This window comes from Hydra vulgaris, chromosome 12, assembly GCF_038396675.1.
Source record: "Hydra vulgaris chromosome 12, alternate assembly HydraT2T_AEP".
In the NCBI taxonomy this organism is placed as follows: Eukaryota; Metazoa; Cnidaria; class Hydrozoa; order Anthoathecata; family Hydridae; genus Hydra; species Hydra vulgaris.
In genome coordinates, this window is record NC_088931.1 from 13,168,490 (window position 1) to 13,240,578 (window position 72,089).

At 29.5% G+C, this 72,089-nt stretch overlaps 4 protein-coding genes across 4 annotated transcripts; 2 read left to right on the forward strand and 2 right to left on the reverse strand.

The window, feature by feature from the left end:
• Positions 1-4,810: 4,810 nt before the first annotated feature.
• Positions 4,811-26,492, forward strand: LOC100201461 (corepressor interacting with RBPJ 1). The gene is made up of 3 exons (XM_065812237.1): positions 4,811-5,336; positions 13,631-13,988; positions 25,787-26,492. The coding sequence occupies exons 1-3, from the start codon at positions 5,064-5,066 to the stop codon at positions 26,299-26,301; spliced, it is 1,146 nt and encodes a 381-aa protein (XP_065668309.1). The 5' UTR covers positions 4,811-5,063; the 3' UTR covers positions 26,302-26,492.
• A 1,261-nt stretch (positions 26,493-27,753) lies between these two features.
• Positions 27,754-38,925, forward strand: LOC100200293 (single-stranded DNA-binding protein 1-A, mitochondrial). The gene is made up of 7 exons (XM_065812238.1): positions 27,754-27,872; positions 28,153-28,216; positions 28,306-28,440; positions 34,455-34,539; positions 34,621-34,709; positions 38,490-38,543; positions 38,675-38,925. Exons 1-7 carry the CDS (start codon positions 27,837-27,839, stop codon positions 38,710-38,712), a joined length of 501 nt encoding a protein of 166 aa, XP_065668310.1. The 5' UTR covers positions 27,754-27,836; the 3' UTR covers positions 38,713-38,925.
• Positions 38,926-50,717: 11,792 nt separating this feature from the next.
• LOC136088474 (uncharacterized) lies at positions 50,718-53,105 on the reverse strand. The gene is made up of 4 exons (XM_065812241.1): positions 52,972-53,105; positions 52,724-52,793; positions 51,869-52,375; positions 50,718-51,426 (listed from the first exon to the last, which is right to left on the reverse strand). The coding sequence occupies exons 1-3, from the start codon at positions 52,984-52,986 to the stop codon at positions 51,984-51,986; spliced, it is 477 nt and encodes a 158-aa protein (XP_065668313.1). The 5' UTR covers positions 52,987-53,105; the 3' UTR covers positions 50,718-51,426; positions 51,869-51,983.
• Positions 53,106-53,940: 835 nt separating this feature from the next.
• On the reverse strand, positions 53,941-57,235 carry LOC136088473 (uncharacterized). The gene is made up of 2 exons (XM_065812239.1): positions 56,988-57,235; positions 53,941-56,465 (listed from the first exon to the last, which is right to left on the reverse strand). Exon 2 carries the CDS (start codon positions 56,463-56,465, stop codon positions 55,794-55,796), a length of 672 nt encoding a protein of 223 aa, XP_065668311.1. The 5' UTR covers positions 56,988-57,235; the 3' UTR covers positions 53,941-55,793.
• Between the last annotated feature and the right edge of the window lie 14,854 nt (positions 57,236-72,089).

The following is a 72,089-nucleotide window of genomic DNA, read 5'->3' on the forward strand; positions in this document are numbered from 1 at the left end:
TCTCAAAACCACGCATTCAACCAATTGCAAGCTTGCCATTATTAAAGGTATTGACACTATCACTACTGTTTATGTAATCATGCACAATACTTGCAAAATTGCAACGATCGATCCCAAAGCCTTATTCTCCAAGTTTCTGAATTGTATGAACAATCAAAGTTTCTTCTTCTTTTGTCAAAATTTTTGGACATCCAACTTGTTTACAATGCATTTTCTTGAGATGATTAATTAATGTTGTTCTATTGATGTTGCACATGAATGCCGCTTTACATATCGTCCCCTGAGTATTGTCTTGTTCCACAAATGTAATAAATAAAATGTTCGATCTAATATATAAAATAAATACAAAAAAAATATATATAAATAAATACAATGTTCAACCTGATATAAAATAACATATTATAATACATAGAACATTGTATTTATTTATATTTCTTTTTTCTTTTTTTTCTCTTTTAAACATCTTTACTTTCAAAAAGGCTGAAAGCAACCACTAATTAGAGTTGGAAAATACTGGAAGAGAAAAGATGAAGATTGCAGAGCAAGATAACAATTGACACACGACTTAAAGGATTACAAATTATATGTATCAGATAAGCAAGATGAAGAAAGTAAATTCCAAAGAACTGATCTTTGAGGAAAAAAACTAGACGAATAAGAGTTTTTGGAGCATTTAAGAACAGTCACAGAAAAAGGATGAGACTTAATTGAATGACGAGAAACACGAGAATGAATTTTAGTTAATAGCACAAGAGAAGCTAGCTCTTTAGAGCAGTGACCATTATAGTATTTGTTGAAAAGAGAAAGAAAAGCAACATTACAACAATGTGATAACGGTTGGAGGTTGGCTGCAAGAGCAAGTCCAACTATGTTTACAATGTGTCTTTGCACTTTGTCTAAAAGAGAAAGGGAATCATTAGAAGATCCGCTCTTAGATATGGCAACAGTATTCCATACAAAGCAGAACTTCAGATTTATGGAGATAGAGAATAGAATCCGTAGTAAGAAAGTGTCGAGCTTGATAAAAAGATGCAAACGTAGCAGATGCTAATTTTGCAACAGGTTTGATATATGGTTTTTTAAGAGAGATCGGAGGAGTTAAACCAAAAATATGAAGAGCGGATGGCTCATCGAGTAATTACCGTTCATAAATATAGGAAGATCTAAATGATTGCGATAACAATTGGCTGAAAAAAATTGAGTTTTATCTGAATTGAAGTTCACCAGCCATTGTGAGCCCCATACTGAAGCAGAAGTGAGATCCTTTTCAAGTTCAAATGGCCCCTCCAAGCAATCAAAGAGTGTTGGCTTCTTATCATGACAAGAATAAATGGTAGTATCATCAGCGAACTATGCCACCTTAGATGTGAGAATATCTGGAAGATCGTTAATGTAAATTAAAAATAGTATAGGGCCAAGAATTGAACCTTGAGAAACCCCTGAAGCTACAGAATAAGAAGAAGAGTGCTGTCCATTGAGGATACATTTTATACTACGATTGGAAAGGAAAGATTCAATTATCTTAAAGATGTTACCAGATACACCGTGAGAAGAAAGCTTAGGGAGAATACCAGCTTGCCAAACGTTATCAGAAGCTTTAGAAATGTCAAGAGCGATGGCCTTAACCTCTCCACCTTTATACTATGCACGATAAAACCTATCGATTATTGCTGTTAGCAAATCAGTTGTAGAAAGAGAAGATTGAAAATCCATATTGGTGATCAGAAAGTAAGTTATTAGGTTTAAGATGAGAAATTAAGTGTTTGTTAATTAAAGATTCAAAAAACTTGCTAATGATAGGAAGAAGACTAATGGGACAGTAGTTGGACAAATTAGATCGCTCTCCAGATTTTTGAAAATAGGGATAACAGATGCCGCTTTCCAGCAGGCTGGAAAACAAGACTCTGATATGCACTTGTTGAATAGTTTTGAAAGTATAGACGACAGCTCCAGAGAACACTTCTGCAAGACTATAACTGGTATGTTGCCTGGACCACAAGCTGTAGATGAGTCTAAGCAGGAAATCACATTAGATACAGAAGCTGGAGTGATACGAGTGTCAAGCACCTGTTTGACGACTAAATCAGGTAAACACAACTAGTGGAATCAAGATATAATATCGATAAAAAGTTCTTAGCAAACAATTCAGCTTTGTCTTTTGGTGAGGTGACAAAGTCTGAACCATACAAGAGAGGTGGAATTACAGATTTGCTTTTATTATTGACACTATTAAAGATTTTCCAGAAGTCACGAGAGCCTAATTTTTGTGACAAAATGCGAGATTTCATGACCTGAGAATAGCGGGCTTTGACGTTAGACAAAACCTTTTTACAATGGTCTCCAGCAGTAATAAACAGACGTCTGTTTTCTGGAGACTTGTTTTGCTGGTAGATATGGAAGTAATGGTTTCAATTAGCAATCGCAGCAGCACAATGCAAGGAAAACCATTGAGGAGAGTGAGGCTTGACGTGAAATTGTCAAGAGGGAATAAAAGATTTCATGCCAGCCTGAATCCACGAAGTTACTTAAGAAGCACATTTGTTAACAGGAAGACGAAAGATTTCTACCCAAGGGCCACTACAAAGAAAATCACGGAAAGAGTCCCAGTCAGCTTTAAGGTAGTTGTAAGAGGTACGATGATAGGGGGATTCAGATAATGAAGGAGAATGAGATAATAGTTTTAGAGAGATCAAATTGTCATCAGAATTACCTAAGGGTAAATGTGGAGAAACTGACCACTGACTAGGATCAGAAGCGATTAGGAAAGTTGACTGTTTGAGTTAGGGATTGAGAAAAGCACAAGTTGGGGGCTTTAATGTCTGCAGAGTCACTGACACTAGAATCAAGCCATTTAGTGCAATTAGCATTAAAGTCACCAACAAATACAATGTTGGCAGATTGATAAAGAGAGAGGGCTTGGTCAATATGATCAAAAATAACATCGAAAAGAGCGCAGTCTTGAGATAAAGGAGAGCGCTATATAACAAAGTGAAAACCGATCGAGTGAAGTGGTACTAAGCGAAAGCACATAAAATAATATTCTGTGGATTCAAACCTAGTCTCCCGACAAATGAGTAAATTCTTACGAATGTAAATACCCAGGCCAAGCTTGTGACTATTGGAGTCTTTATGAATTAAAGGAAGATAACGATCAACACTAAGATTACAAGATAAGACAGCCAAACTCAAATTAGTCTTGCAAGGAAAAAGTAGGTCTGAACTTTGCAAGAGATAAGACTCAACAGAAGAAAAGTTACTTCAAAGACCACGAATATTAGTGAATGATAGGTTTAGAATACTTGGTGATGTCGATGGTTTTTTGTGTTTTATTGGTTTTAGTATTTTAGTCATTTTTAAATTTGTTAAAGAGTTTGATTCAAAGCACAGATATTATTCAGTACACTATTTAATAGTCCAAACAATTACATCATTACTTTTAGGAAACTCTCAGCCATAACAAAGGGCTCCAAATATGGCCTTAGCAATGCACACCAAAAGTAAAAGCAGGGACACCATCCATACGCAACATGGCACTGTTAATACTTTGATATTTTTCAGCTGTTGATGGAATCAACCTCTCTGAGAGCTACCACAGATTTCGGGAAACCTGACTACCAGCCAGCCTCAGAACCATAAAACTGAGTTTTTGAGCTGTACCCTCATTAGGAGATAATATAATGAGTTGCCTAGTCATAAAAACAGAAACACAAGCAAAACCCATGCATTGAGTCAAGAAGATACAGCATTTAATATCCTAAACTGGAAACAATGTATTAAAAATACATCTGCGCAAGCCTAATAGATGAAGAAGGGGTGCGAGGCTGCTCAACAGACAGAATCTGTTTACCCCTTAAGTCTTTGCCTAGGAGGCCATCTTCAAGACAGTAGCCGGATGCGTTTAACATCTGCCCAAGTTGAGTATTTTTATCGAGACACCATATCTAGCCTTTACTTAGCCAAGAGCCCCAAGGTAGGGGGTGTTTTAAGTCGGAGTTGGCATCTCCTAGCCCTTGTCTCAGAAGGCGTATCCTACAAGGCAGCAGGATATGAAGCAGATTGTACTGGGTTTCATGTTGCCAGTAGCAGGATAACCTGACCTGAGATGTTATACATATAATTTTTTTATGTTTGTATTTCATATATTAGATAGAACATTTTATTTATTACATTTGTAGATAGAACATTATAATACTGAGGGGACGATATGCTGACATTTATTCACTCGCATCTCTAACGGCTTTTTTCATGGCTTCCTGATCATCTAATCCGTGTGTTTAACTTGTTTTGTTTTTTGTAGTTGCGAGACATGATATCATGAACTCTAAAAAAACATCTATCGTTTATTAATTTACTTTTAAAGCGTAATGATAATAATCACACATTATGAGTAAACTTTGAAAGACCTATGGGGTAACTTTGACAATCCTGTCAATGTCATCCCAAAACCAAAATGGGCGTTTTAAACAAAAAAAATACTAAAAAATCATTTTGAATGCTTTGCATTTACAAATAACATCATAAAAACACACTTAAAATTATATTATAGTATTGTATAACTTACTTTATAACTAAAGTTTCTTAACAGTAAAAAAATTAAGAATAAGTTTAATTTGTGTTCGCTGTATTGAGTCGTAACTTATGTTTTTAATTATGTCGATAAAAATAGCTATATTCGTTCATTCAATAGATTACTTTCGAGTCGGTTAAAATAATTTAAACAACAATCAACTGGTGACTGGTAAAAACATTTAATATAACACGTGTCAATGTTACCTTGCTAACTAAAAAAAATAATTATGCAATGTGCGTTAGTGCATTTTGCAAAAACATTAAAAACCGGAATGACCAAAATTACCAAAGTTCTCGGTTATTCGGTTACATACTACAAAATCAAGAAATCGTGAGTGGTTATGAGCGTTATTAACAAGTGCGTAAATTTTTTAACTTACAAATTATTATACTTTTCCAAACTCGACATTATATAAGTATGTCCTATAAAGGCATGGAATAAATTGCAAATAATTTAAATAGCTTTTCGTAGTTACATCCAGCATATACAGAAAATGTTTGGAAAATTTATGAACAAAAAGTTTTTTCATCCTGGTTCTCTTCCAAACATAAAACAAAAATGGGTTCACGAGCAACGAGCTGCTGCTAAAGAAAAGGTGCAGCAAGATCTGCAAGAAACTTACGAAAAAGAGCAAGAGAGTTATCAAAGCAGAATGTTATCTGCAAAAACCGATAACGATAAAATGAAACTTGATCTAAATTTTATGTATGATCAACCACCTGGAATGAAAAAAATAAACGACGAGAAAATTGAAAAGGAAGAGGAGGTATAAAAAGCTGACCAGTATTAAGTAATTAAATTTCGTGTATTAAGTTTCATAATTTTTAGTTTATTTTTTAAAAATCTTTAAGTTATAGTTTTATTAAATTCATTCAAAGTTTGATTATCGGTGTTAAAGTTGTATTTGTTAATTAACCTAAAAAGAAATTGGAATACTGTCAAGTGGTCTTGTTCCTATGACATAGTGTTGGGGCCAAATTCAGAGAAGTTTAAACATAGCTTATGCCTGCACGGTTTATATTTCTCTGAACTAAGCACATCTTACTCTTGGCCTTGATGTCCTTTCTAATCCACTAGCTGATCCATTTTATCTTTACGCTAACCTAACAAATCAATGCTCTCTTTCTACCACCGTTTTGATTTATCTGTATTAAACAAAATTACATTTTCTACATTCAAATTTAACAATTTAAGAGCACCTTGTATACCACTTTATTTCTTCCGTTGCTTACAAACTGTGCCAACAATTTAGTTTGTTTATTTCCTTTTCTACATACTTCACATGGCCACTTTTCAGTATTTTCTACTTGGTCATTCCTGACTTTATTAAAAATCCAACTGCATGTTAATGTTAATTACTCTGTTTCTTATTTTGTTGGCTGTAATTATTTTTTCAAATTTTTATTACCTCTAGTTCTTCTCTGCCTCCTTTATAAATCTTTACCAATCATTTTTGTTTAACATCTGGGATTTTACATTCATATACAATTGGATTGCTATTTGACACTTGCGTTCCTTAAAATCTTCATCATCTCAACCAATACTCCAAAAAGATCAACTAAAATTCCTTATTGAATTCTTTGAGCAAATAATTTATAAATGATTAGTTCAGGTTTCACTACAGTTTATTACGTTTGCTGGTCTACTAAGCTTATTCGCTGCAGATAAAACTCGATTCAACTTAAACCTTTTATAAAGCCATTTTCCAAAAGGTGCAATCCACTTTGTTTTTATTTTTTATTTGTAAACGTATTTGCATATAGTCCTCGAACACAGCTTAGTTAAACAACACCATTATTTTTTAGTTGAAAAACAAATACAATTGTTTGTTTTACAACTCTTAACACTGGATTTTTTTTGTTGTCTAAATTAATATATTAATATATATATATATATATATATATATATATATATATATATATATATATATATATATATATATATATATATATATATATATATATATATATATATATATATTTAAACATCTTCGCTTCCAACAAGGCTGCAAGCAACCACTAATTAAATTTGGAAGTTACTGGAAGAGAAAAGATGAAGATTGTAGAGCAAGATAACAATTGACACACGACTTGAAAGGAAGCGAATTCCAAAGAACAGATGTTCGAGGAAAAAGACTAGAAAAATAAGAGTTTTTGGAGCATTTTGGAACAGTCACAGAAAAAGGATGAGACTTAATTGAATGACGAGCAACACGAGAATGAATTTTAGTAAATAGCACAAGAGAAGCTAGCTCTTTAGAGCAGTGACCATTATAGTATTTGTAGAAAAGAGAAAGTGAAGTAACATTACGACAATGTGATAATGGTTGGAGGTTGGCTGCAAGAGCAGTTGCAACTAGGGCATGGAATTATTACCGTTTTTCATAATTACCGATAACGGTAAAACCCCGGTTTTTGCCATTTTTATTACCGGTAAAACTGGTAATTTAAAGTTTTTTCAAAGGAATAAAAAAAGGCTTGAAATGCAGCAAACCGACTTATAATTAACACAGATTTATATCACATAAAGTTAATCTCATATTAAGCTCAAAACAATGCATCCACTTTCGGATATTACGGTTAAATATCACAAAAAAAGAGCTTAAACAGTTTAAATAAACTCAAATTCTATAGATTGACTGATATAACATTTAACACAGTTGTTAGGCATTCAATACAGAAATTACTGCTGATTGTTGAGCTTTTTTCAACAGAAAATAAGCTCGTAAAATGCATAAGGCATCAAGAGTATTATCATTCAAGTTTGATCTGAGTTTTGTAACAAAAAGACCACTGGCTGAGAAAGAACACTCAGCTTCAACCTTAGTTACTGGTATACCCATCAATGCATTATACAGCATTTCTAAGTTGTTTGTGCGAGTTTTTGTCAGCTCAAACTGCCATTTCCTTCAACAGTGATTTGGAACTGGTGCCCACTCTCATCCTCTTTGAACTAGAGGGACACTTCAGAGCATCCTTGATAGACTGTTCCAATTGTTCTGCCAAGGAAGATTGTCCTTCATCAATATTGGGTATTTCTTGACATTCTTCTTCTGATTTATCTTCATCTTTGTAGCTCTCAGTATTTGCAAGGGCATTTCGTTTCATTTATTGAGTGTCAAAGACATCCGTACTTTGCCCTTGCTTGTCCGAGGCCTCTGAATCGTTTAAATAAATTAATAGATTTATTATATCAGGATTTCTTCTTTCCTTTATTCTTTTGACTAACATTTCTAATAACTCTTTGCTGAAAGTTGAATTCTGCATGCTCAATTTAAGGCAAATAAACTTCAGAATCTGATCACTTGAAATCAATGTTGCATCTCGTCTACATAAAGCTTCTGTTCCCACTTTTACTGGTTCTAGGGCTGCAATCAATTCTTCAAGTGTGTTAAATTCTTCATCGGAGAAGCTTCACTAGAAGAGAGATTTCACTAGAAATTTCGATCAAAGACATCTTGATAGGCTTCTTTAGCTTAACAAATCAAGACATCATGTCCACCAAACTGTTCCACCTAGTTTTTGAGTCAAGTATAAGTGATAATTCTTTTTTAAACTCAGCTAGAACGTGCTTTTGAAGAGTATCATCCTTTTTGACAGGGGACTTGCGAAACAGGCGTACACAACATCTTACTTTTGAAATAATGTGTCTCAGATCTTGATAGACTTCAGGGGGTTGATCATCTTCAATTACTACCTGAAAGTGTCAGTAGTTAAGATGATTTTTTTAATAAAAATAATCTTATTTAGATGCTTTATACTTTTGAATAATTATATATAATACTTACCTGTAATCCAACACCTTCTTCATCTTCGTAATCGTTGTCATCAGAGATGGAAATATTATCAAGTGCAAAATCTTCTTCATCGAGATCAGGAATGACTTCTTGGACCGGAGTTGTTTTGTATAAAACATCACAGACTGCTAAGTGGATGCCATGTGCCAAGCACAATTGATGGGTTGGTAAAATTGCTTTTCCAAATTTTTTCATTACAGCAGCTCCATCAGTTGTAGCTGCCACAATATCAGAGTCCAGACAAATTCCAAATTCTTTTAGCTTTTCTCTAACAATGGTCACAGCTTTATCTGCTGGCATTGAGCCAAAAATTTTTACCATTCTCAAATTCCAATGTCGATTCTTGAACATGAACATTGATATTAATAAACCTTCTGTTACGAGATGATGTGTATTCATCAAGAGTAATGCTAAAACAAATTTTGTCTTCCTTCATTTCTTCAAACTGCTTTTTATAAATGTTTTTAACCTCAAGACAGTGCTTCATAATAATTGCTTTGATGGATTTTGCATCTTTTGGCAAGTGGTATCCTTGAGCTCCCAATGGCGCTCTTAAACGTTGACTTTTTGCCAGTACTCAAGTTGGTAATCCATCAATGGCGACTAACTCGGACAAGACAACTGCTAAGGAATCTTTTTGGGTCACGAAGAAGTGATCAATTTTTCCAACTTTTTGTTCAACTTTGGCTGATACTTGTTTCATAGCATCGGCCTCGATATGATGCATTAATTTGAGATGAGATCTCATACCACTGGTAGATCTACCTTTGCACTTGATTTCTTTGCTACAAGTTTTGCACTTCGCCAGCTGCAGATCCTTGCTGTGTAAGAAGTGCTTCCATACCTCGGAATTATTGTTTCTTGCAACGAAGGTCATCTTCGTGTTTATTGCTTTTTCATTAAAGAACTGCTTTCTCTCACTGTGTTGCGTCTTTTAGGAGTTGCCAAATTAAAATGAAAGCAAAATACCAAATTATTTAATTAACAAAATATCATTTTTAAAACCGCGGTAATAGATTGAGAAAAAAGGAGGAGTTAATCCTAAAATATGAAGAGTGGATGGCTCATCGAGTAATTACCATTCATAAATATAGGAAGATCTAAATGATTGCGATAACGATTGGCTGAAAAAAATTGAGTTAAATTTAAGTTCACCAGCCACTGTGAGCCCCATGCTGAAGCAGAAGTGAGATCCTTTTCAAGTTCAAATGGCCCCTCCAAGCAATCAAAGAGTGTTGGCTTCTTATCATGACAAGAATAAATGGTAGTATCATCAGCGAACAATGCCACCTTAGATGTGAGAATATCTGGAAGATCGTTAATGTAAATTAAAAAGAGTATAGGGCCAAGGATTGAACCTTGAGAAACCCCTGAAGTTACAGAATAAGAAGAAGAGTGCTGCCCATTGAGGACAACTTTTATACTATGATTGGAAAGGAAGGATTTAATAATCTTAAAGATGTTACCAGATACACCGAAAGAAGAAAGCTTATGGAGAAGACCAGCATGCCAAACTTTATCAAATACTTTAAAAATGTCAAGAGCGATGGCCTTAACCTCTCCACCTTTGTCTAATGCACGATAAAACCTATCGGTTATTACTGTTAGCAAATCAGAAGTAGAATGAGAAGATCGAAATTCATATTGATGATCAGAAAGAAAGTTATTAGATTCAAGATAAGAAATTAAGTGTTTGTTAATTAAAGATTCAAAAAACTTGCTAATGATAGGAAGAAGACTAATGGGACAGTAGTTGGACAAATTAGATCGCTCTCCAGATTTTTGAAAATAGGGATAACAGATGCCGCTTTCCAGCAGGCTGGAAAACAAGACTCTGATACACACTTGTTAAATAGTTTTGAAAGTATAGACGACAGTTCCAGAGAACACTTCTGCAAGACTATAACTGGTATGTTGTCTGGACCACAAGCTGTAGATGAGTCTAAGCAGGAAATCACATTAGATACAGAAGCTGAAGTGATACAAGTGTCAAGCACCTGTTTGATGACTAAATCAGGTAAACACAACTAGTGGAGTCAAGAGATAATACTGATGAAAAGTTTTTAGCAAACAATTCAGCTTTGTCTTTATCTTTGTGAGGTGACACAGTCTGAACCATACAATAGAACCAATACAATATATATTTAAAAAAAAAGTTGTATTTCTAAAATGAAAAAGAACTTGAGTTGGTATCTACCAAATGATTCAGCCCATAAAGTTGTGTATACTGAATTAAATTGATAAGTATATCAAGTTGTTTTAAAAGATATTTATTTTTATGCTAAGATCTAGGACTTCTTTTTTTTTTTTTTTTCCTGCCCAGAGAAACTTCCAGACCTTGGGAAGTTTTTTTTAACAGGCCTTTATTATGATCAATCATATACCCAGGACTGCTAGAAGTGTGCTCTAATCTCTAAAAATTAAAAATAAAAATTAATTAAATCTTTTAAAAGTAAAAACTATTTAAATCTTTTAAAAGTTAAAGTTAGGAAAAATTGTACAAAAAATTTTAAACACTGTTTTATAAAAGAACTTTGCGAGCCTTCCAATTTTCAAAAAATTTAATAACTTCTTTAAAATTAATTTTAATAGCCATTTCAACTTCAATAGATAAAAGTCCTAAGTCTTTAAGGTGATTTAGTGTCATTATTGATCTTAATATGTTTTTATTCTTTTCAATACACTAAATGATCTTTCTGCTTGGGCAACTCTCACTGGAATTGTGCAAAGTAGCCTTTTTTGCAATTATGTTTAGAAACAGCACATCCAGTTGTTGTTTTTTTTAATTTCATTTAATAGTTCAACAGGCTGAAGAGAAATATTATGTATATTGACATCATAAATTGATTTTAAATGTAGTATTTCATCTGAAAGATGATCAACAATATCATTTTTATACATTTTTTACAATTTTCAGACTAATTTTTTTCTCTTGATCATTAAAGTCACGGAACAACTATAATACATTGAATAAAAAATCTATTTCTTTTACTACATTAAATATTCTTGTCATATTTCCAATGATGCTATCAATTAAAACATTGAAAACTTTAATTCTAAATTCTTCTGTTAGCATCCTTTTTAACTAATATGCTGTTTTTTTCCTTTTAGTGTGTTTTTTTCCTGAAAAATCTGTATTTATTTGTAAAATCGTGCCCAACAATTTACATACATTTAAAATAGTGTCCCAATTATCTCTAGTTGCATTTAATTCAACTAGAAAACTTGACAAATTGGTTACGTTTTGCTTTATAAAGTTCATCTTTTCTCACATAAAAACACCACATAAAAATAAACTATGACATGCACTAGGAGAAAATATTGCCAATGGAATAGTTTTAAAAATGTGAGCTTGTGCACTTTTATATGATCCACTCATGTTGGATTCATTATCATATCATACATAATGTCACTTATAGGAATAATATATCTTTGTAGCGTTTCAAGAATTAAATTAACAATGCATTCTCCAGTCTTCTTATATAGTCAACAAATGCAAAAAATCTTTCCAAAATTATGTGTTTGTTGAAATTAATAATGTAAACTGAATGTAGTTGTTTATATGCTCAGGATCGGGTGTTGAGTCTAATAAAAAATAATATTTCAATGTTGAGTCTAATAAGAAATAATATTTTACAGTTTTAATATACTTGCAATTTCTGCTTTTTGTTTTGTGCCTGCTTTACGTTTTTTAAATGTTCTTCTAAAAGCAGATCATAATGACTTAAAAGTTCTAATAATCTTAGAAAGTTTCTATTGTTTGAATCTCCAATTAAATGATAACACCCCTAAAGGTCAATCCATGCTCAGGAAGAAATAAAATTACATCTAATAATTGTTTTAATAAATCTTTCCTTTCTGTGTCTCATTTTGTATTATAATTGTGGTATGTTTATTAATATTAATTTCACCACTGGATATGAAAAGAATTATGGTTGCTAGATTTTTTATGATCAGATATTCTATCATATAATTTTTTGTACCCTCTATTAGCCTGTCAACCATATTCTGTAGCAAAAATTGATCTTTGCTCGTGAAATTTATATATGAAACGACAAAGATGCAAAGCAAAGCATTTCAGATTTGCCCCAAACTAACCAATCATGAGGAACTATTTTTTTATTTTTTTAAATGAAAGCTTAATAAATACATATTGAATTGACTACCGTGTTTATCTGCAGGAATCTGGTGTGGTTCTGGACCTTATAGAATGGGATCTTCTATGCCTTTTGGTGTTACATTTAATTTTAATACTCTTTATTGATGTCAACACAGTTGGTATAGAAAGTGTCAAAATATCAGATTATAGTTTGAGTGCAGAAATTCAAACAAATTCTGTTTTATTTCTTGCACTTAAAGGGTCAATGTTTCCATTATCATAATTGTTATTGTTTCTGTGTTTTACAAAGAAATTATAAACCCCGAGTTTTCTAGTGTTCTCATACCTCTAGAATTATTTCAATTCTTTTTTGTCGCTTTTTTCGTTTATAGTATTCAGATTTATGGCAAGAGCTCATATTCTGTATTACAGAAATTAAAACATAGCTCTTTTATTATTTATTTATACAAAATTTATAAATAATTAATACAAATTAAAGTTAACGAATAATAACATTTTAAAAATATTATTGATATTTGAATAATAGTATTTTTTATTTAAAGTTTAATATTTAATGATTGAACATTTATTAAAAGTTTTAATTTTAACATGTATTTGTAATTAACAAATTGTAAACTAAAATTTAAAGTTAAAAGTTTATGTTTACAAAAAACAACATTTTGTGTCTAAAATAGAAATTTAAAAATCCAGCATTAATGAAAAAATCAATTAATGCAATCTTTACAACTATTAACATTTTACAAAGAAAATTAACAAAAGAGTAGTTAACGGCGTTGATTGAAAAAGTCAAATTTTAATTTAAAAAAATAAAAAATAATAGAAAGAATATTAGGTAGTATATCATGTCTAAAACTGACATATTTTTTATCTTTTAAGGTTTTTGGAAGCAATAAATAAATTATTTGTACACACATGGGGCCCTGGGAATTTTCCCTATTTATTGCCCTCTTGGCAGCCATGTCTGCAGTAGTAGGTATATTTGTTTCTTAAAATAGTGTTATTTTACCTGATCATTGCATATGTATGCAACCTTAAGTCTTAAAAGAACCTTAAGTAAAAATTTTGACAAACTATTTATGTCACTATAGAGCACCAGTATAAAATGGGTAATTTTATGCTTAGTTCAAAATTTATTATTTTCTAGGTAAAGTTTGAGTGGCAAAAACATGCACCTCGTCCAAAATATATCAATGATTTAGGCATTGAGTGCCAAGATCAACCGTTTGGAATATGTGTTCGAAATATACGTTGTTTCAAATGCAAAGAATGGGGACATCAAAATACAGATCGTGAATGCCCTCTATTCTTTTCAAATAGTTTTGCTGAAGCAAAAATTGGTAAAGCTGCTGATAGTCTAAGATATAGCGATCCCTTAAAGTTGGTTAAAGACATGCGTAAGCAGCATGGAATTACATTAAAGAAATCTGTTATTGGACAGGAAATAGATCCCATGATTGAAAATCAAACTTTATTGGAGAGTGATGAAGAATGCAGCGATATTGGTAACAATCTATTTTTTCCTAATATTTCCATGGCAATATTTTTTTCAAGAAATGCTTAGGCAGCAATTGCAGAAGGATTTTAAAAAAATATTTAAATTTAAAAAATGAGTTTTAATGTTCATGTTCATCAGTTTTAGGAAATAATGTAAATTCATATCATATAAATTAAACAAATATATTAAATAAAATAATTTTTTAAATGACAAATTAAACTATATAACTATAAACTCATCAGTTGTCAAACATTAAGCAAAAAAAGTATAAAAGCAAAATAAAAAATATTATATAATGTTAATACTTAAAATCAGTTATAAATTAAAGTTTATTATTTTAAAAAAATTATTTTAGAAAAATTTATTATTTTAAAGACTTTTCATATAGAAAGTTGTAATAATGTTTAAAATTTTAATAATTGTAGATAATTATCATTTTCAGAGTTTTTAAGTATCTATGACGTTACTTTTAATAATCAATAGACATATAATAATATATTTAATAATTTAAAAACATATTTAGTCACATTCATTTGAAAGCTTTTGTTTATATTTTATTTATATTATGGATTCCTAAAATATGTAGATTAAATTTGAAGCATTTAAAGTTTTCTCCATTTTGATTTAGCTTACTTATCATAGGGGTGAGCAAAACCGAATATCTGGTCTGTTTTGTTAAAATCCAAAATTAATACCAGATTTTCAGATATTTAAATCAGATCAGATATAATATTCTATTTTATATCTGATCTGATTTAAATGAATAACCAATTTTAAGATATCCATTTAAATCGGAATGGAAACCGAATTTATCCTTATCCAAAACAAATTATACAACAAAAACAACTATATATCTAACCACCTTGGTTAGATATATAGTTGTTTTAAAAAACATTATTTGTTTTACCATTACAGAGAGCTCATGGTGCTTTTCTTTTTTTTTTTATTTTTTCTTACCTGAAATTAATTTTTCAAAAAAGTATATAAAATAAAATATTTAAGCAACACAAAAAATCTGTGATGGAGTTTTAATGGTAAAAAGTTCATTTCTCTAAACATAAATAAAATGAACACTTTGACCATTTTTTAACCGCGTTCAACATTTTTTAAACTTTTATTTAATATTTACATATTTACTAAATTGATTAATATTAAATTATTTAAAAGTATATATAAACAATATTATAAAGTTGTAAAAAATGAATTTTTTAAGAACATATCTGAAAATAGGTCTACTACAACTTAACTTCATAAGTTTATTTGGCATCCAAGTTTTAAAAGTTTTCATTTTATTTTGGCATTTATTTCTTGCGTTTCATGTCAATATCTTATTTAAGTAATGGAGTGACTATTTTAATAGCCACATGTGTTTAAAAATAATAATAAAAATACTTAATTATATAAAATCATGTTATTAACAATAAAATAAATATTAACATAAAGACCTATAATAAAGATGTAATTAAAAAAAATCAAACTAAAAAATAATTAACTACTTTTAAGTTAATTTTCATTATTAATGAACATTTAATTCTGTTATGATTCTAAACATCTACAGACAATCGCCCAAAAAGCTAAAATATACATTAATTTTACACCACTATTCTTTGCCAATCTTGCTTATTTGCTAGAGCCAGTATCGTGAAATAAATTAACCTCCATAATAAATTAACTATTTCAAATAGATAAACTCCTCTTGAAATATATTAACCCTTGTCAGCGAAACAATTTAACTCCCAAAATAAATAAAATCCCCTGTTATCATAACTTGTAAGGATTACAAAATAAATATTCCAACTTCAGTTTTAGTATTGATATTTTACAAGCGTGTTTTTTTTCTACATTTATTTGATATCTTTTATATATATCTCGTGATTTTGATGTCATAAAATTATCTTATTAAGTTATGTTTTTTTATTTTATTTGTGGATCTAAACTACCACAATGAAATAAATTACCGCAAAACAAGTTTTTTTTGTTAATGAAAAAAACAAATCTAGAAGTGTTATTTTGTAAATGCACATATCGTGGAATGTATATTTTGTAAATGCACATATCGGAATATTTTGTTTCAATTATTTTTGATTTTTAACATTAAATAAATTTGTTATTACATTTTTTATTGTCATTTAACATAGATTAATTTCTTTCTTTTTTCTACATTTATATAAATAAATTAAAATATGTTAATTTTTTTTTTTTGAAAAATGCGGCTTTGCAAATAGTAATAGTTTTTTAGTTTAAAAGGTTAAACAAAAATAAAATATATTAAAAACAAAAAATATTACTTGTTGCAAAAAAAAAAAAAAAAACTAAAGTTAATTACTTTACCAGCGGTTTTTTTTGTGACAAACCAAGATTTGAGTTTCCAAGTTCAATTAATTTAAAAATTTTTACCATTGCACTTTCACTTGCTTTACGACAAAAATGTATGCTTTGTTAACATTTTTTGATGCAGTGTTATTACATGTTTACAAGGAATTTTAATAACTTTTTTAATCAAAATTTTTTCCAAATTATAAGGAAATTTCTGTTTTCACCTTTTTGATATTGCACAATCTGTTGACTGAATAAAGCTTATGTAACTCTTGCACAATCTGTTGATTATTATATAAAGCTGATGTAAATATTGTAAAATTGCATCAAGTGTAAATACTTGTAACAATTAAATTAAAAACTTCTTCTATAGATATAACTCTGTATTAATTTTTTAATACAATATATCTTGCAAGGTAATAAAAAAATTTTTTAAAATTAATTTCTTTTATGATTTCTTTTTTTACAAGTCATATAACATCTTTTTCATTTACTTTTGCTGAAGATTTTTTATGAAAAAGTTAGGTTAGTAAAAATAAAAATTTCTTTGGTTTTTCTTAACTTAATACATTTGTAAATAGCGCTAATATCAAATATAATTGTCATTCAAACTTCGTAAGTGGTTTTTATAAAGTTAATTACTTCTTTTACCTTACTGCCTAAACAATATCTTTAGAGTTGTTTAAATGTTAAAAATTAATGAAATAAGTGTTGGACATCGCCACCCCTTGGACCATTTTTGAGAATTGCTAGAGGAGGGCAACAAATCATAGTTCATTTTTTCAGTAAAAGTGAACAATGGTTGGTTGCCCCTATAAATCAGGTCTCAAAAATAGTCCGGGGGGTGCCGATGTCCAACACTTATTTTGACCCCTGAGCAAGGTAGATAATGGAGCAGTTTTTATAAATCTTGTCATCTGACAAAGAACCCTATAAATTATGGCATATTTTTCCAATTAAAATTTAGTTTTTTAAATCATTACAAACAGTTTAAACTAAATATTTTATAATTTAAATCTTCCTTCTGTCTTTACCTACGTAAGTGGTTTTTATAAAGTTAATTACTTCTTTTACCTTACTGCCTAAACAATATCTTTAGAGTTGTTTAAATGTTAAAAATTAATGAAATAAGTGTTGGACATCGCCAAAATAGTCCGGGGGGTGCCGATGTCCAACACTTATTTTGACCCCTGAGCAAGGTAGATAATGGAGCAGTTTTTATAAATCTTGTCATCTGACAAAGAACCCTATAAATTATGGCATATTTTTCCAATTAAAATTTAGTTTTTTAAATCATTACAAACAGTTTAAACTAAATATTTTATAATTTAAATCTTCCTTCTGTCTTTACCTACGTAAGTGGTTTTTATATTTTATAATTTAAATCTTCCTTCTGTCTTTACCTACGTAAGTGGTTTTTATAAAGTTAATTACTTCTTTTACCTTACTGCCTAAACAATATCTTTAGAGTTGTTTAAATGTTAAAAATTAATGAAATAAGTGTTGGACATCGCCAAAATAGTCCGGGGGGTGCCGATGTCCAACACTTATTTTGACCCCTGAGCAAGGTAGATAATGGAGCAGTTTTTATAAATCTTGTCATCTGACAAAGAACCCTATAAATTATGGCATATTTTTCCAATTAAAATTTAGTTTTTTAAATCATTACAAACAGTTTAAACTAAATATTTTATAATTTAAATCTTCCTTCTGTCTTTACCTACGTAAGTGGTTTTTATAAAGTTAATTACTTCTTTTACCTTACTGCCTAAACAATATCTTTAGAGTTGTTTAAATGTTAAAAATTAATGAAATAAGTGTTGGACATCGCCACCCCTTGGACCATTTTTGAGAATTGCTAGAGGAGGGCAACAAATCATAGTTCATTTTTTCAGTAAAAGTGAACAATGGTTGGTTGCCCCTATAAATCAGGTCTCAAAAATAGTCCGGGGGGTGCCGATGTCCAACACTTATTTTGACCCCTGAGCAAGGTAGATAATGGAGCAGTTTTTATAAATCTTGTCATCTGACAAAGAACCCTATAAATTATGGCATATTTTTCCAATTAAAATTTAGTTTTTTAAATCATTACAAACAGTTTAAACTAAATATTTTATAATTTAAATCTTCCTTCTGTCTTTACCTACTTCTAAACCGGAAATTAAAGATGTTCATTTGGAGCAAAAGACAAATACAATACAAATTAAAGATTCAGAAGAAGCACTCCTTATAACTGCATGCATGCAACTGTATGCAGGAATAAAAAATAAAAAATTAAGATATTTTGGAATCTAATGAATAGCTAAATGAACTCATTATTGATGTTGGAAATAGTATCTTTGGTCTTTACATAGCAACTTAAGAACTCATATGACAGGAATTTTTGCTGCTACATTTGCTTTTATGTGGGCTTGCGGAATAGATAATTTTTATTACCACAATAAAATTCGCAAGATGTTTTTAGATATTTTTTTGATGTTTTAAAAATTTTAGACTAAAAACTCTGTTGTGATCTCGATGTGATGTTTTAAAATTTTTTGACTAAAAACTCTGTTGCGATCTTGGTCTTGAAATTTAAAATCTTATTCTTTATCTTTGTTTTTAAATTAAAGTTTTTTTTCTTGATCTTTAAATTTCAAAATTTGAGAAAAACAGACATTCAAAAAGAATAATATATGTATAAATAAAATATTAACCTTATTCTTAATTAAATAGAAACATAACTTCAAAATATATACTTTATAAAAGAAGTAGACATTTTTTTGTTTTGTTGCAATTCTAAACAAGACCATTAATTTTAAGTTTTGGAACATAGATTGTATACTTCCTAGTAATAGTCTTATACCAATACTTAATCCTGTTTTATAATAACAGCTGAGATTTGGGCGAGCATGTTGAATTTGTTTGAAGTTTTTTATAATCTCATTTTCATCATCAAATGAAATGGTATAATGGAAAACAGTCCAAACCATTAAAGTGTGAAATCATGAACGTAAAATTGCAATATATATGTATATATGTATATTACAAATTTCAGTCTTATGTATATAGTGAAGTTTTAAGTATAGTACATCATGTTACAGTATTACATTTTACATATATTGAGCTTGAAAAGGATTCTCATTTCTGCTACAGCATGGGGCTCACAGTGGCTGGTGAACTTCAATACAGATAAAACTCAATTTTTTTCAGCCAATCGTTATCACAATAATTTAGATCTTCCTATATTTATGAACGATGATGTACTCAATGAGTCATCTACTCTTCATCTTCTAGGATTAACTCTTACTTCCGATCTTTCTTGGAATCCATAAATCAAATCAGTTGCAAAATTAGCATCTGCTAAGGTTACATCTCTTTATCGAGCTCGACACTTTCTTACTTCGGATTCTATTCTCTATCTCTATAAATCTCAAATCCGGCCTTGTATGAAATACTGTTGCCGTATCTGGGGAATACTGTTGCCATATCCTTGCAATACTGGGGAATATTGTTGCCATATCCTTGAATCGAATACTGTTGCCATATCTGGATCTTCTAATGATGTCCTTTCTCTTTTAGACAAGGTGCAAAAATGCATTGTAAACATAGTTGGACCTGCTCTTGCAGCCAACCTCCAACAATAATCACATCCTCGTAATGTTGCTTCTCTTTCTCTTTTCTACAAATACTATAATGTGCACTGCTCTAAAGAGCTAGCTTCTCTTGTGCCATCTACTAAAATTCATTTTTGTGTTACTCGTCATTCAAGTCTCATCCTTTTTCTGTGACTGTTCCTAAGTGCTCCAAAAACGCCTATTCGTCTAGTTTTTTTCCTCGAACATCAGCTCTTTGGAATTTGCTTCCTTCATCTTGCTTTCCTGATACATATAACTTGCAATCCTTTAAGTCGCCCGTCAATCATTATCTTGCTCTGTAATCTTCATCTTTTCTTTTCCAGTAACTTCCAGCTTTAATTAGTGGTTGCTTGCAGCCTTGTTGGAAGTGAAGATGTTTAATAAAATTAAAAAATATATATCCACAAGAATCAGTTTAGGACCAGTACTGTTTTTGATTTTTATTAATGATCTGCCAGATCAACTAAAAAACTTTATCAAACTTTATGTTAATAACAGTAAAATAGTAAACATAAGAAATCCTAATGATTCAATAATCTTCAATGATGTAAGTAATATTTAGTCATGGGCATTTATTTGGCTCATAAAATTTAAGTATGAAGAATGTAAGGTTATGCGACAAAAAAAGGCCATATTTTTAATTGTCGTTAATTATATATTATGACCTTGTTTATTATATATTATGAATGTAACTTAAAAATTATGGATTAGTCAGAAAAATGGTTCTCACAGGTTAAATTTGTTACTAGTAAACCAAACACAATATTCAGTATCATAAAAAAAACAGTTAAATACTTTAATGTGAAGACAGTAAAAAAGTTTCATTCAATGGTTTTATGACCACATATCAAACTTGCAGTACACCATAATTATAATAAGATGGTCTCTAATTGTAATAAGACAGATGAAACTAAATAGATATAAATAAGGGTAACTAAACTAGCACTTACTAATAAAAAACTTATGTTATTAAAAAAGGTTAGATAATATGAAATTAGCAACACCAGAAGAACATAGATAATATGAAATTAACAACACCAGAAGAACATAAATCTCCATGTAGGAGATTTAGTTTAAAATATTAAAATCATTATGTCCATTATAACATATATTAGATTACAAATCATCATCAAAATACATCAAAAGATGGCCCACAGTTACAACAATACAGTTACAACAACACAACAGTTACAGCAACACAATTACAGCAACACAATTACAACAACACAATTACAACAACACAGTTACAACAACACAAATTCAATCTAATAAAATTATTTGCAAAAATACATCATGACATTTTTTTTTACAAAATAGAAATTCATGGAACAACATTACTTTCTGAAATTAGAGAGGCTGATTTAATAAATTAACTTAATAAATGATTAGAAAAATCTCTACTTTGCAGCAACTAATTATTAACACAAAACAAAACAAAAACTAAACAAGCATTTTACATCTGTTTACACCAAGTGTTACAGTCATACTTTTATTATTATTATTAAATTTTTATATCTTATTTAGAAAAACAGTTGTTTTTGAGCATTTTCACGAAATACCTCGAAAAAATCTTGTTTTGCAAAGAAAATCTGTCAGTTGTTAACTTTCGCTATTAACTTATATTGCCAACTTATGCATTAAATCTTAGTTTGTGATGTATGTGAAATCAATTCTATCATAATACAAGTATAAAAAAACAACAAATTTAAAATTGCATTTTTGAATTAATTTTTTTAATAAAATTAATTTTGACAAGCCGAAATGTCGGTATCGGTTCGGTAAAATGTTTGCCAAAATGTCAGTTTCGATTTGGCAAGCCATGCGATTGCCAAAATGTCGGTTTCGATTTAGCAAGCCATGCGAGCTGCTCCCCAAAACAGCTTTTTACGAGAGCTTTCAGTTTTCGGGTGAGCGATCTGTTTATTTATTAAATAAATTGCTTATTAAATACAAAATTTAATTTTACTCTTATTATGAGCATTTGCTTGTAACGTTAATGTTAACAGAATATATACATAATGAGCGTCATTTATCGCTCCATGAAAAAATTCCTTAGACTTTTCTTTAGGTTTTATACTAGCTATCCATTTATTTATTAGAACTTTACTAAAAATAAACAATCCATTTTGTAATTAAAAAAAAAATCAATCTGAAACTGGAACTTTGTTTTTTCTTTATTCGATGTAGTTTCTACAAGATCTTTTCTAATCAAAATCTAAAAATAAAGAAAAGAAAGTGGTTGACATTTATAAAAAAATTATACTTTTGCGAGAGCCATAAATTGCTCCCGTAAACTACTTTAGGTGAGTTTGGGTGAGAGCTAATGTATGTGTGTATATATATATATATATATATATATATATATATATATATATATATATATATATATATATCCCCACCACATCTCTGGTAGTACCACGGTCAACTCATTTCTCCATGCAGTCTTGTTTGTCAAGGTTTGTGTTTCGAAGTTGTGAAGTTGAGAGAGGGTTGTAACCAAAACTAAAGTAGCCTTCTCAACTTTAGTGGTCTTCTTTGCCTTAGGGAGGTGAATTAATATTAAAAAATATATGTATATATAAACACTTAAGCAATTCAATTTTTTAAATATTTTGGAAGCTAGCTACCATTACTTAGAAATTTAGTTTTTCTTATCAGAAATTTCTAATTATAAATAATATTACATTGAAAATCTTAGACATTATTATATTATTAAAAGGAAAAGAGAAAAGTTTACTGAAGTTCATGCAAATAAAATAATATCAATTTTTTCATCTCCTTTTTTTTCACAACCAAATGCAAGTCAAATATAAAATTTATAAAATAATTTTAATTAGGGGTGTCCCGGATAAGCTATCCAGGCCGGATAGGAGTTTTTTCAGTTTCTGATATCTGGCCGGATAATAACTATTCGGTTTTTTATATAACAGATATTTCATTTTAATGTCATTTGAAAATTGAAAGAAATCCAGAAATGCTTTATTTTAAGAAAATCTAAATGTTAATAAATTCTATTCAATATTGTTATTGTTATTATTAAAGTATTACTAAAATTATATATGCACAACAAATACATCAGTTTATTGCTCATTTATATTTCTTTTACCTCAACGTGGAGAAATTTTAATATTTGTTATGTTAAATTTGGAAATTAAAATTTGTGTTAATGAAAATTAAAAGGTGTACTATATCAAACAATTTGTTGTAATAATCAAAGATTATTTAAACAAAAAATATTAGTTTCAGTATAATAAAAAGTTTTTATTTTAAGATTGTTTCATAAAAAACACTTCAAAAAATTCATAGTCTTAGATAGTTTTTCAAAGTTAAAAAAATCTGTTGATCTCATCTGAAGGATGTAAAATTATGGTTCCATTTTGGTGTTTTTTTTATACACAAATTAAGTTAATTGACTTAGTAATCTACTCCAATCTAAAGTTTTTTCCATTAAACTATGAGTATTATCAACTTCTTGCTAAAAAGAATGACCTTTTTCTGAAGATTTGTCTTTATCTGTATTTTCTAGTATAAACATTTTTAAAGCAAAAGCAATTATTGAATTTCTATTTTGCGGTACACATTAGTCTAACCAAAGAATAGTTTCTGTTACATTTGGATATTCTAAAACTAAATGCCTTAAAACCTTTACCAACGCTGATGCAATACAATTAGCAGTTCTACCACCAGTATACTCACTCTACACACAACAGTAAACTGTTTTATCTGTTGAACTATGAACAGATAGATTAAAAAGTGATAGTTTTCTTTTATGAAAAAAAATTTGTATATTTGCTATCACTCTTCCTTTCTTGATAGGAATCTGTCTTTAAAAAAAAGTAACACTGAAATTGTATTTTATACTCTTAACTGTTAAATTCTTTCTCGATATTTTATGACACAGCAGTCACGCTTGTCTGATTTTGGTCTTAAAAAACCTATATTAAATTCAGTATTAAACTCTTCACTATATTTATGTTGCTTGACATATTAAATTCCTTTTTTTGCACAGTGTTTAGTATATAAGTCATACATTAAACTTTTTTTCTAGTTATTTTTTTTTAGGTAGTGCTCCTACAATAATTAGATTCAATACGCGGAAACAAATTTATTTCAGTATGACCTTTGTCCAACTGTTTGCTAATTTTACTTTATGTGCTTTCCTTTTTTTGCTTTCATCTGAAACACCTCTATTTAGATCTATTAAATTGTTGTGAAAATAGTTTACTCTTGCTTGAGAAATGCTTAGAATTCGTATAAAAAATCTTTTACAAACTCTGTGAATAATGCCGTCATTTTCAAAATAATATTGATATCTATCATCATTTAAACTCCAGAAATGTTTTTAAATAAATTTTCTGTTGCAACTTTCTGGTGCAATTTTTGATACATTGGAAAGTATGCAATTTAACCAATTACTTTCAACAGATTTTCTTTCTTTAACTTTTAATCCTTTGAATTTATATAGGATTGTCCTGATTCTTTTTTTCTTTGTGAGATTCCTTTTCTACATATCAGTATTTCTTGTCCAATTTTGTGTTTTCTTTATAGATCCTTCACTGAAATAATAATACAATAATTTAATTTACAGTATTAGATCATCAATCAAGTAATGTTTAATAAGATTATATTAAATTTCACACAATCGTTGTTATATTTTAAACTAATTTTTTATTAATTATTTAGTGATAAATGTTTTGAATGCTGTTTTTTGAAATAGTTAAACTAAATAATCACAATTCAACTTACATTATTGAATTACAAAAATAAAAATTTTGTGCAGCTTTGCACATTTTAAAATTGTCATCAAATTATAAATAGCAAGCTGATTGGCTAGAATCTTGTGGAACAAATAAGCATTAAATGATTTTTTTGTTTGGAGATAAGTGTTTTTTATTTAGTTGTTTTATTTGATAAGCTGTTTTGGAGTTGAAATATTAGGGCATAGTAAAACAAGTTTAATTAGTGGAGATAAACAAAGTGAATTCTAAACTGACATGTATCAAGCACATTACAAAAATTAACAATTAAAATATAAAGATTTTTTATAACAAATAAGCACTCAGGTTTTAATATATTTATAAATATATATTTAACCCTTGTCTTTTTAATATTTGTATTTTAATATTAAGTCAGTTTAGATATTTATATTTTTTTGTGTGTATAAAAAGCAAGTGTAACATCATTAAAATGTATTAATCTAAAACAACCAAGAGGTTATTTTAACCTGTAACAATCTTTTGTAATATAATATAATTGTAATAGAAATCTATATTAGCAAGGCTGCTATAGTGTCACTAAAAAATGTATCGACAAAAAGTGTAAATTTTTTTTTTATTTTTTTAAAAAGTTTATATTTAACATAAAAAGTGTTTAAAGTTTATCAATCAGTTGATTGCTGCATAAATTTTATGAAAACCTAATCACAAATTAATGTTTGTACTCTAAGTTCATTACAGCCAACTAAATGTTGCAATGTTAGTATCATTTTTTTTTGTTATTCACCTCCTCAAGGTCGAGAAGGCCACTACAGATGAGAAGGCTACTTAATAGTGGTTATAATCCTCTCTCAACTCTATAATTCCAAAACATGAACCTTGACAAATAGGGCCGCTGCGCGGAGAAACAAGTTGATATACTTTTTTTTCTACAATTATATATATTCTAAATAATAAGTAATAAATTATAAAAGAAATTGAGAGCAAATACAACTTTGTACTCTAAGCTGTTAAATCTTTACAACTTTGTAATTGCTCTCAATATATTTAGTAAATGGCATACTTCTTTATTTATATGTAATTAACAAGAAGTTTTAAAATAAAAATTTTTTAAAAATAAAAATTGATAATTTTATTAGTTTTATTTTTATTTTTAGGCGAAGATGATATGAAATACATTGAGACTCTTTCAAGCAAACAAAAAAAAAGACTTTTAAAAAATTTAACAAAATTGCAAAGAAAAGCTGAAAAGAAAAAACACAAAACAGATGAATTTAATCAAGATGAAAAATGGTGTATGAAAAAAAAAAAGAAAAAAAAAAAGAATGATTTATGTAATGAAAGAAAACGTAAATATTCATCGGAATCTGAATGTGGGCCTAAAAAAAGTTATGATAAGAATTTTGAATCAAATAAACAGTACTTGAAAAATAAGAATGATTTCAATTTGAATAAAGACAATAAATCGAAAGATCATCATAATCAACATAAAGAAGGAAGAAAAGTACATCAAAATAAACAAGAAATAGATTTATCCCCTCCAGATAAGCGTTTACGAAAATGTACAAACTCAAAATCTCATTTCTATACTGAAAATGAGCATAGTCGTAATATAGAAGATGAAATTGATTTACAAATTTCTTTGTGTCGTGGTGAACGGGTTAAGAAATAATTTTTAAAAATTAAGAAATGCTAATAATATCTAAAACTAATTTTAATTTGCTAAAAATTGTTTTCATAAATTTTGATAAGTTTTTAATAAAGTTTAATGTTATTTATGATTTTTTTTTAATTTAAAATGATTTGAAATATATGAAGATATTTATTACATATTGAATATATTAAATTTTTAAAATGTTTAAATTATTGTTTCCATTATTTTAGTCTGTCTAATGTTTTATCTGTCATTACTTTTTAAGCATACTAATTCAATCCCAAGTCGGCTGCAAGCAGTCACTATCTAATTTGAAAATTGTTAAGAAAATAGCAAGAAAATTTGAGATGGTAAATAGCACAATAATGCTTTACAGAAAACTTTATATACTTAAAAATATTTAGAAAAATACCGTATTTGTAAAAGAAATCCAAAGCACAAATGTTTGCATAAAGCACAGATAGTAGAAACAATCACATTAAAAAGATGAGTCATACAAAATGATGTTGATAATTGAAATAGGAAATAATTGCTTTTTGAAGAAAAAATACTGGTAGTAAGTGAAAAACTTTATGATGATGTGACAGGTTTATGGTTAAATGCTGATAAAGCAACCATAAACCAACAACTTCACAATCAGCTGTTGTACCTAGTTGAAAAGCACTTTTGTTAAAAAACTAGATATGTCTAAACTGTCCCGATAAGAAAGAACTCTGTAAAATATTCATCTTGTAAAATTTGCAATATACCTAATATTTATATGCAGAGCATATGAAATGAAAAAGTCCATGAATTGCATTTATTTCTAAGCAGTTCAATAATGATGGTTTTTTATAACTCACTAGACTTAATCAGTTTAATTATTACCAATAATTTAAATTCGCCTATAATGTCAATAATTTTTAGCTGGGTTTGTAAAGAAAAAGGACCTAGTTATTTAAATATAAAATTTTAGCAGTCCTGAAAATATAGAGAAGTTAAAGGAAAAAAAAAAATTATAGTGAAGTAACACACAAGAATAAAATGTATAAAAATATAAACCAGTTTCTTAACAAACTTGTAAATTCATTACTTACAAACTTACCCAGACCTAGTAAGATAAAATAAAAATATGAAAACAAAAATCAATGGATTACAATAAACAAGACAAATTTTGAAAAAGATGAAAATTTATGGAAAGAAGTTCACTTTGAAAGCTCCAAATGTCTGTAAAATATTGACTTAAGTAATAAAGTAGTGAAAAGTGCCATTAAGATTGTTACAGCTTGTTAATTGAGTCTCTTTAAGAGCTACCATAGAATTCTAGAAGTCTTAATTCCAGTTTACATTAAAACTAACTATATTTTAACACTTTTTTATGTCTTGATCATTCTTGTTTTAAATTAGTTTACTAATAATACACCTAACAAATTACTGTATCTTTTATTAACCAATAGCTTGGAAATTTCTGCATATTTTTTTTATCATTAAAATCTCTTTTTTTTCCATATGTTTCGAAGCTTTAAAGTTTTAAAGTGTGTATATTTTTTACTTTTTTTAGCCCAAATAATAAAATGAATTTAGCTCCTAAAATGCTTCAACCTTACAAGGTAACCAATTATGAGAAATACTTTATTGTAAATTATAAAATTTATTAATGTCTTTTAAACCTATTTTAAATTAGGTAAAGATTTTTTTTGTGAATCTTGTAATGTTTTTAAACTAGAAAGTTATTATTTGCTTTATAAAATAAGTTAGACATAAAAAGTTATTAGAGTGTTGACTATTGTGATAATTAACTGTTGTGATAACTAAGTTATTAGAGTATTAGGCTGTTGTGATAACAGGTTGTAACTTAAAGATTCTGCTTATATTTACCATTTAATTTAGTTTTCAAGTATCCTTACTATAACCAAGAAATGTTTTTCTGATTACACTGGACCAATGGAAAAAAGTAATAAATAAAATCTTATTGTTTATAGCTTTATTTTGAGTGAACTTTTTATATGAAAAATAATTTCTTGACCAATTTTTAATGATCAGGTTTGAACATGGTCCAACTACTCGGAAGAGTTGGCCAAAAACCTGTTATACGTGGTGAAAAAGATAAAAAGTTTGCTACATTTGGTTTGGCAACAAACATTAATTATTCAAAGAAAACAATCAATGGACCAGCAGGTTGATTTACAAATTCATATTTAAAATTTATAATTTGCTACCGAAACTCTCTTTACCTAAACTCTGTGTTTATGTATATGAAACCCTAACATGTAGGTCTTTTAGTAATATTCAAATTTCATCATGTAAGGTTATGTATGCAAATACTTCTAAATCTATATATATACATATATAAATGCAGCAATAGACGCACGCGGATGATAGTAAGTGACCGGGGCCCCAGCTAAAAACAGAGGTTTTTGTAAATCCGGCTCTGGCTGGATTTTTGTTGTTGTTGCTGTATTTTTTTTATTTTGTTCAAGTTAAAATTTGTTATGAAAGCTTAAGAAAATATAAGAAAAAGTCATAAAAATAATATATACAAATATAATTCATAAATATTTACAATGACAAATAAGAAAGAACAAAGTAGATCAGATGGATATATGGTGTCTTTAAAAGATAGGAAAAGAAGCAATGATCTTAGAGAGAGTATGAGAGTAGTAATTATATTTATAATGTGTATCAGAGAAGATGATAATGAAGCCAATGATCAAGATGATGATGATGATCATTGTCATCATCATAATCATCTTAATCATCATCATCAAATGTATGCTTGACGATGATGAGGATGATGATGTTGATGATGATGACGATGAGATATATATATATACCTCTATATAAAATATATCATGAATTTTAAATAGCAATAATATATTTATAAGGAATATCAATAGTAATGCAGCCCCGGTCACAAACCCGGCCCGGCTATGTTTTATCAAACCTGGCCCCGGTCAAATATCAACCCCGGTCGCTTACTAGCGTATGACCTCATAAAAAAATGGAAGTTGCGTGGGCTTTAGTACATACATCGACTATCTAAATTTTTGGGTTTGGTATGAGGCAGCAATCTTTTCTTTCATTATTTTGCGTTTTTTTTTTCTTTTTCTGAAAAATTAAAGCACAATTTTTTACCTTGGGAGCGCAAAAATGAATTGTTTTTTTTTTTTTACTGATTTAAGAATATTAAGTTTTCATATAAATAAATGCTAGTTAATAGTTATGCATTAAAAAAAAGAAGGTAATTTTAATCTTTTTTAAACCATTTTGTGCTTTGTATAAACATGTATTTTTTAAAATTGAATTTATTCGTAGAAAGTAATACAAGTAAAGTAATGAAAAAATAGTTAAATTTTTGAAATCCTTTGTTAGGTAAATGAAGTAAACAAAAAAGGTTCTTAAAAACTCTTTATGGTGATATAAAGAAAAAAAATAATGCATTTCCATTTTGATAGAAAGATGAAATTGCTTTTTTCTTTTGTCATAAATGCATAGTCTTTGTAAAGTTGGAAAAATTTGATTTTTAAAATTATAATGGCTTTCAAAAACATTTGTATTTTTCAACAAAATGTTTTTGAGTATATTAACTTTATTTTTATATATGTTGAGTAAAGACACAATCGCTGTCTAAAAAAGTCCTTGTTTATAAAATTGAAATAATTGTGTGTGTGTGTATATATATATGTTTATATATATATATATATATATATATATATATATATATATATATATATATATATATATATATATATGTATGTAAATGATATATATATATATATATATATATATATATATATATATATATATATATATATATATATATATATATATATATATATATATATATATGTATGTAAATGATGTTATGTTATATGTTAAATTATATATATGTGTATATATATGTGTGTGTGTATATATATATATGTAAATTATGTTAATATATATATATATATATATATATATATATATATATATATATATATATATATATATATATATATTTCTATAGATTGTTGCATTTGGGAGTACGGAAGGAAAAAAATGATTCTTATGCCAACAAATACGTCACTTTTAATTACTTTTGACTTTCGTCCAACATTTGCGTGTTGTCAAAAACCATTAATTTAATTACAAATTAATTGTTTTTTAAAAAAACCTCAAAAACGCAAATTTAATTGACCAGAATATTTTTTAAAACATTCTGAATGTTTTTAATAGCGTAAACAATCTTTTTATTTTTATTTTTTTTAATAAAATGTTTTTATTTTTATTTTTTTTACTGTAAATCATGCGCGGAGTTGCTACATCAACTATCTTATAGCCTGACTCGCAAGGGAGTCAGGCTATAAGATAGTAAGAAAAAAAAAATTCCGGGCTTGCATTTTTCTTTTTACTTTTTGTCAACAAAATTTTCTGACAACCAGTTAGGAGTAGCAGCACTCTTTTGCGGCAGCAAGCTATAAGATAGTTGATGTATATACTGAAGCCCCTAGCAGTAGGCTATTTCAGTATAGTGTCCAGGCCTTGTTAAGAAGCGTTACGCAGATTGCATTTTATGTACAAAATGAGGACTTGCGTATATGTTCAGCAGTTTTATGTAGTAAGTAGTGCAATGATAGGGTGAGTTCAAAAAAGAATTACGAGATGAAAGGTTTATAGAGATCAGTGTATGGTGAGAACTACCTAAGGGAGAAAAAGGAGAACCTGAACACTACCTGAACACTGAACAGCTAGGATCAGAGACAAGACGTAAATCAAATATTGAAAGTAAATGATTAGGGTTGTCAGGAAAGCAAGTTACAAAGTTAACTATTTGAGTAAGAGATTGAAAAATTTAGAAGTTATAGTCTTTAGTGCCAGCGGCGTTAGTGGAGGTACAAAGAAAAAAGTAATAGAGTGAAGAGGTGCTAAGCAGAAGAACTTGAACAAATGGTCAAAGGATTCAAACCTGATTTCACAACAAATAGTTAAATTGATGCATATATACCCCCAAGCCAAGTATGTGACTATTGGAGTCTTTGCTAATCAAAAGATATTACCTATCAGCACTGAGATCTGTAGAAGAAATTGTAGGATTTAAATTAATCTCACTAAGAGCAAACAAGTCTGGTGATTTTTGCAAGACTAAGATTTAACTGATCAAAGGTTGCTTTGCAAGCAATGAATATTTGTAAAAAATATATTAAAACAGTTAGGTGGTGGGGATGGTTTTTTATGTTCAATATTTTTAGTTACTTTTGGCATGATTTCAGTTTAAAAAGAACTTGACTCATTCATAGATAGAGCATGGCATCCTAAGCAATAAGCTATGCAGTTCTCTCAGTCCTGTTAATTAACCCTAAGTCATAACATAAGGCTACCTATGTGGCCTTGACAATGAGCACCAAAAGTGTTTACAAGGAAACCATCCATGTGCAACATGGCACTGTTAATACTCGGATATTTTGCAACTGTTGATGGAAGCAGCCTTTCTAACAGCTACCACAGAGTTCCAAAAACTTTCCTTTTAGCCGGCCTCAGCACCATCAAACTGAGTTTTAGAGCTGTGCCTTCATTAGGAGATAACACCAAGAGTTGCATAGCCACATTCAAGGTGGCACAAACAAAAATCTCTGAAAGAGTCAAGAAGATCTAGCATTTGTCATCCTGGGCAGGAAACAAGGAAACACAGGTTTATATCTACACCAGCCTAATAGATGAAGAAGGGGTTAGAGGATGAGTATTTTTATCGAGACACCATCTCTAGCCTTTACCAACGGGGCGACTGAATAAGTGCGAATTTCATAACTGCGAATCTGCATAAGTGCGACTGGCATAAGTGCGAACAGGCACAAGCGCGAACTGGCATAAGTGCGAATCACTTGCAAAAACTGGCATAAGTGCGAACTAGCACAAGCGCGAACTGGCATAAGTGCGCCAAAAGAATTTGCAAACATTAGCATAAGTGCGAACTGGCATAAGTGCGAAACAATTGCAAAAACTGGCATAAGTGCGAACTGGCACAAGCGCGAACTGGCATAAGTGCGCCGAAAGAATTTGCAAACATTAGCATAAGTGCAAATTGACATAAGTGGCGAATTGGCAAGTTCGCACTTATGCCAATTCGCACTTATGCCAATTCGCACTTATGCCAATGTTTGCAAATTCTTTCGGCGCACTTATGCCAGTTCGCGCTTGTGCCATTTCGCACTTATGCCAGTTTTTGCAATTGATTCGCACATATGCCAGTTCGCACTTATGCCAGTTCGCACTTATGCCAATGTTTTCAAATTCTTTCGGCGCACTTATGCCAGTTCGCGCTTGTGCCACTTCGCACTTATGCCAGTTTTTGCAATTGATTCGCACATATGCCAGTTTGCACTTATGCCAGTTCGCACTTATGCCAGTTCGCACTTATGCCAATGTTTGCAAATTCTTTCGGCGCACTTATGCCAGTTCGCGCTTGTGCCAGTTCGCACTTATGCCAGTTTTTGCAATTGATTCGCACATATGCCAGTTCGCACTTATGCCAGTTCGCACTTATGCCAATGTTTGCAAATTCTTTCGGCGCACTTATGCCAGTTCGCGCTTGTGCCAGTTCGCACTTATGCCAGTCTTTGCAACTGCTTCGCACTTATGCAGATTCGCGGTTATGAAATTCGCACTTATGAAATTCGCACTTATTCAGCCTCCTCTTACCAACCAAGAGCCCCAAGGCAGGAGATTTTTAAGTCTTTTTTTTTTGGCTAAAAAACATAACCTACAAGGCAGCAGGGCATAGGGTAAGTAATACTGGATTACATGATACCGGTAGCAGGGTGATCATGGTGATCTTGAATTTGTCCTGACCTTGAGTAGTTAAAAGGAGTTACTTCCTGTGAACAGTACTTTAAAACATTAAGCAGGATATATTGGAAGGTGATTGAAATATATTGAAAACTGATCAAAAACTTTTGACTGTTAGTGTATATATATATACATGTATATATATATATATATATATATATATATATATATATATATATATATATATATATATATATATATATATATATACATATATATATATATATATATATATATATATATATATATACATGTATATGTATATATATATACACATGTATATGTATGTATATATATATATATATATATATATATATATGTGTGTGTGTATATTTATGTGTGTATATGTGTATATATATATATATATATATGTATATTTATGTGTGTGTATATGTGTATATATATATATATATATATATATATATATATATATATATATATATATATATATGTAAAAACTTTGGCAGAAATGGTGTTAAATATGTTTTTATTTCTTTATTTAGTTATTTAAATACAAACTTCTCACATAATTTCAACATGGATAACAAATTTCAAGTTTCAAAATGTTTCTCTTTTAAATTAAAAAATAATGGAATTTAATTTAACATGTGCTAAAAAATTAATCACTTAAGTCTTTTTTAATGATTTCCCACTCTCCCACTATGTTAGTGCTCATCAAATTTTTTGTATTTGATGACATTTTATTCACAAAAAAGAAAAGAAATGAATAAACTTTTATAACATAGAAGTGCAATCAATCTAATGTATGTATGTATGTATGAATGTGTTCCTATTCATACATACATACATTCATGCATACATACATGTATACATAGATTCATACATACATACATACATACATACATACATACATACATACATACATACATACATACATACATACATACATACATACATACGTACGTACATACATACATGCATGCATGCATACATACGTACATATATGTGATTTTTCCAGAAACGATTTTGTGTTTGCACAAGTTTATTTGGACACTCAAGCAGGTGTTAAAATAAATCTGGATATGTCACTGCATATAGAATGCACATACATAAATATGAACATACATACATTTATATATATATATATATATATATATAATATATATATGTATGTATGTTCATACATACATACATACATACATACATACATACATACATACATACATAGATATATATATATATATATATATATATATATATATATATATATATATATATATATATATATATATATATATATATATATATATATATATATGTATGTATATACTGTATAATATATACTATATTATTTTTTTCGATATATTTTTAATACTGATGCAGTTATAAGTTTTAACTAATTTCAGCTATGATGACAAAAACAGAGTGGCACGATATTACTGTATTTAGACCATTTCTAGTTGACAGAGTGGAGCAATATGTTGACAAAGGGTATTCTTAAAAAAAATTTTCTACATTTATTGTGAAAAACATAAAAAAATAAAACAAATCTTTTTATGGTTACAATTTCAGGTCTCGTGTTATGATTATGGGCTCCATTGAATATGTTAATTATGAAAAAGCAGATGGAACTAAAGTTCAATCAACCAGAATTGTTCCAGGTAAACTGTTGTTCTAAATTTTTTATGCTTTGAAATGTGCTAATGGTTAAGTTATTTATTATTTTTTTATTTTAAATAACTTTGAAATTTTTTATTTTTGCCTATCAAGTATTTTTTGAATTGTATAGAAGTTTACCTTTTACATGTCTTGAATGCAAGTGGTAGCATTTTATGTTATATGTTTAAGTTCTTTTGTTTTCAAAACTGTTAGTCATGCATTCAATAGATTCCACTTCTACAGTTTTTATTTAAGAATATTATTTAAGGTTTTTTTTAGACTTTTTTTTCTTCTATTAAATTGTCTTTTCAGTACTTATCAAAATTAAAAAATAATGAAGCTTTTAGATTTTCCACATCCAATTAACAATTTTTTCAATCTAGAAATTGAGAAATAGACGAATATAAAGATCAAAATTACTTGACTATTTTGATACCAATTTCATAAATTATTATTATTTTATTGAAAAGTTATATTTTAGTTAATACCAATTTAACTTTTATTAATACCACTTTGTTATGCAATTCCATAATTGAAATCGATTTTTGTTTTAATCTGAAATGTTGCATCTCCTAAGTATCAATTTTTTTTTACTAGTTATTCATAGTCACTATTTTAGGATGTCTATTTTACCTAACTGAATTTAGATTTAAACTGAATTTCGGTTGTGTGCAGACAGTATTGATCTATCTATGAAAATTTTCATTATCTTTTTTTTTTTTTTTAATTAAAAAATTATTACATTTCAAGTTGACATTTTAAAATTTAAGTTGATCAGAACTTTTTTTATACTAGAAAAAAGTTTTTTTTAATTTAATTTTAGTTCACTCACAATAAGGCTGCAAACAGCCACTATTGAGTTGTGAGTTACTAGACATGAAAGAATAGAGTTAAAGAGCGAGGAAATGGTTGACAGAAGACTTGAAAAGTTGTAGGTTGTAAGGGTCAGGAAAACAAGAAGATAGGAGAGAGTTCCAAAGGATTGTAATGTGAGAGAAAAAACAAGACAAATGTGAAAGAAAAACTAGACAAAGTTTTCAGAGCAAGGGCAGGTACAGTAAAAGGATGTGACTTTGCTGAATGACAAGTCAAGCGAGAATGATTTTTGGTTGATGGAACTTTTTAGAAGATGGTAGCTTGAATATCTTTTTTCGATAGATTGACAAGAAAAGACATTTTTGTTGAGACAAGAGTATAAAGTTGAGTCATCAGCAAATAGAGTCACTTTAGATTGTCAGGTTGTCAGGAAGATTATTAATGTAGATAAAAAACAAAGAAGGACCAAGGAAGTTACTGAAACTACCCCAGAAGTTACTGAAAATTAAGAAGAGTGATGGCCTTCAAGGTTCACTTTAATAAAGTGGATAGAAAGGATTTGATAATCTCAAAAATTTTCCCAGATACACCATATGAAGCAAGCTTATGGAGATGACCAGAATGCCAAAAACTTTGTCTAAAGTTTTGGATATTTCAAGAGCAATAGCTCTGCCTCGCTGCTTCCATCAAATACACAATAAAATCTTTCAGTCACAGAAGTCAGACAGTCAGCAGAAAAGCAAGAAGATTGAAAACCATATTGGTTATTACTTCAAAGTATAGTTGTATTGTTGACAGCAATCAGTGAGCTTGTACAGCTTTGGCAAAATTAATTAGTATTTAACTGTTAATTCTAATTTATATGCTCAGTGTGTTAACTATCCTCTATTTAGACCATCACACAGACAGTTTCCTCATCATATGTAACAAATGACTTTACCAATTTTAGAAGACCTTTTTTTTTGAACTAAAACTTCAGGTAAAGACATTTGATTATTTTCCCAATTAAAAAATAAACTTGTTCTTAAAAACGTTATGTTCATCAAATTTATGTTCTGGTTAACACACTGATGCAAGGTCAATATGAAGTCCCTGGTAGTATAATGTTCAACTTGTTTTTCCATCCAGCTATCGCAGCTTATATGCGTTTCAAAGTTAAGAAAAGGTAACTACATCAAAAAAAGTCTCCTCTAATGTACTGTGCTCTCGAATTTGGGTAGGTGACTCAACATTTAAAAAAAAAAAAATGACTATAGTAGTTAGTAACTATAGCTTTGGCAAAATTAATTAGTATTTTCTTATTCTAATTTATATGCTAATTAGTATAATTATAAGTAACTATAATATGCATTCAATCTGAATGATAAAAAGTTTTCCCTAAATTGTAATTTTTAAATCCAAGTGATAGACTAAGATAAAAGAAAAGTAAAGAAAATAAAAGATACAGTACAGTTGTAGAAAATACATGTATAGAAAGGCCACAAAAAACAACAGTTCGACAAGATCGACTTATAGTTAGCGCAAGTTTAGCAGCTTCTTTCTCTATGGCATCTCATTTGGCTTTACAGAAAACAATCACAAAGTTTAACTGTTACCTGTCACCTACAGGATGTTGGCTCAAATAGAGAACTGCGTTAAAGAAGACATTATGAGCTGACATTATTGCAAAATGAAAGATGTTTACACAAGTGCACATTAACTGGATCACAGAGCAATGAAATAAGTTGGTGTGGAGTGATAAAAGTACCTTTACTGTTTCTTGTGGAGTTAAGAGAGCTTATTTAAGAAGGAGAGTAGGAAAAAAGTTTTGTTTTTAGTGTGTTACTTCCGAAGTCAAGCATCAGGAGGCTCCCTTATGATATGAGGTTACATGTTTATGGTATGAGGTTACATTTATACTTATATGTTATTTTATACTTTTATGGTATGAGGTTATATTTATACTTATGGTATGAGGTTACATGCAATAAATGTATTCACATTTACACACACATGGGTACCCGCAGGGTACCCTTGTGTGTGTGTATATAATATTTACATATATGCTTCCAAAGGTTAAACATCAAATTCTAACATGTAACCTCAATATGTGAGTGCTTTAAATATGACACATTCACGTATTGCGCAAAGTCCAAATTTAAGTATGTTCATGCATATGCCAAATGCGGATGTTTTGCCAAAAGTTGCAATTATGGAGGCTTGGGAACAAATATACCCAAAACGTTTGACTCCCTACTCCCTCATCCCTGACCCAAACTTAAAGATTTGCAGTTGTAGAATGTAGTAAAATTTTGAATTTTACAAGCTCAAACTAAATTTAAATTCATCGACTGGTTTTAAATTTCATTTAAAAAATTGTAAAGTTATGAACATGCGAAATTTCCCACTTTGTCCCATTTATTCAGGTGATGTTAAATATGTATTTGGTCTAATTTAGCCTCATCACACTATGCTAAATCAGACTGCTGATATTTACCAACTCGAAACTAGGATTAGGTATTGTCTAAGAAAAAATGAGCATCGACGGCATATAATTGACTTGTATAAATACAACGTTAGGGAGGTTAAATGGTTTAATCTTTTAATCATTTCTATTGGCGAAAATTTTTAAAAATATTCGGGGGCATCCATAAAGTATGCAGTAATTTATTTTATGCAGTAAAACAACTGATTTTTGAATACCTACCTTTTTGTACGCATCTGTATGCTTTGAACGACCCCACCCCTTTGCGTACATATTTTATGGAAGACCCCTTAAATAAAGAATAGTGTTACCAAATTTATAATTTTTTATAAAAAGCACTTAAACTAGTACTACTGATGAAACTTTAAACATACATTTGTATATACACATTGTGAACAAACATATACACATATACACATACTTTTTTTTTTTCTTTTTTTTTTTTAAGATTTGTTTTGTTTTTGTTTCCATATATTTTGTTTGATGTATTATTTTTTTTTAGACGATCTTATTATTCTTTCTGGGAAAGGAGCTGCTGAAATCCATTCAGAGTCAGGTAAGTAAAGCAATGTTTATTAATTCAGTATTCAAGTTCTCTTGTTTAATTTTGGCTCAAATTACTATCTGCTTTATAATAACTATGTCAATAGACTAGTATTATTGTTTATTTTTGATGGCTAATTTTAGAAACATTGAAGTCAGCGAAAGAAATCCATCAAATGTAAACATTTTATATGGGTTAATCTTTTTGGGAATCGTTTTAAATGAGTCCACTGGCAGCATTGAGTTACAAAAAACGTGCTTTTCTTTAGTCTGTCAAAAACAAGTCACATTGTGTTCTTTTTTTTTTTTACGGTTTTTTTTTATTTTTACTTTTTAGAATTTTTTTTTGTACATATTTTCACTATTTTTTAGTTACAAATAAAATGCAAACCGTATTTTTTTTTTTTTTTTTGGGAAATAATTAATCGCCTAATTAAAAGTGTGATAAAGTAACAGCATTCTACTTTGTTTCAATTTGAGTTAAAGTCAAAAAAAGGAAGAACATTTTTTTTTTATTATAAGTTATTTTATTAATTTTAACAAAAACTTTGAAACCGTTTTATTCTAAGAGAGTTTTAACAAAAACAATTTAACACCGTTTAGCTTTGAAGTAGGATTTGATGGTAACTGATCAAATAGTAGTATATTAACAAACTTTTCTTTATCACTGTTCCAAATAAGAGCAAATTTTAGAAACCGTATATATAGATGTATTTTAAAACATCGATAACTTGGGTACTAATTTTTTTTTTTTTTGGTCACACAGGTAAGAAATTTAAGGTTTAAGTTTACTATCAGAGTATCCCAAATAAGTTAATAAAAATAGTAATATAGATGTCTGAATAACTCATTTTCATCTTCAGAAAAATCTAAAATGTTTTATATTTTTAGAAAGTTGACATTGAATTTGTGGCGACAAGTTTTTTTTTGTTTTTGTATACCTTTAAAACTCAAACTATTTACTGAAGATTAAAATTTAATAGATAAAATGCACATGTCCATATACCAACTTTTGAAGCACTTTAGTTTTGTATTTATATATCAATATCTACTCTAAGTTGGTGAAAAAACATTTTTTAAGAACTTTTTTATATTTTTAATCGTGCAATTTTTTTGGTATTAAATATAGTAGATACTATGGCTCTTCTGCTCTCTAAGGAGAGTAGAAAATATACATTTAAATGATAAAGTTTTTTAAAAGACTATCGGCTGTTGCTGCCTTGAAAGGAACGGCAAATGCATTCAAATAAATACAAATTTACAAGGTCTAGTTCAAGTTTTCTGTAAGCCTGAGTATTCACTGAATGTTTTTGCCTTCCCTATATGATTAAGCTTTGGTTGTAAGAAAAACTTATATCACTGCAAAGCTGGTACAAGTGTTTCAGGCTTAGTTACTCTTAAATGGAAAAATGCTGGTTTATCTAGCTTGAAAACTTTTAGAGACTGCCCAATATTATACAGCATATGTAGTCTAGGAAAAAACAGATTTTTTTATTAAAGGTATGAAATAAGGATTTTGTTTAACACAGAAACTTTGCCAAACATGTTTCTGTGAAATTGCACAAGGTAAACCCCACAAATGTTTACCTTAGAATTAGCACAAGTCTTACTAAGAGGATTTCTAAAGTTTCCGAAAAAGTAAAGGAACAAGTAAAAAAGCACAAAAAATATCAGTTCTATTTGTATTAATAAATTTAATAAACTCACAACAAGAGGTAATCAACTGTTATTCAGGGTGGTAGCCCTCTAACCAAGAGAGTAGACAAAATCAGTTAAGGAATGAAATTAGATTTTCTTAAACAGGACAATTGGCCAAAATCGAGAGTATGAACCGGCATTCACACTCTCAAACAACTAAAGACATTCATAATTGGTGTAGCCAGCTTTATAACGCTTTTTTGGAACTCTTTGAACCCCTGATTCAACTAGAAACTACGAAAGCTGAAAATGATGAAAACATTAAAAATCTGAAGACAGAAATAAAGCAGCTGATGGTAACAAATGTAGCCATAATTAAGTTAGACGAAAGAAAAAGAAGGAAAAAAAATGTCATTATTTATGGAGCAGCCAAATCAATTAAAGAAAGCATAGAAATGAAATCAAAAGAAGACGAGTCAAAAGTAAATGAAATTTTTAAGCTCATATTTCAAGAGAATGTAATACCAAAATTTGTTAGACGGCTGAGATCTAAAACTAATAAACCAAGTCCAATTCTTGTTAAATTAGCTGAGGATATTCTTTGCAACACAATATTAGCATCAGTCAAAAAAATTGAAAAGTAATATCGCACATAAAGATTTATCTTAGTCCAGATTTGACTGATGCTCAGAGACTAACCTCAGAACTGAAAGAAATAAAATGAATTAAGCAAGAACAGACAATGACCCCTTTTGGTATGGCATCCGTGTCAATAAGATTATCAAATTCAAAAAAAAAATCAGATCAATAAATTTCTACATAATTCCGTGTCAGATTACAATGAAATTAAAAAGTTGTCATGTTTATACCTAAATGCTACCTCTCTCGAAAACTAGATAAATGAGTTCAAAGTGGTAATTGAACAATACAAACCAAATGTAATTTCTGTGACTGAGACATGGTTTAAAAGCGATTTAGTTATAAGCATTGAACCATCTGTATAGAAAAGACAGATCAGACGGACGAAAAGGCTGTGGTGTTTTTTTATAAATAGACAACTCATTAGATTCCTTTAAACTAAACAATGCCGTTCTTAATCCATGTAAACTAGAGCAAGTGTGAGAAGTTGTTTATTTAATGACAAGTATTTACTTGGATGTATCTACAGGCCAAATGGTTTTTTAGATATGGTAGCATTTGATGCGGTTTTCGGCCTGGCACGCAAACATAAAGATAAAAATAAGTTCAAAAACTTACTTATCATGGGCGACTTCAATTTCCCATCAATTAGCTGGTCAAATGGCTGTGTTGATGAAATTTTAGATGAGAATGGAATTGAATATAAATTTACTGATATTTTAAATGATAATTTTCTTTACTAGCATATTAACATACTTCCTTTTCAGCTGTCAGATGAACAACTTGTGAATACCTTAGATTTGGTCTTTACAGGTCAGTCAGCAAGTGTTAACAGAATAGATTCAAAATTTGCTTTTGGAAACATAAACAGAGGCCACCTAATAATATGTTTCAGTTTCATCTTGTCTGATAAAGCAATCTGTGGCAATAAAAGTAAGCAAAGATTTATGTTTGCTAGTTCCAATTTTGAACTAATATCTGATCTAATTTCAAATGTTGACTGGATACAATGCTTCAGTAATAAAAATGTACAAGAAATGTTTGATGAACTGATTTTTTATACTGAGGTGGCATATAATCATTTCGCTCCAATTAAAAAGACATTAAACTCTTTAAAAATTAGGCCAGGCTGGGTTAATACTAGGTTAAAGTTTCTTATTAGAAACAAACAAAGTTTAAGATATAAAAACAGCTCATGTAAATGGAAAGACCCGGTTTTAAAATCTAAATACAAAATGATTTGCAAAAATATAGCAGGTGAGATTAGAAAAGTGAAACAAAACTTTGAGTTTAATCTGGTAAAAAGAGCCATCAATAATCCAAAGCTTCTCTACAGCTACATGAACAATCGATAAGCAGTCAAAGTTTCTATAAAAGTATTAAAACGAGCAAATGTTGAAACCACTTGAAATTCAAAAAAAATTGCTGATGTCTTACACAAAAATTTTGTTTAAGATATCAGCAATATTTTTTGAATTTTGAGTGAAAAAAACTTCATTTGTGAAAGAAGATGTTGGATGAAGAATGTTTCAGTAGTTCTTTTGATTTAAGAACTACTGAAACATTCATTATCACAAATGAAGAATTTACATATAAAGGTGTCTATCTAAGATTAAAAAACTAAAAAGATAACAAATCAAGTGGTGTTGATAATTTACATTCAGCTATTTTAAAGAATTGTGCATCAGACTTCGCCATTCCACTTACGTATATTTTTAAAGAGTCGTTTAAAACCAGCAAACTGCCAGTGGAATTTAGATCAGAAAATATCACTCCTTTGTAGAAAAAGGCGAAAAAACCTCAGCAGGAAACTACCAACTGGTATCACTCACCTCAATTGCATGTAAAATAATGGAAGGTATAATCAGATGTAAACTTGAAACTTTTCTATATAAGTTCAAACTAATAGTCAAGTCACAGCACGGTTTTGTTAAAAATAAATCATGCTCAGCGAATTTACTTGAAACACTTGATATTATTTTAACCGTCTTAGAGAATAGTAAACCTGTTGATATTGTTTTTTTGGATTTCGCCAGGGCATTTGACACAGTGCAACATAAAAGATTTTTGCTTAAACTTACAGCTTATAGAATATCCGATCTGACAATACCAGATGGATAGAAGGATTTTTAAAAGAAAGAAAACAAAGAGTTGTGATAGACGAAAATGTATTGACTTGGGCAAAAATTACCAGTGGTGTGCTACAGTGGTCAGTAATTGGTCCTTTTTTGTTTGTACTATTTATAAACGATTTGCCTGAAACTTTAAAAAACCTAACCAAGCTGTATGCAGATGACACCAAAATTTTGAATGAAATGCTTTCCAGTGCATCAACTATTTCTTTCCAATCATATCGTGATTTAGCTTGTGGACTCAAGACTGACTAGTCAAATTGAATATTTCGAAATTTATGGTCATGCACTTTGGCCGGAATAAAAAAACAACCCCTTTATATCAATGAACGAAAGTGAAGTATAACAGAATCTGATAGTGATCTTGGAGTAATCTTCTCAAGCAATCTGAAATGAAAAAATCACCTATTCACCTATAAGGGAGAAATTGATTTATTATAAAGAGTCCAAAATTGTGCAACTCGATTAATACATCACTTAAAAAAAATCAACTATGAGAACTGTCTATAAACTCTCGATTTGACTACCTTGACAAAAAGAAGACAACGAGGAGACGTGATTCAACTTTTTAAATTCTTCAACGGTTTTAACGAATTGGGAGCAATCAAAAACATTAGTATTCAACAAACTTAAGCAAGAGGTCACAGCTTTAAATACGTCAAAGAAATCACTAAAAAAGCGTGTCGTTAAAAATTTTTATTTAACAGGTCAGCCAATTTGTAGAATAGCTTGCCGAGCGAGGTGGTTAAAGCACAATCAGTAAACAGTTTTAAAGCAGGTCTTGATTGCTGGATGAGTAGCAATCAAGCGAATTAGCTGTCATAGTGTGTTAATACCACACTCATTGACTCACATCAGTTACAGCAATTACTAAAACTAATACTAATTCTAAACTAGTCTCATCTTTTTGGAAAGAAATTTATTCTGATTAAGAGCAAAATCTAGGAGCTCAAATTTTTCTCAGAACAGGTAAAGAAACTTGAATAAAAGTAACAATGATAAAGGTTTTAAAATAAAAGTTTTAAAATAAATAATTATCTTATTTTAAAATGCATTGTAATATTATTAAAGAGGTAAAAGTATTTCTGTTACAATTAGTACCTCAAAAAGTGTTCAGAGAAAGATTTCTTTTAATGAGGTAGACGCCATGGTATATACCTTATGACTTAGTCAGTTCAAGTCCAATAAAATGTTAAAACATTTCGAAAAATTGGCTTCAAATTCAAGTCAAACATGGAAAAAGCTCCGAATGAAAAAAGTAAACTACTTTCTATCTTTTATGTTGCTGCTTCAAGAAAAGGGAAAAATTGATTGCTAAGTCATAGTAAAAAAAAGACTTGGTTTAGGTCAAAGATTGCAAAATTACAACACTTCTGGATTTTGTAATGGAATATAGAGCGCAGGATTTAATATTTATGCCTGTAAAGATTTGGATGGATTCAGGTAATAATATATTCAATTATAAAAATACCTATAAATATATTATAAATATGACATATTTCACTCTCTCTCTCTATATCTATATATTATATATATATATATATATATATATATATATATATATATATATATATATATATATATATATATATATATATATATATATATATATATATATATATATACATATATATATATATATATATATATATATATATATATATATATATATATATATATATATATATATATATATATATATATATATATATATATATATATATATATATACATATACACTGTTGTAAAAAAATGAAATATTGCTTGATGTCATGACCCAGAAAAATCCTTTGGGGGTATGATTGTACTATCATTGGTGGTTACTAGGTTAAAAGTCCCAAATTCTGGTTACACCGTCCGTGGAAGAAAATCCATTCTCAAATTTGCATAAAATCGCATTAAAAGTACTACAAAATATGTAACTCTAGAGCAATAAAACTTAATTTTTTATAATTTTTACTTTCATCCACTTTATAAATTTTGACAGGTTGTGTTAACTAAGTTGTTTTGGGAAGAAAGAAAAATTGGAGCTTTTTTTAATTTAAAAAAGAATATACAAGTTATATGTACCAAAAAAATTTAAGAAAAAAATCAAACTTGCTTTTTTATAAATTATTATGATAAAATCCTCAGATAAAGCTTGAGCATTAGTTATTCAATCCATTTTTTCATAGATTTAGTATCTGAATTAACAAAAAATGCCAAAAACCCACGAATAGAACAAAAAGACTGTTTGCTTCTTGTGTCTTGGCAAGGCTAGTCGCTTTTTAACCAGCTTCATGACAGAAAAAATGCAACAAATTCTGAAGCAGCCAATTGACTTTAATGATCCAAAAGTCCCAACTGGCATTTGTGAGCGTTGCCGTTCCAACCTTAGGAGGCTTGAGAAAGGGAAGCTTCAAACCCAACTACAGCTATTTGACTTCTCCAATATCAAAGTCCGTCGAGTTACAAGAGATTCAGTTTGTGATTGTTTGATTTGCTCAGTTGGCAAAGCAAAGCACAATTCCCCACATCCAGTAATGGCAACCCAAAAACCTAAAGCAAACCAGAACTCAGTTGAAAGAAGATGTTCTCAATGCTTTTCAATAGTTGGCAAGGGTCTTCCACACAGTTGCTCAAAGTCCACTTTGCAAAAGAATTTAGCAGAAGTTTTATCAAAGGACTCTGTTGCAGCTGAAAGAGTTGCAGCATCAGTCATTGTCAACAAGGAAGCTTCACCCCATGGAACAGTTCTTCTTAGCAGACCAGAGGGAATAGGAGGCCACTCTATTCCAGTTCTTCCAGGTAACATTTTATTAGATATTTAAAGTTTTAGCTTCATATTTTAAGTCTATGTAATGCATAATAATGTAAAATCTTTCTTAACTGTTTCAAAGGTTCATCTTTAAGAGCAAGAAGACTTTTCAATAAAGAACCAAAACTGACAGCAAAAGATCTTGTTTATATGCAACACAACTCAAGGCTGTCCAATTCTGGTGTGGAAAAGCTAGTGTCAATACTAAATCAAGTTGTTTCGAGTCGGATTGTAGAAAAGAACTTCCTCTCTAAGTTTGACCAGTTGAGCAAAAAACTTGAAAGTCATTTTACCAAAACTTGGATCAAAGTTGCAACTGACATGGGTACAAATCGGGTGGATAAACTTGTCATTCACTGCAAAGACTTGAAAGCTTTTTGTTAGCAAGTTCTTGAAACTAGAAACCTCTCTGATGACTACATTATGAAGCTGGGAGTGGATGGTGGTGATTTTCTAAAAGTAAGCTTTGGAATCATGGAAAAAGTTTCAGTTTTAAAATCTCCGCCACCAAAACGACTTCTCACCAATTCTCTGGCCAAGGATTCTGTTGTTAAGCGTCAGTTACTGATTGCCATTTCTGAAGATCTCCAAGAAAACTATAGCAATGTCGAGCAAGTTTTTGATCTGCTGAACATTGAAAAACTTCCCTTTATTTTGTCCTGTGATATGAAGCTGGCAAACATCATTTGTGGTCTACAAGCACATTCCAGCGCACACTAATGCTCTTGGTGTGACATTTCATCAAAAGGTCTTGCTAGGTGTGGATCTCTGAGAACTTTTAGATCAATCAGAAGAGATTATCAGGCATTCATTGCGACTGATGCTAATATCAAGAAAGCAAGTTTATTCAGAAACTCCGTTCATGATTCCATCATAAATGCCTCAGATGCATCTTTTGTTCTTGATGTTCTTCCACCCATGGAGCTTCATCTGTTGCTTGGTGTCGTAAACCATCTTCTACAGTTTCTCTCAAAAATTTGGACACATGCTCCTGAATGGCTGGCGTTACTTCATATTCAACAGCAGCCATTTCATGGTGGACAACTTGCTGGAAATGAGTGCAGGAAGCTCTTGAAGAATGTGGATGTTTTGGAGAGATTACCTCAGCAGCACTCTTTCTTTCCAGCTGTTCCCTTTATTGACACACTAAGAAAATTCAATGGTGTTGTCCATACTTGTTTTGGCAATACTCTTGATTACAGCTATGCTGAAAGAATTGAGCAATTCAGAGTCTCCTATTTACAACTTCAGAGCACCACCATCACTCCCAAGGTTCATGCTGTCATTCGCCATGTTCCACAATTCATCCAACGCCACAATAGCTCTTTGGGAATTTATTCGGAGCAAGCGACTGAAGCACTCCATCATCTTTTCAGAAACAATTGGCAAAGGTACAAGAGACCAAGCAACCACCCAGAATATGAAAACAGACTGCAAAGATGCATGACAGACTTCAACAGCAAAAAAATGGATTAAAAATATTACAAGTTTTGACGTTTTTCTCAGGAAAAAATAACTAGAATTGAAACTTTGCTTTGTAAGAATTGAAGAATTGTTATTTACCAGTGAATTTACTGCATAAATATTTTTGTTATGTTTTTAGGATGAATAAAAATTCTTAAACCAACTTTGTTAGTTACTTACAATCATACCACCAAAGGATTTTTCTGGGTCATGACATCAAGCAATGTTTCACTTTTTTTGTAATCAAGTTTAAGTAAAACATAAGTATAACACGAATAAAAACATTACCGCGCTGCGTTTCAAAATCTATTGTTTCTTAGTTAAAACTTAATGTAATTAAGTAGAACTTGCTTTAATTTTTTTTTGGTCCAAAGATCAATTCCACAACCATTTGCGATTTTAAGAAATTCTATTGTTTCTGTGTAATGTTTGTTCGAATATCTCATAATGCCTTATAATGGTTTTTTAGAACACAAACTTTACGCTAATTGCGGCAGCAATTTAAATACATCAATGAAACAAAATAACACAAAACTAAGTATGATAAAAAAACAACCAGTTTCTACTCGGTTGACTTTCCGGTTCAGAAAAAATGAGTGCAAAAGAAACACAAGAAATCAAAATTACAACGTCAGATTTACCTTCCGCAGATAGTTACACCAACTACAGCTGACCAAGTTGCTGAAAATTAGAGCAAAAACAGAGTTATGTTCTAAAAATAAGTGGTTCTGTTTTCGACAATGCTCGACTGCAAAACTTGCCAAAAAGTGAAATCCTTGGCGTAGAATCTAAGATCGGAATGAAAATATCTAAAGAATGGTCCAATTATAAAGTTGCTTATTATGGCAAAGATAGAGAGCGACAGTTAAGTTCGATACGTAAGAAAATATTTGGTCAAAAAAAATGGGAACAATATTTTAAAATCTTTAACGCGTGAGAAAATTGTGACACCAAACATTTTTAAAACTGCATAAAAAATTGCAAAATAATATTTACGGGTTCCTGAAACTAAAGGTCTTTTTTGAGTATTAGTTTTGTCTTTATAAGCGTCAAATTTTTGATAATTTAAGATTAGAAAATAAAATTGCTTCAGAGTTGGTTGATTCACCTGGAACATGTCAGATCAGTAAACGTTTAATACGTGTTTTACTTTCTATTACAACTATCTATACATATAATCCCCTTAACAAGAAAATCCTTGACAAAATTGTGAGTTATATTTGGCTAAAATAAATATTTCTTGTTCAAGTTAAAATACTGTTGTTTATAAATTCCTCTTCATTGAAAGCAACAAGTTCATCATGTTTAAGTTCACAAAAAATAACTTTAAATGCCGGACAACAACTCGGAGAACAAATAGCATTTTAACAAGTTTTGTTTTCTAAATTAGCATAAAAAGAACTCATCACTGTAGTAATATCTCCTTCAAAAAAACTTTATTTGGATTGCTTTGATTTAAATGAATACAACTACCACAATACATTGTGCATTTGACAAGTGTGAGAAAAGTATATATATATATATATATATATATATATATATATATATATATATATATATATATATATATATATATATATATATATATATATATATATATATATATATATATATATATATATATATATATATATATATATATATATATATATATATATATATATATATATATATATATATATATATATTTATATATATATACATATATTTTTACACAAAAAAAACAAATATTTTTATATGCCGTCTATAGACGGCATATAAAAATATTTTGCAAGTAAACGAATAATAAAAATAAAAATGCCACAAATAACTGTAAACTTTAGTAAAACATTTTTTGTTTTACGTTACCTTTTAAATAAAAAAATAGAACTCGTTGTAATGAACTTGTTACACCGTGGTATTCGACTTGCGAAACTTATACAAAGTTCTTTTAATTACGTGAGCGAGATTTTGTGTAATTATTTAAAATAAATTTGCGTTTTCCGTTTTTTATTTAGAATTTTAAGTTTCATGAATTTAATATTAAAATTTAAACATTATTTGATAACATTTATCATTTAATAATAACAGTTTGCTATCGAGTTATTTAAAACAATTTGAACTTTGGCATAGTAATAATAAGAGTTTCAAATTAGATTTAAAAAAGATTGTATACGTAACAATGTATTATATGATTTACTTAAGTGGTAAACAAAAATTATCTGGTGCGAAAGGGAAGCGTTTTAAGCGACTGAAGGAAATGTTGGAAGAGGCAGATACCAACAGCACTATTCCTTCTTTCTATGCAAGAGCTGTCGTCTCATCAACTTCTCCTAGCTCTGCCTCTACCTCTAACCCTGCAACTACCGCCACTAGAGCATTTTTATCAGATACTACTCTAAATTCTAATGGTTTTCACAGTATTTTTACTGCTAACCCTGGCACTACAGCTGCTACTTCTTCTTATGTTGGCTCTGCATTTACTGTTACTTCGGCATCAACTTCTAGCTGTATCTTCAATTTTTCTTTTTCGTTTACTAACTCAGCCAACATTGATGTTAAATCTGCCTCCACTGTTACAGTCTACCAAATAAGGCATCTAAGTAATAGTCCGCATCAACCTGTGCTAGTTTTTAGTCTTCTAATTGGAAAAAGGGTTTACAAAAATACCAGATACACCTAAATACTCTTTCTCATGGAAAAGCCATCGAGAAAATAATAACTATTCCTTCAACAACTAAAGATATTGGTGAACTTCTCAGCAAAACTCATGTAGAGGAAAAAATGAATATTCAGTTTCTCGCCAGACAAGGTGTTGCTCTGCGTGGTGATTACAATACAGAAAAAGACTATAAAGAGTTTAATAAGAACTTTTCTCTGTTACTTAGTCTCAGAAGCAAAAATAATCCTACTTTAACTAAATGGATAAGAAAATTGCAAGACAAATTTACAAGTGCAACTATCCAAAATGATATTCTGCAGATAATGGGTCTCACTATACTCAGAAAAATTACATTCAAGATTTCTGAAAAACGGTTTACTATTATGGTAGATGAAACCACAGATCAGTTTAAGACTGAGCAAATGGTGATTTGCTTGTGATCTGTAGAGATTGCTTGTGATCTGTAAAGATGACTGGGAAAGGCATGAAGTATTTTTCGGACTTCACAGTATGGAAAACACATCTGCTGAAAGTATTATTGCAATTAACAAAGATGTTCTTATGCGGATAAATCTTTCAATTAATAATTGTTCCCTTACAAAAAAACCCAGTGAAAAAATGTTCCAAAACCCAGCGAACTTCCAGTGATCTTGTTCCAAAACCCAGTGAACTTCTAGTGATCTTGTTCCAAAACCCAGTGATCTTTCATAGCTAACTTTCATGTTTATATATAAAAAATGAAAGTTTAGCGAATTCGCTGGAATTGTATTTTTTAAGATGTCGTTTTTTAGAATATATTTTTTTTAAAACGTTCATAAACATTTTAAATATTTAAAACCGATAAGCGCGAAATAAGACAAATTAAGCATAGAAAAATAAAAATGTTTAATAACATTTATTTAAAAATATCGATATTTAAAATAGAAATACAATGTTTAAATAATAAACTACCTTAAGTATGAATACAAACTTTCATAATTTTTAACAAGAAAATAAAAAGTAACTTCACTAATATTAAAGTAAATGTTTGTTTTTTTATTGACCTTGGCTCAGATTTTGTTAAGAACAAGTTAATGTAAGCATATTGCGGATCTTTACTATACATTACGCATGTTTCTTTATTTAAATGGTTTACATTTTTTTAAGCTTAAATCAAATTTTTTTCTAATTTAACCATTTAAACGAACTAAACAAAAAATCTTAATTGTATTTTTATTTTTTTTGTTTTGATAGAGATTTAATTCGTAAAACATAATCTACAAAAAAATTTAATAAAGCAAAATTATTTTGCATAAACTTATCCGAGCTTGTTTGAAAAAAAATTGAATGAATTTCATAAGTCGAGAACTAAAAGGCTGTACATTTTTTTGTTTTCGAATAAATGCAATTTGTTTACTTTTCCTGATAACTTATCTAAACTTTTTTGAATTTTATTTATTAGGATATTTTAGTATATTTTGAGGCGAAGAAATCATAAATGCGGTCTGTTGGTTCTCTACAGACAAGTTATCAAAACAAACAAAAATTAATAAAATCGTAAGTTATATAGTGCTTGACGCATTCTTTTCCGTTTGGGTCTTCGGAGCTAAAAAAAAAAATGATACAATATATAAAGGGCATATATAATAATTATATAAAAACATAATATATAAAATAAACAGTAGAATAGTAAGCAAAAATAAAACAGTATAACAGCTAAAAACAAATATAACTTTAAAAACCAAGGATAAATTATAAAAACAAAAACATATTTATTTTTAAAAATTAATCATTACTTTAAAATAAAAAAATTTGATTGGTGACACTACAACGTAAACTTAACCAAACTTAAATTAAAAAAAAAGATCATACGAAAATCACAAGTTGAAATTAAAAAATTAAAAAATCCTATTATTTATTGTTTTTCTATAAAATAAAATTAAGACATGGTAGTCTTCACTAAATTATGTTATTTATAAATGATGAAAACTAAAGATATAAAATTATAATTAAACACGAAAAGTAACTCCAGCATTAAAATATAATACCTGCTTTAAAATAAGCTTTGCGCTCGTCATTAATTTTTTCACAGAGCGCAACACTGACATCATTTTTTGAAAAATTTGGAAACTTGGATATTGTAAGTTCTGTAAAAATTGCAGATTAGCAGTTTCTCGAATTGAAATGATTCTGGAATTCCAGAGTATAAGCTAGAGAATGTTGAATGTTTTCTGATTGAAGTTGATTGAAGTCAATCGAATGGAACGAATTTTCATGAAACGAATTATGATTGTTAAGAAAAAGAGTGAAATCAGGATGATCATCAATGGAGTCATTAGTTGAAAAAGATTGGAATTGTTTGGATTGGGATTGGGTTGAGAAAGGAGGAGTTACTGGTAATGTTTGTGATAAAGGAGGTGGTATTTGTGAATTTGTTGGTTGTAAGTATAATGGAAATGGTTTTGAATGGGTTGTCCGTGGTTCGGAAATCAACATTTTTGCCTTCTTTCTTGGCAACTCTTCGCTTAAGTCACCTTCTGCTTTGCTAACAAGTCCTAAAAGTAAAATAAAATACATACAATTTAAAATATAGGGCATTATAAAACTTAGGGTATTTTAAACAGAGGGTCATATAAAACAGAAAAGTTGGGCATTTAAATCTACTGAATAGTCACAAGCAGTGAATGACTAAAAGAAAAATGAAGTACACTAGAACAACCTAGTAATAATCATAAAACAGCTGATGAAGTAAATCACAAATGTTTAGTTATTATAATTCCATTTAAAGTTTTTAAAAAATTTTATAATAAAATTCTTATTATTGTAAAAAAAAACTAGAATTGCCAAAATTGATCTCATCTATGTCAGTATTTTATTTTGAATAAAAATGACCGTTTACTTACTTTCTATTTTTTTGTACAATGTTGTTAGCTTCTTAGCAAAATCTTCTTTTAACGCCATAGTATGAGTATTCTAGATATTGTAAAAATATGTAACCAAAAATTTTATTTTATGAATAAACAGGATAGGTTAATCAATTTTTGTTTATGTTTATGTCTACTTTTCCAAAATTGTATGGTTTCGATAAGTTTCCATTTTTGAAGAGTTAAAGCCACTTTTATAAATGAAACTATTAGTAGAATAAACTTACCAACAATAACTCCATTTGCTGAACTGTTATATATTCAAATCTAACAGACTCCTAAAAAATTAACAAAGTTTTATCCAGAGTTTGAACTGATCTTGTTCAAAGTAAATTTCATAATATATAAACCTCAATTTCATTTGTTATGTTTAGCAAAGCTTCTTCCAAACTGTCTAAATATAATTATATAATTACTATTTCATAAATGCTAAATATATCTCTAAAAACAGATGTTAGTAATACATCAAACAAAAAAGACAACTAACAATGTTATTATATGAAATATTTAAAATGCTGGAAGCATACGCAATTGAAATAATTAACAACTTTAAATATAAAATATCAAAAGAAACTTAAAACATTTTCAAATTTGAAGCTTACCAACCACACATATAACTTTACCCTTCTCAATGGGGCCTTCATCTCGATTAGTAAGTTTCGTGTATCTTACATCACTTTCTTTGTTATTTACAAGAAAAGCCCTGTTAAGTACAGATGTATCTCATTCAACAGAGACAGATCCATTGCGAGACCATTGTATAACAGCAAACTTTGACATTATGAATACTAAGACTTACATAAATTTAAAGATTAGAAATAAATAAATAATTTTGAAAAATTTTTGAAGTAAATTATAAGTTGCTATTAAATTTTATACCTCATTAGCAACATATAGTTATAAATGTGTATTACATAAACTTATAGATGTATATTAATAAGACTTTAAGTATTTAAAAATTGTAACAACATATAAGCAGTTAAGTATATTGTAACAGAAATTGCAACGGTCTAAGGATACAGAAGATTATATGAAAATTATCCGATTCTAACTAGTACCATGCTTCTGAAATAACAAAACTCTAATTGTTGCTGTGTAGAAAGTTGAATAAAATGACTTAGGTAAATTAAAAAAAAAAACAGCAACCTAGTAGTTATAGAAAATGTAAATATCAATTTAATAAAATAAAAAAACAATTTTAAACAGAAACAATATTTTTAAACCAAAAGTTTTCACAAAATTGACAAGCCAACATAAACTGTTGAAGTTTACATATACTTTTTTGTCACAAATAAAAAATGTAATAGTTTACCTAAAAAAATTACAATTCACCAAAAAAAAATTACAGTTCACCAAAAAAAAAACAGTTTACCAAAAAAGAGTTATGTAAACAGCTCACAAAAAAAAATTAAAATGTTACAAACAAATCATCATGCAAAAATAAAAAGCAATAATAATACAAATAATATTATTACACAAAGAATAATTATAGAAGAGTTAAAAAGGGCATAAATCAGGAATACTTACAATAAAACCTTCAACCAAAAAAGCTTTTTGTATTATTTGCTCTGCAAAAATTATAGATAGACATTCTGCATACATAAAAATATGCTTAGCTGCTTTTGGACTTGTTTTTAATAATTTAACACAAGCAAAAACATTCATCTCAAAAATAAAGAAATATTCAATACTACAAAATGATCCACAAGTAAGTTTAACAAGTGAGTCACAATGGCGAACATTCTTATGACGAATATGGTAAATGTTTTTGGCAATAGAAACTTTGTAATATTTTTGAAATTCAGAAATATGCTTACCTAAATAATGCTCAAAAAACAGTTTCTCCCAATTAGGAATATTATAATTACAGCCTTTATCTAAAACTTTAATAGAGCCAATAATAACTCCTTTAAAATTAAAATTATGAGAACATAACATGTCTTCCAAAAAGTCTATGCAATCTTCGTCTATAATATTAGAATTAGAAGCTTGAATGTGGTTAAATATGAAAATCGATCTATTACTTGAGTAGATATATCTTGAGTACCATTTAAAAATGATAAAATAATGCCATTAAAATTTTCAAACTGATGACAAGAATAAGATAAAAAAGGCCCCCATAGACGAGCACATGAGGGAAGATGAAGTAATTGGTGCACATTATAAGACATATTCTCTCTACCATACAAACCAGGAAATTCATAAACAAATCGATTATCTAATAACGTGGCTTCATTAACAACACTTTCAGATAATACCTTATTATTCAACATAAAAACAACATTAGATAAAAGAATAAAATGGTCAAAAAACTGCGGAAGCAAAATATCACATAAAATAACAGGACCATAAAAACTAAAAAATTAAAAAACTCAACACCTTTCCAATGCTTTATGCAACTTAATGATCGTGGAGTCCGCCTTATATTGCTTGGCACACTAATTGCAGATAAAAGATTATTTATAACAGTACAGTTTCTACGAATAGAAAAAATAGAACCAGAATAACAACTATCAAACCAGAAAGAAAACATAGCTTTTATAACACCAAGCTCTATACAGTGCAGATTATCAACAACTGTTCCATTTACACAATCAAAATTAGGCACTCTTACTAACGGTGAAATATCTAAAAACCCTTCAACCACATTAACACAAAAAAAATCTGTATTGCTTCTACAATTCATGCTAACATCAGAAAATGGGTAAGTCATACAAGACCCCCTGCCTTTTGGAACTCTTTCCCCTCTAGAAGAACACCAATGGCAACCATTATAACCATTAAATTGCCTGCGACAAAAAACCAGAGCTCTTGCAATTGTGTCACATGAAAAAATAGATACATGAAAAAAAACACGAATATTATTAGATAAGAGTATACCATTAGTGGATAGGTTAGTAAAAATATCAATAAAAGGAGATAAAAATAATTGTATATTTGGTTTTTTAAAACCCGACCAGAGACCAAAAAACAAAATATTAGTAATTTGCAATGAATATGGAAAATTATGAATGGATGCTAGCAAAGGCCACAAGGACCACTTTGATGATTAGAAAACGGGAACTCCATCAGTATTAACAACAAGTCTAATTGTTGCTTGCCCATTTTCTTCAAGATCTGCTAAATGTATCCAATTGTTATCACAAGTGTTTTTAAGCTGTTTGTTTATGTTTAAAATACGAAAAAAGTTGCATTTCTTATAAAGATAGGATGATGTAAAATATTTCAAACATTTTGTACACTGCTTATTAGAACTTAAAGCAACTTCACAAACATCACAAAAAAAAACTTTTTCATATAAATCTTTTTCCTTCTTGAAAAACTTCAAAAACAAATATTTAGATGTGGGCAAAACACTGTGTGGCAATAAAATAGTTAAGAGTGTTAACAACGCCTCTAAGGCTTCGTAGGACAAATTAAAACGCAAAATAAAAGTCATTATGCATAAACATGCATTAGAGACATTTATCTTTGAGCCAGGATACAGAGGTGGACTCTCTGAACTTGCATTTTCATCACACTCATTATGAATTGTTTCATTTTCTGGTTCATCAAAGTCAGATAAATGATCCATAAATTCATCTTCAATATAATCATTGTCATCAGAGGTGCTCTCATTCTGTTGTTGAGCACAATCAACTTTTGACATCCTCCAACGTGTTGTTCTTGGAACACTTACTTCCCCTGATCGCCATTTCTTGTAGCAACCAATTCTAGGCATCTAAAATAAAAGAGACAAGCAGGTAAAATTAAACTTTAGCTAAACAAGATTACCATCAGAAAGACAACAAGAGACCTATTGTGCTTAACCTAATTGGGCTTTAGGGTAATATATATATATATATATAAATATATATATATATATTATATATATATATATATATAAATATATATATATATATATATATATATATATATATATATATGTATGTATGTATGTATGTATGTATGTATGTATGTATGTATGTATGTATGTATGTATGTATGTATGTATGTATGTATGTATGTATGTATGTATATTTATATATATATATATATATATATATATATATATATATATATATATATATATATATATATATATATATATATATATATATATATATATATATATATATAAATCAATAATTATCTATCATGTTCAATTAAATACAATAAAGAAATTTATAATAATAAACTTTTGTGAAATTATAAAGTTGAATATGTATTCGCTTTAATAAAATGAACATACTGAACAACATACCTGTGGTTTTAGAGATTGAGTAGAACTTAAAATAATAGAAACTGAAACTGTTGATACAAAAAAACAACGTTTACTTTATTACAAAAATTGGAATAAAAAACTTCAAGCAGTTATATCAGTCAAATTTCTAGAAAGTTTTAACTGTTATCAAAAGCTATATCAATATTGAGTTATAAAACGAGCGACGTTTTTGATTATTGGAAAACAGCGCTAAATTTCCACTAAAGTTTTAGATCGCTAGAAATAAAATGACGTTTTTCGTTAAACTTCCAGTGAACTTCCAGCGAAGTCGTAAACTTTGCGGAAAACCCAGCGAACTCGGTGAATTTCCAGTGATCTTTTACATTTCCAGTGAACTTTCACTGGAAGTTCGCTGGGTTTTTTTGTAAGGGTTGCGGTTGATATTATGATGGTGTCAGCGTCATAACAGGTTGCAAGTCTGGAGTTGCAAAGAGAATAAGTGACCTCGAACCCAAAGTACTATACACCCATTGCTATGGCTTTGAACATAGCAGTAGAAGAAGCTTGAAACTATCAATATTATAAAAAAAAGGAATGAGCACTGTTCATGAAATTATAAAGTTGATAAAAAAAATCTCCCAAACATGAATGCTTTTTCAAAAAGGTAAAAGAAAATATTCTCGTTGGGACACCCGGTATTCGTATACTCTGCCCTACACGCTGGAAGGTAAAAGCCGAATCATTTTATTCAATATCTGAAAACAATGAAGCTCTACAAGTTGCTTTGGAAGAAGCTAAATCTAATACAAAAGACAATGAGATCGTAGCTCAAATAGGCGGAGTTGCAGCGCAAACAGACAAATTCTCTTCCTTGTTTGGAATTAAATTGGGCAAAACTGTTATGCATAGTAGACAATTTATCAAAAAGTTTGCATATGGTAACACTGTCGGCTAGTGAAGTTCAAAAAGTTGTTGAAAGAATTTTAATTATACTGAAATCTATCCGGTCTGAAAATTCATGTGCTATTCTGGAACCGTATTGAAATCAAAAGAAAATTCTAGTTTCGATTTTTTCAAGAAGATATATTTCGAAGCTATAGAAATGACAATTGGCAGTTTCAATCTAGATTTAAACAAAAAGGATATTTAATGCTTCAAAAGATAGAATCAGTACTTATAAATGTTTCATCTGAACGTAGTTCAATAAATTATTAAGTTCTTGCTTTCTATGCTACAGATTTGAATGTTTCAAGACTGCATGCACAATTACAACTTGTGCACGAATCTACAACTGAACCATTAGACACTCAAGAAATCACATGAAAAAAAGTTAGTGTAATACATATAGTATAGACATTATTACAAAAAGTTGATTTCCTTCTGGACACAACAAGTGCAACTCGACAAAATGTTGACCAAGCTATATTTCGCTTTCAATATTTCGTGGCGAATCCTTTGTTGTCGATCACAGCCTTGCATCTTCGAGGCATAGATTCGATCAGGTGATCAATGAAACTTTGTGGAATCGCTGCCCAGGCCTTTGGATTTGTTCAAACAGTTGATCCTTATTACGAACACCTTCACGATTAATTCTGCGGTTGACGATCTCCCACAGGTTCTCGATAGGGTTGAGATTCGGAGATTGAGGCGGCTAATCCATCACCGATAGGTGGTTGTCTTGAAACCACTGCTTGACTACTTTTGTAGTGTGTTTCGGATCGTTGTCTTGCTGAAAAACCCATTTTATTGGCATATTCCATTCAGCATGAAGTAACATAACATCTTTCAGGATATTTTTATAAATGAAACGGTCCATTATTCCATCGTTTTGATTAATTGGACCTAGACCGTTAGCAGAAAAACACCCCCCAGACCATTACATTGCCTCCACCATGCTTCACAGTCTTATGGCAGTAACGTAAATCGAGGCGTTTTGCGGGCGGTCGACGTACACGGCAAATGCCATCGCTGCCAATGATATTGAACTTCGATTCATCACTGAACAGGACAGTTCGTCATTTCTGCACATTCCAGTCAATATGAGATGTAACAAACAGGAGTCTTTTCTTCTGGTTTTTTAGTGAAATCAGCGGTTTCTTTGCAGGGCGTTGAGAAAACAATCCGGCTTCAACAGCATGTCGTCTGATTGTTCGGTCCGATACAGGCAGCTCTAATTGCTTTTGTATCTCGACTGATGATATCCAGGGATCCTTCTTGACGGATCTGACGATCATAGAATCCTCTCTAGAAGTGGTGGAACGCGGTCTTCCACCTTTGTTATCTGCTGCCAACATCCCCGTAGAACGATATTTGGAACATAGTCTTGATACGGTCCAATTTTTCACGCGATATTTATCACAAATACTTTTTTGTGACATTCCACTTACGTAATCGCCAATAATTTTCTTTCTTAGTTCCAATCCAAGACTTTCGGGAGCCATTTTTGCACTTGAAGTCATAAAAATAATAAAAATAAATAATCACGATTCTCAAGGCTTACCTGAACCTGTGTGAACCTGTTCTGAAAGATTCTAGATGCTTCTTTTCGATGCTTCTGCAAGCTTCTGGATGCGCCTGGATGCTTCTGAATGTTTCTGGATATTTCTGGATGCTTCCAGATGCTTCTTCTGGAAACTTCTGGAAGCTTCTGCATGCTTCTGAAAACTTCTGGATACTTCCTTTAATTATTAAAAAACTTCCGTGACGTTGACACGGACCAGACTTAAGAAAATGAAACAAACCAAAAAAGTTGCACTTGTTTTGTCCGCTGCAAAATGGCACTTGTCAAAGAAATTCTGCCTGTGTGCTGTCACCTGTCAGCTGATTGCTCATGTCATGGCATGCTATGACTCCAGACTCCTGAACTGTTTGCTGTGGTGGTATAGTTTGTTTAGTTTTTAAGACATGTAAAATTAGGAACACTTTTTAGCATTGTTCGATGTTGGTTGCAAATGTTTTGTCCAATACTGTATATATATATATATATATATATATATATATATATATATATATATATATATATATATATATATATATATATATATATATATATATATATATATATATATATATATATATATATATAATATATATATATATATATATTAGTAAAACTTCACTTTTTGTATGCATGTATGCTAGTTGGTACAAATTTATAGGTGGAGAATTATTGCAAAGGTTATAATAAATCTGTTTGACCCCAACCAAAGGCAGAGAAGAAAGTGGCAGTTCCAGAGATATATACTTTTAAACTAACCCATCGCTTGTTTTAGGCTATTGTGAAAAGCTTAGTAATAAATAAATAAAAAGTAAATAAATACATGTATCTTTATTCTTACTGTTTATTATGCACCGTAGTATCTTAAGTCTACAAGCGCTCAACACGCAGTACTTAATGTTTTTAATGCTTTTAATAGAAACAAATGTCCAGAAATTCATATAACTATTTTTACTAACATTTTTGGGGTACTCTGATAGTAAACTTAAACCTTAAATATCTGAACTGTGGACAGTAGGGTTATGACTTTTTTTCAACCTTATGCTCCTGTACTGTAGCTTGATAAACTTTTACCTAAAAAGCATGAAATGAACTATTATTTACATATCTTTTGAAAAAAGTTCACCCCGCCATTGAAAAATCGATTTTGACATAAGTATCGATTTTTCAATGGTGGATTGAAATTTTTTAAAAAGATATGTGAATAATAGTTCATTTCGTACTTTTTAGGTAAAAGTTCATCAAACTACAGTATATGAGCATGAGGTTAAAAAAAAGTCATAACCCTAGTGGACAGTTATCAATATGTTATTACAGAAAAAAGTAAAAGGTTCAAATCTACTCAAGAAAATTTTTCATGCATAACAAGAAATGGAAGTAGGGATATGGTTTGCAATGACAAAGATTTCTGTTATAAAAATATTGAGAAATGCTGCCTTAAAAAAATTTTTAATATACGAAAATATGCTGGCTTTGCAAAGTGCATAATGTACACACAGTGGTTTCAACTTTCTAGGAAGCGTTGAAAACCAGCTTAGAACACACACAAGGTGAAGCGTCAAAAACCCTCGGGCTGTTCAGAAATTGCAATAGAGTTTGACAGAGACAAGCTTATATTAGCTACAACACCTGCTAATGTCAGATGCAAAATTAGCATTCCCTCACAAAAAATGTTTCTAGGAGCTGTTGTGAAACCCTTGGGGGAAATGTTCATGATTTAAATATATCTAGAAGCTCAATAGGTAGAAGTAGATTCAAATATATCGAACATTTAGATAAATTTTGTTTACATTCAAAATATTTATATTAAATAAAAAATTAAAGGAAAATATTAAGATATAGCTATTATAGTTAAACTTAAAGGTCCGAGCAAATCTGTGTACTGGGTTTTCCAAAGATACTGGGAAACTTCTCATGAATCTGTTAAATCAAGAACTCCAGAACTGAAAAAGTTTCATTGGAAAATGCTTAAAAAAGGTAACAAGCTTTACATCTTGCATTATGAAAAATTATGCGAAGTATTCATTGGAGAATAAAATATTTCTAAGAAATGAATACTATCACCTTGTAAAATATTTGCCTTTTTATCTTGGCATCGAATCTGATAAGCTTAAAGAAATTAAATTTCATCAACTTGTAGCTTGTGAAAAAGCAAGATTTATGGCTGATGTTTTGTATATTCTTTCTTTATAATATACAAAACTTTCTCTATTTCACTAGAAATGATATCCACTATTATAAAATTTTTACCTGATGAAAATAAAAATAAATGAAAACTTGTGCTTTTTATGTTGCTTTTTATTATGTACCGTGGTACCTTAAGTCTACAAGCGCTCAACACGCTGTACCTAATGATTTTAATGCTTTTAAACCAGCATATGTTCTCAAGGATGAATTTAATGCCGATATCGGCAATGCTTTGATTTAAAATTTTTATAAAAAATTCTCCAGCAGTAGTTTTAATTAATGTGTTGAAAGCGCTTTCTTAACAAGCTTTGTTTTCACTAGTTGACTGTCACTTAAAAATGCTTGTCAATTATCAGATTTTAAAGTCAATACTTTCTTTTCCAGCTTCAGAGCTTGAAAAAAATAAATATGGAAAAACCTAACCCCGTTTTAATCTTACCAAACAGCACGCTTTCAGAGTTTATTACTGCTGCTAGCTGGTTTACATTTATACGCCTAGGAATTGTTAATTAACCCAAAAATTAGGTTCATTCTCATCCCAACTTCTTAAAAACTGAATCATATAGTGTAGTTGGAAATCTTGTTAAAGGACTTAGTGTAACTAACAACTGCGCTGAAAGAAATGTTGGCTTAATAAATGACTTTTTTAAATACTCTCAAAAGAAAGAACAGCGACAAAATATACAATAGCGTTAGAGGAGAGATAAAAAGTAACAAAGAAAGTAATTCAAAAAAAACTTTTGAAAATTTAAAGTTTTCTATATTATAATATTAAGATATATTTATGAATAAAGGAATAATACTGTGAGTTATTTTATTTTAATATTATTAGCTGAAAAAAGAATTATTAAGGAATTTTGCAGTAAGCACTTAAAATGATATGAGAGCAATTTTTTAGTATCTATTTATCTTCTACGTATAGGATAGGTATTTAATAATTAAAGGTTTAAACTAAAGCTTTTACTGTACCTGAATAATATCATATGTTCGACAAATAGGCCTTTAACTTAACAATAAAATCAACACAGTTTTGATTACAATACATATTAATGTGCCAAACTTCAATCGGGAAAAATGGAAACTATCCCAGTTGCTGCTTCGAGTTCGGATGCTGTCTCCGCACCTGTCGCTCTCACTTCCGTTGCCGCCTCCTCAACTCAAGCCATTACTGCTGCTTCAACTTCTGTGTACAATAATAAACTGGCTCAAAATAAACCTTCTACAAGCCAATATAAATATGTTTCTGGTGTTGATACTAGGTAAAGTTGTTTTATTGTTAATTAATATGTATTTATCCCAGTCCCAAAGCAGACACCAAGAAAAAGTGTGTTGTAGCAACAGCCGTTTGTGAAGCAACATATTCAAAAAAACCAAACACATGTCCAAAGCCCAAAAAAGCTAAACAGTGTAAATCTTCAAAAAAAATTTACAAATCAAGACACAGCATGTCTTTATTGAGAGGAACTCTATTTCTTGAGTGCTGAAAGTTGGGTTTGTTGTAGTGAGTACCACTACTACTGTGCCGGAATTGAGAAAAAAAATAAAAATCCAAACTTTGTCTGTGCTTAAATAGTAAAGAATAATGATACGCAGCTTTTCCCATCACTCCATTAAGCCCCATGCTAAACCGCATTTTCCCTCTTGTATAGGGCAAAATAGAGTTTATGTGTATTTTTTTTTAAGTTTAAGAAATTAAAAAGTTTATACTCTATGCTGTTATTGCTTTGATACAGTGTTGCAAATTTTTCATTTATTTTCTTTTATGTTCAAGTTTTTATCAGTCTTTATAACCTTTGTTACTCGAGTAAAGTTTTTCCTTAAGTACCCCGTTTTACCCCAGTTTTCCCTTCCATTAACAACTAATAACAAAAAACACGGAGTGAGTTTTCTAAATTACAAAAATCATATTACAAAATTTTGTATGTGCAGCAAACGTTCGAGCATATTTAATATTTTAAAATCTGTGATTGACGTGTTCTTGTATAAGTCTCCACTACCTCTACATAAGATCTATTTTTAAACATTGTTCACCGGTCTGGTCACCGCATTGCACTAAATAAATAAATGCAGTTAAAAAGGTACCAAGACGATTTTAACAGACCTATAAAAATCGGTTCGGAACTACTCAAAATTCTTAAACAAGATGCAATTTTATGTTTCGAAATTCTGGACAATTTAGTTTGTCTTTATTATCAGTTATCTTTTCATTTAACCATTATATTTATACTAGAGATGTCACAAATAGTAGTTTTGCTGAGTACCAAGTATTTGGCTAGATGCTTAGTAAAATAGTAGCCGAATAGGCTAAATACCGAATAGTCACGAAATATTCGTGGCATCTCTAATTTATACTCAAGGTCATAAACTTAAGTTGCGCTACTTGAAGTGTCTCCTTGGTGTTTTTAAATTTTTATTCATAAACATTACTAAATGTCTATAAAACACGTTCTAAATATTTTTTTGAATGTTACTCCAACCATTTCAAATTACTATTCCAATTTCACGTTTTTTTTTGTTCCAAAAGTATTATTTCGATTGTTCATAGCAATTTCCCCTGTTGACTTATTATGTACAATTTTGAAGCGATAAGAAAACTTTGTTATTTAGTGTACCATCTTTCATTTCGTCAAACATTTTATGTACAAGGTCAACATTAGAGTGGCTGACTAATTAGACGAATGACAAACTTACCCTAAGAAACGTTGACCATAAATACTCCATCGTCAATAGCTATATGTAGTTTCTCATTGTCCTGTTGTATCAAAATAGTTTGAGTCCATTTAATTCAATTTTCTGGCCATTGTGAACGTATGACTGGTAAAACCTTATTAAAAGCATGTTACGATACTCAAATTTTTTTTATTTAAATTTTATTGATGAAACTTGTAAAACAAGAACATTGTAAAATGTTTATAGTTGATGAAATAAATAATAATAATAATAAAATAATAAAATAATAAAATAATAATAACAATAAAATAATAATAAAACAATAATAATAATAATAAAATGATAATAATAAAATAATAATAATAAAATGATAATAATAAAATAATAATAATAATAACAATAATAACAATATAAATAACAATGATAATAATAATAATAATAATAATAAAATAATAATAATAATAATAATATTGATAAAAATTTATCTGCAACAGTTGTAGTTGTAACTAATGTTCCCTTTGGTTATTACTGTTTGTTTTCATAGACTATTCTATTTATCATGTGTATATCTTTTATTTATTTTTGTGAAAACTTAGTTAAAAATATTTTTAACTAAGAGATACTATGTTAGCTGTTCCTAAAAGTTAAGTAGGGTGGGGTGGGGTAATATGGATAGAATTTTATATATATATTTTTTTAATATAATTTTTTGTTTTAGTTAATTACTACCATAAAAACTTTTGTTATTTTTTTTTACATTCAGGGTGTATACAATAGAATCACAATGAGTAGAAAATAAATATATTTTAAATAACTAACTTACTAATCCTTTTTTAACAAGACCTTTCATATATCCATATTACCCCACTGGTGGGGTAATACGGATACTGATAATATATTTGATACATATATCACACTTATTGCTTTTCATGAATTTAAAAGGTCAAACTATATTGGTTATGACTAGCAGTTTTCTTTTTCTGACTGATACAGTCTTCTTTTTAGTTTTGCTCTTCTCCTTTTCTTGCAACCACGCGTCAACATCTTGAGATGTTAAAACTCTGCCCTTTTTGGCCAGTAGACTTTGATATATTGTATACTGACTCCTCTTCCTTAACAAGCTGTATGACAGTCATTAATTTGCTGTGATTGTATGTACCAATAGTCTTGCACTGATATTTTATTGCAGGCGTGATAGTTTATTTCAGTCTTATTATTTTATCTAAAATATTATAAAATTAACTTTAATTATGTAAAATATAATATTTAATTATAAAGTAAAATACTGTAATAAAATAAAACGAGGAATACAAAAATAAAATATGAAATATTTAAATGGGAGTTAAATTTTTACCCTTGCCATTCAAAGAAAACAAATTTGAACTATGGTCTTAATATAAATAGTTCGGTAACATTAGATAAAACTATTATATGTTACTGAAAAATGTATAATACTATATTTAAAAGCAAAAGTGAGCTTAAGTGTATAAATAAATACCATGCAGTTTATGATTTTGTAACAAAATTCTTTAATGTTAATAGGATTTTATATATTTTATACATATCCATTTTACCCCACTATTATTTTTACCTGTATATCCATTTTACCCCATTTTAGATTTTTGTTTATTTATCAATATGGGTTAGAGAACTTATAAATTAAATTTTACATGTTGTTACATGATGGTCCAATTAATAAATTTACATCATTATTCTTGGATAAGTAATATTACTGAAGTCTGCAGACAAAAGTTTTGAAACGTAATGTTTTTTTTATTTTTTTCAAAACAAAATGTTTTACATTTTAACTATTCATGTAAATCAAATTTAAACATTGTTAATGCTAAAAAAAGAAGCTAATTATGTGTATAAACTGTTGGTAATTTTCAGGTTTCACCATTATGTATAGATAACTTACTCCATGCATATTTATTGAATATATCCATATTACCCCAACAGTCCATATTACCCCACCCTACCCTATTTTGTTATTGAAAAATGAAACAAAAACTTGAACAAATGTAAACCTGATTTTGTTCGGCAAAATTGTACAACTGATTTTGTTCGGTAAAAATCTCTACAAACATTAACACCAACAAACAGTAACATCTATTGAGCACAAGATGTTTAAGAAGTTTTAAAATGCTTTTACTATTTTTTAGTAAAAATGAGAAAATTGTTTTAAATTTTCAAGCTTTTACAAGCGTTTTTAACAAGTGTTTTGAAACAGAAGATTTCATTAAAATAACAACTTTTAAAAAAAGAATGGTGAGATGTAGTAGACTTTATCATCAGCAAAGTATGTTTATTTAATTAAAAAAAACATCTAAATTATATATAATAAATGTGTTTAATAAAGGACATCGGATCAATATTTCGGAACGGAGTGAGTGAATTTAAATTATTATAAATAATAAAATTTTAATGTAAAATGAAATGTAACTTTTAAAATTTAAATTTTTATAAACCAAAACATGATTTAAAAGTATAATTTTAAAATCTCATTTTTTGGTCTGCATTTTGTTAAATATATCTGCAATTGTTCTCAATATAAAGATAACGTTCTTGTGTGCCCAATCAGCAAAATTAATCAAAATTAGTCAAGAGATTTAGTTGCAGAAGCTGAATTAAAATAAATTTTTAAATTACAAAAGTTAGACAACCAAAGTGTGTAAATCAAATTTCACAGAAGCTTTATGCATATGTAAACAGCAAACCCATGTGTTAATGAAATTCAATCGCTCTTTAACTCTTATGAAGTTCAATTCGTTGATAAAAGTGTTATTGTTGATTGTCTGAATAGCTGGTTTTGGAGCTATTCACGAAAGTTTAAACGATTACAGAATTTTAAGATCTAATCTTCGGTTTTTCTTCAATAAAAATCTAACTGAAATAGATATTAAAATAATTTTTTTTTCCAATTTGGTAAATAGGTTATTTGTTAATAGAATAAAAATAAGTAGGTTTCAACTCATCACTGTTTACTCAGAAAATTCATTAAAAGGTAGGGATACAAATTAAGAGGTATCACAAAATTCAAACAATTGTTTGCTAATTAATTGATAAATCCGGTGCAAAGTTTTTATTTATTTTTAAATAAAGTTAAAATTAGTAGTTTACAATCAAAAAATTCATCACAAAATCATCAGGCAGCTTTTAATTCATTAAAAATCAACTTGAAGTATTATAAATTTCAAATTAATTTTAATTGCAAGAAAATTGGTCGAAAATCAGTTTCAAGTGGCAAGATATTGGTATGGCGAGGACAAAAAATCACACAAACGATCAAATAGGCAAAATACTTCATGTTTCTGAATATTGCGTTCAAAAAACCATCAAAACCGGGGAACTTACCGAGGACGTCTCCAACATGCCGCGTACTGGGAGACCATCCAAACTCAGCAACCGTGACAAAAGTGGTATATTCAGAATGAGTAGAAAAAACCCCAGACTCAGCCACAAAATGCTTAGACAAATCTTCAACGAGTCAAAAAATAATCCAAAAGTTAGCAGAGAGCTCGTGAGACGAACATTCTTGGACAAAGGTATTGGAACGTACATAGCTGCTAAAAAACCTATTATTTCAATCACGGATAAACGTAAAAGATAAGTGTGGTCCAAAGAAAGGATAGACAGGTCTGTAGAACAGTGGGCAAGGTTTATTTGGAGTGATGAAGCTAATTTTTAAGTCGTAAACCGCAAAGGAAGAATCTATGTTAAAAGATTTGCAACTGAGAAATAATCAGACAGGTTTTTGCAAAATCGTCGACAAGGCGGTGGAGGTTCGGTTGGCATCTGGGGATGTTTTTCTCACAAAGGTTTCAGCTTCTGTGAGCTGTACGAAGGCCGAATTATATAATACACAAGAACACATTGGAAACGTGTTTACTTCCATCAATTATACTTGTATGGCAGAAGCAAGCAATTCATCTTTCAACAAGACGGGGCTTCAGCTCACACAGCTCGCTCAATCAGAGAATATCTTATGAAATTCAATGTGATGCCCTGGTGCCCTAAACCACCAGATCTCAACCCAATTGAAAATATTTGGTCTTGGATCAACAATCAACTGACATACCATGAAATTCAATCAACTCAGCATTTGAAGTAACTTTTGAATGAGTACTGGCTGAAGGTACCTCGCGTGATGTGCATGAAATTAGTTGAATCAATGCATAAACGAGTTTATCTTTGCTATAAAAACAAAGGAGGACACACTTTAAATATTAATTTTGCTTTTTTTTTTCATTTTTTGTTCGAATGTTGCAATTCATTCAAACTTTTGTGCTTCTTATTTTTCCTACATGATTTTTTGTAACTGTTTTACTAAATATTAAAATTTTTATAATATGTTCATACTCATTTTAAAGCTAATTGCTTTTTCTTTAAGAAATAAAAAAATTAATTCAATATCATTTTATAGTTAAACTTTCGTGAATTGCATCTTATAATAATAGAATAAGGTCTTCTCTAGGCCATGCAAAAACCCATTTACTCCAGACGTTTCTGTTTGTACCAAATCCTGCTGTAAACCAAATTCAGATGCTTTTAAGATACAAAAAATCTGGTATTGATGGTATTCATCAGTTTGTATTAAAAAATACAGTAGATGTTTTAGTGTATCGCTTTTATTAGTATTTATAAATTTATTTAAATTTGGGCCTGGGCCTGGGCCCTTATATTTTAAAACAGGCAAATAAAAGGCAAATTAAAAAAAAAAATTCACAAACAAATCCAGGTATTTATAGACTAATCTAACTAACGACTGTAGTTAGCAAGCTACTGGAGAAAAATATACGTAATATGATGGCTGATATGATCTACTCTTGTACATGATCTACTACCACTGTGACAAAATGGATTTGTTAAAATATAGATATCGTTATTAAAGCGCTTAGTGATAGATGTGTTATCATCTTGGATTTTGCCGAAGTATTCGATTGACTGTCTAATAACTTGCTTCAACTCAAATTGGTTTGTTGTGGTTACTGCAACAAAATACCATAAAACAGGAAAAAGCGTGTAGTTTTGCGTGAGTTATCAGCAAATATGTGTTGCAATTTTGTTTTTTATTTTCATCTATGATATGCCAAAACTTGTCACAAGTTATAAAAAATTGTTTGCTTTTGATAGTCAACTACCTGTCAAATTAGGTGTTCTTTTTTTCCCACTTCTTAAGTAAATGTTCTAAAACATGGTGTATAAGTTTTATATAGTAATATTTTGTAACGAATATGTATAAATATTCGTTAAGTAAATGTTCTAAAACATGGTGTATAAATTTCAGCATCAACAAATGTAAAGTTTTAAAGTTTCACGGCAGATCTTTATATCTAAATGAATCCCTCTCTCTACATGGCGAACGCTTCTGGCAATGGTATCCAATTAGAGAATGTCAGCGTTGAAAGATCACTCGAAATTTATACAAATACCACGCCCCAATTAAACTGGACTAAATAAACCAAGCAACACTTGAGACCAATTCAGTTTGCTCAAAAGAACTTTTAAGAAATAGAGTGCGCGTATGTTTCTCAAACTCTGCACACCACTGTATCAACCTGTACCACCAAGCTAGTATTGTAAAACGGGGTGAATAGAAACAATATTCAACTTTGGTTTGAAATTTTGCAAATTTGTAGTTGTTCTAGATAAACAACCTTTTGCCCACACAAAGGTCTCTGTTAGACCTATTTGTTTATAGTATTTAAATTTTTTGATTTTATTTTATTTTAAAGAGAAAAAAATTAAAACATGGTGTTTCTATTCACCTCGCATGTTTTTTTCTGTTGAAACGAATCAGGAGTGAATGGAAACAGTTAAAAATGGTATTTTAAATTTGTAAATGGATAAATACAAGTTTATTTCTCAACATAATGATTTATTTTAGTACGCAAACAAAAGAAGTTACGTAAATGTAAGTAAACAAATTGTATAGGTAGACAGTTACCGTATTTAACAAGATTAAATTTTGATTAATAAATTGTGAAATCAGACAGGTTATCTTGGAAAAATATCATGCCTTTGAATCGCGCACTTGAATCACAATACTGGGGAGGGTAGTTTTAGGATGACGTCGTTTATCGAGACAAGAGATTATTCTTCACTGATAGTAAACTTGTTAGTTTGTTGAACTCTTTTCAAAAATGTTCGAACGAAAACATCGTCTTCAAGGTAAGAAACCTTGCATATATAACACCTTAAAGATGCTTTTGTTTGCCATAAACTTTGATCGACATGTAGTCATTTTCATTGATGACAAGGTATTTGCCTGAGGCCCTGTCAATACTTTCATCTAGATCGGGGGGATCTTTAAACCTCAAAACTTTTTCTTTTATCTTTAAACCTCTTAAATTTTTTCCCTGTTTGGTCTAATAAGTCTTTTATAAGGAGTCGTAGAGTTGTAGGGTCAATAGGACAGCCCCATTCGTCACATATCATCAGCCTTTCAACAAACAGTTTTTATTCTTTAAGAGATAAAGCTATCTGATCACCATGTTTCTTCATATTGGGACCTTTTTCAAGAGTCGATATAAAATACCATAATGCAAACTATGTTTCTCAGCAGACTTCCGAAGACTTAGTCGTTTCTGTGTGTCAGTAAGTGTCTTTTCGATGGTTTTTGGATTGTGCTTTTTGTAGCCCCCTGTAACCACCGGTTTGTGTTGTCTTGGCATTTTACAGAGTGCTGAAATAAAACAGCTGTGTCAATTAAGTGTCTAACATAAATATACAACATAAAATATGTATTTTATATAATATAAATGTGGTTTAGTATTAAATTTTTCTTGCGGGGTGGGTAGAAACACTAAGAATTATGCGTTTTAATCCGCCCCATAAATTCTGAAAATCTAACCTAAAAAATATGAACAATTTTTTAAGTAAAATTGTTAAAGTTAAAGCTTAAAGTAAGCTTCAATCTTTTATATGAATAATTAAAGTATGTTTTGTTCAGCTATTTACTTTTAAGAACACTACGTATTCTGACCTGTTCAAAGTGGATGTGGATGAACACTACTTCTGACTTGTCTGATTTCATCCTTTTGATGAAGAACACTACGTATTCTGACTTGTCTGATTTCATCCTTTTGATGAAGAACACTACGTATTCTGACTTGTCTGATTTCATCCTTTTGATGAAGAACACTACGTATTCTGACTTGTCTGATTTCATCCTTTTGATGAAGAACACTACGTATTCTGACTTGTCTGATTTCATCCTTTTGATGAAGAACACTACGTATTCTGACTTGTCTGATTTCATCCTTTTGATGAAGAACACTACGTATTCTGACTTGTCTAATTTCATTCTTTTGATGAAGAACACTACGTATTCTGACTTGTCTGATTTCATTCTTTTGATGAAGAACACTACGTATTCTGACTTGTCTGATTTCATTCTTTTGATGTAGAACACTACGTATTCTGACTTGTCTGATTTCATCCTTTTGATGAAGAACACTACGTATTCTGACTTGTCTGATTTCATCCTTTTGATGAAGAACACTATGTATTCTGACTTACCTTCAAGAAGTTCATAGTGGATAAAAAAAAACACAAGAACCGCTCGTAAAATTCAACATGATAAACAAACAAGAACTAGTGCTGCCAACCAAACAAACCATTATTTCACTTTCAGCCTAAAGTGTAGCAACCTAAAAAAAAAAAATTGTTGCCACTATTTACCATAGTTATGTAGGAAATAAATTATATGTAAAAAAATGAAGTTTTGTTTCTATTCACCTCACTGTTTCAATTCACCCCGTTTTACGGTATACAATACTATGCAC

What these genes read in the sequence shown, in the direction of transcription:
- LOC100201461 (XM_065812237.1), top strand. Translation starts at nt 5,064, where the DNA reads ATGTTTGGAAAATTTATGAACAAAAAGTTTTTTCATCCTGGTTCTCTT. An exon ending in AAATTGAAAAGGAAGAGGAG is followed by an intron (nt 5,337 to 13,630) that starts GTATAAAAAGCT and finishes ATTATTTTCTAG; the next exon opens with GTAAAGTTTGAGTGGCAAAA. An exon ending in TGAAGAATGCAGCGATATTG is followed by an intron (nt 13,989 to 25,786) that starts GTAACAATCTAT and finishes TTTTATTTTTAG; the next exon opens with GCGAAGATGATATGAAATAC.
- LOC136088473 (XM_065812239.1), bottom strand. Translation starts at nt 56,465, where the DNA reads ATGCCTAGAATTGGTTGCTACAAGAAATGGCGATCAGGGGAAGTAAGT.
- LOC100200293 (XM_065812238.1), top strand. Translation starts at nt 27,837, where the DNA reads ATGAATTTAGCTCCTAAAATGCTTCAACCTTACAAG. An exon ending in AACAATCAATGGACCAGCAG is followed by an intron (nt 28,441 to 34,454) that starts GTTGATTTACAA and finishes AACTAATTTCAG; the next exon opens with CTATGATGACAAAAACAGAG. An exon ending in GAGCAATATGTTGACAAAGG is followed by an intron (nt 34,540 to 34,620) that starts GTATTCTTAAAA and finishes TTACAATTTCAG; the next exon opens with GTCTCGTGTTATGATTATGG.
- LOC136088474 (XM_065812241.1), bottom strand. An exon ending in ATTGTACAAAAAAATAGAAA is followed by an intron (nt 52,376 to 52,723) that starts GTAAGTAAACGG and finishes TTTTACTTTTAG; the next exon opens with GACTTGTTAGCAAAGCAGAA.